Genomic DNA, 72089 nt, shown 5'->3' with positions numbered 1-72089 from the left:
TAACAACTTTTTTTTATTTTATTTCCCTAATTATTTTGGATTAACATATAAGCATGTATATATATACTGGTTTAAGGGCACGCGTCCCACTATTTTTTTTTTTTGTTCTTATAAGAAAATATATATCACTTTAGAGAAAATAAATGAGTTATTTGATAAAACAGCTTATTTTTTAAAGTCATTTTGCATTATAGCATAGTTTTAATCATTTTTTGCAAAATGATATTTCATAATTTAGACAACTAGTAGAAAATTTGGACAGATGATCAAAAAATTCAAACAGCTGGTCAAAAATTTTAGATAGTTGGTCGAAAAATTTGGGCAACTTATCGAATTTTAGACAGATGTCATTTTGCAAAAAATTATCAAAAGTATGTCTGAGTACAAAATCACTAAAAAAAAAAGATCATTTTCACAAATTTCTCGAAAATATATTTATATTGAAAAAGTTAATTTGCATTTTGAACTTTTAAAATGTAACCAATAAAATCCTGAAAATTACTTTAATAATTATTTATTACATACCAAAGTTGAAAAGATCTACTCATTTTGTTGCCACAAGTAAGGCATTTTCTCAATATTGTTTATTCAAACAAAACATATGAGAAAATTTAGATTAAATTTACATGCATTTTCAAATATCTGATTTGTTTATTTAGCAAAATAAATAAATATTGTTTTGCTGTTCTTGATGAATGATTCAAGCGATTATTTAATTTTTAAATGACCATGCAATCTGATAATTTATTAATTAATTTGTTTTTATTTTAATTATTTTCAGGAGAGTCTACTTTTTTACCCTAATTTCATCACTCTAGTGAATATATGTAAAAGAAATAGTCAGCCATATTGGAAATTTGGATGTATATAAACAGTTTTTTTTTTCTAGATTTATGGAATAATTTACACATAAAACAAATTTAAATATAAAAATAATCTATATATTCCATTGAATAGTTCTTGGGAGCCATTTAATTAACGTGATTTTTTTAAAATTAAAAACTGTGATATAAAAAGCCAAATGGAAACTCCCTAGAATAGATGACAATATTATAGAGCCCAAAAAAAAAAAAAATTAAAAAAAATAGAAAAGAAACAAAGAGCTGCAAGACAAACCTTGATTTCTGTAGACAGCCATATATATGGATAATTTATATTATTTGTATATAAAGCTCTCTTTTTTTTAATTTTAAAAAATAATCAAATCATATGTTATATAAATGTAGAATTAAAATCAACAAGTGAACACAAATGAGAACTGATCACTCTATGCTCTATATATTTAGCAAAAATAATAATAATAATAAATTGTTGTTATGTGAAATAAACAAAGATAATTCAGTCAAAAATTAATAAATCAAGTAATTTATAAAAATAAATTAAAAGAAATATATAATAATTAATTACTTTTAATACATATAATTATCACATGCAAGATGTTTATTCTTTTGTTTTTGTAATTTTGTAAAGAAAAATATTGAAGCACGCATTATTTTATTTTTAAAATCTAATTTTTTTTTAACAAATGTATTAGTTTAATACAATTTAGACAAAAGTTTTGATGCATTTTCCATTTAATTAATAAACAAGAATAAATACAATCTACATACGTATAAGTACTAACTAAGAATAAAACACTATAACTTGACCTCAGCAATCAAATTTTGACTATTGACCATTTCACTATTGTTATATAACTTATATGAATCTACAAAATAAAAATTGAACCAAATTAAGCAATCATCAAACATACTCTTCAGACCACATTACAAAGAAAATTAATAGGGGTTTTTTCATAAATATACATTTTTTGTATGTTTTTTTTTTTTTACTTATTTACGGTCTTTGATTTTTAATTTTTTTCAAAAATAATATCTTTAAGTTTACTAAAATACAATTTTTATAAATTTTTTATTTACAAAAATACGGCATAAAAAAAACAACTAAAAACAATAATTGAAGAATAACTAGACATTAACTCATAATATACTAACACGTTTTAAAGAAAATTCAAAATATATCTGAAAACAACTAAAATAAACATCAATTAGATATCAATACTACAATAGAACAATTATATATATATAAACTTAACAACTAAAAAAAATTGAAAACACATGTACATAGATAACAACACAAAAATAACTAAAACACAATACAAAAGATGAAAACTGGCAAAACTGTAAAAATCTAAAAAAATTCTTAAAATCGTAAAGAAAAAAAACTTGGTAGTCCTTAAAAATATAACTTTTTTAGCAAAATTAAGCTAAATTTTCTTAATTAATAACAACTTTGGTGTAGTACTGCATTCATAGTCAAAGTTGGGGCATTAATTATTAGACCTTAATTAGCCTAGGATCCATCAATCAATTTAAACATAAAAAATACACACAAAAAACTCACCATATTAGCTATACAATTCTTATAATAAATATAGTATTCCAAAAATAAAATAATTATTATATATATACAAGCTCTTATTTAATTAATCTCTTTGGCCTAGTCAACCCAATTTTTTTTAATACATCCACACATTTATATTAATATTATCCAGCTATATTCCTATATTCAATTCCATAATTATGTGACTATAGAGATACTTTGAATCAAAGCTACACATCTTTGAAATCTATATAAACCCTTTCACACACTCATCCCAAAACTCAAAACTCAAAACCATTTCATTCTCAATCTCCAAAGAAAAAAAAAATCAACAAAAATATATTATCATCATTAGGGCATGGAGATTGTTCCAGCAACATACTACGAGAATTTGAAGAAGTATTGGAGGAAGAGGAAGTACCAGAGGCTTCATGGCGGCTCAAACCAGAGTAAGAGAAAGCTTCTCATCACCAGGCTCGGCGACGGCGGCGGAAGCCGGCGGCGGCAGTGGAAGATGAGAAGTTGTAAGCCTAAGCTGACGATGATGGTCGGCCTGAGGAGAGTTCTTTCTCCGGCGAAGCTTTTGGCCAAGTTTCATGAGACTTACGTGGACTTAATGATCCGGTTGGCCGGAAATGTGGCTAGTAAGTCGACCGGAGCCGGAGCTTTTTCCGGGAAGAAGGTGGCGAAAACGAAGCAGGTTGCGATGGCTTCTAGTGGCGGTGGTGATGGGGATTTAGTTGACGGTAGATTGTTGCTGGAGATTTACAAGAGGTTGGCAGCATCTCGAGAAATGGTTACCTATTAATTAATTACGCTATATAGTCCATGTCTACGTGAGAGTATTTGTGTTTATAAAATATATATATTTCTGATAAATATATTTATATATATATAAATCTATATAGCAGAGTAATCGTCTCACTAATTTTTTGAAAATTCCAAATAATTTATAGTGTCAAAATCAAAGCTCAAATAAAATGTTTTTCACGCGTATAAAAAAAAATAATTACGTGTGCAATTAATTATTTGAACTCTGATTTCGACTCTGTAAATTATTCAGAATTTTCTAAAAGTCGACAATAAATCTGTTATAACTATAATGTACGTCATCATGTAAAAAAAATTATAATTTATATAAGTACAAAAAATGGAAAATAATCCTATGGTAGAAGCATAAGCGATGTTTCTACCTGAGAAAATTCATATAAGTCTATTAATGAAAGAATCATTGAGTTGTTGAAGTGTTGATAATATTGTTAAGTTTATTTGGTTTTGGTAATTGGTGAAGTTTAAAAGCTTGTAAAACTCACATTAATTGTAAATTTTTAAAGTTTTAGTTGATATAAATTTATGGTTCCCTTTTATTTGTTCTTTCTTTAATATTTAACTATGTTGATCAATTAAGGTCTTGGGAGATACAAGATATAGTCTTTGTTGGTACGATACTATTTTCCTTTCGTTGTTTTAGCATATAGATAAGTTATAATTTTGTTTTTATTTTTTATTTATACGATAGTGTATAGTAATCATAAATCTTACATAAGTTATTAAATTTTTTTGGATAATTTATTATGCCGAACACAAAGTTGAAAAATGAATAATTTATTTTTCGTACCAGTATAATACTACCTAACCCGATTTCGGTGAGTTTATTTATTTTTTTTATAGAAATTAATGGGAGAGGGGGTTATCACATATAATATATAGATAAAATAGTGTAGCAAACAAAAACTTAGCTAATAATTAGTATGAAATTTTTTATTTCCGACCAAATTAAGATGTAGATATACTACTTATTGAGGATTTATTGGATCCAACACTATTAAATTGTGATGTAGTTGTTTGTGTTCGTAAAATTAAGTTGAATATTAGTACTTTGTGCATGTGTTGACTATAGAAAATTCACATGCCTATCTTCGTTGAATGCATTTAATATTATCTTCCTTCTAAATATGTAAAATTAGAACTTGACTTTATTTTTCAACTTTAGAATTTCAACTAAGTTGCAGTAAGTTTTTAGCTTCTCATGAATATGTTGCTCTGATTTTTTTTTTTTTTTTGTCATGCTAATTACAATTTTATGAATTGTTTACGATAAATTTTTAAAAAGTTAGGATTTTTTATTACTTCTTTACTTCCTTAATTTTTTTTTCAAAAAAATAAGATGTTCAAAGATTTTGGTTTACAAAAATAAGATGTTAAAAAAACAAATAAAAGTCCAACCGCATGAAAATTGAAAAGTTTTTGTTATAATCCCTAGTTTAGGTATAATATATAAATAAATAAAAATTAGGCAATTTTCACTTATATACAACAAAAGTAAAAAAATTACTGTAATAACATCACTTAAACTATTTACAAAAATATATACAATATATACCATTTTAATATATAAAATTATGAAAATGCAATCTCTTAACTTCAGCCATTTTCCTTATATATTTTAGTTTTAAAATTTGTAACTTTCCATAAATAAAATACATACATATAAACGTATTATTTGAAGTAAATGAACATATCAAATAATTAATATATAATATCACTGATATTGATAGGGAAATAGATATATATAAATAAAATCAAACAATTAATGTATAATATACACAAAGAATATGAGAAATAAATAATCATAAAATATAACCAGGTGCCATTTTCAATTTTTTTGAATATATATCTTCAACAAATTTGCATTTGTTTACAATGTGATGAGTAACATAAAAAAAATATTGGTTGAAAAGAAAATAAAAATGTTTATAATTTGATATAGGAATTTGGGGTGTTGATCTAAAGTATACTTCTTAGAAAAATGATGTAATATCCACTTTTGAAGCTGCCATTTTGAAATACCATTTTTTCCGGCAAGGTAAGTTTTTCACAAGATTTATATCTCAATTTTGTTTTAAAGTATATATATATATATATGGAAGATTTCTCAATGGTTACTACCCATAGATGAGTACTAACAATTATGATGATGTGGCAAAATAGTGACTTGGTATAGCAAGTTACCAACAAGTAAATATTTTTTTTCTATATTAATTTCAAATTTAGTTTTTTTTTTTTTGTCATAATTAATGGTGTTTTCAACCAATAAGAAATACTAGTTATATTTAGAAATTGACATACATTTGAAAAATAAAAAAGTTTACAATATTATATTTTCATAATAAATACACATTTTTCATCAAGTAACCCTTCCAAAAATTTGAAAAAAAATCAAAATTTACTTTTAGAAATATTAATTAACAACTATAAATATGATCCATTGATCTTAATCTAATGGTTAAAGTAACCATCCATGGGTAGTAACCATTAAGATTGCACCCATATATATATATATATGTTTGATTTAACATTGTGATGTGCATAACATATGTTTATGTACTTTTATAGTAGAATCGACTAAGTTTAAAACTGAAAAGTTTGAATAATAATGGGTACAATCAACACATTTAGATATAATTATCAATATAATCCGTTTTAAAAAATAAGCTGATATGTTTATTTTGTAAGACGTTCACATGAACAAATAATTATGTTTTGTTGCATTGTTAGGAATAATTAGATGAACTTAAATAACGATTTAAACAAAACACAAAATAAAATAAACTCTGATGTAGAAAGAAAATAAACAATGTTATTGTAAATCTAAACATGAAATTATAAAATATAAAATGACTCTTTGAACAAATAATTAACAAAAACATTTACTTTTATAAAACTATAACCTAATATTATTATGTTTTATTTATTTATTTGATTAGAGATGTTTTAAAATTTATATATATGTATGAAATTAAAACACATATGTGTAAATTAAAAAATAATTATGTTTTTTGTTTCATTGTTAGGAATAATTTTATGAACTTAAATAACGATTTATAAAGTATTGTAAATACTATTGTAAATACTATTGTAGAAAAAAAAAATACTATTGTAAATCTAAACATGAAGTTATAAAGTATAAAAGGACTCTTTGAACAAATAATTAACAAAAACATTTACTTTTATAAAACTATAACCTAATATTGTTATGTTTTTTTATTTATATTAATTAGAAGTGATTTAAAAAAAAAAAAGAATATGTGAAATTAAAACATATCATTGTAAATTAAAAACTTTTGTTTATTTTCGATATCATGAGGAAAAAAATGAAAACGGTCAGTAATTCAATGGTTATTATCTAACATATAGGTTATTGTTTATTTTTTGAAAACATGATACATAAATATGACAACAGTGTATGTAAAACCCCAAATTCTCCGATGCATTTAACGGTGTGAACAGTAGGCCGGGAGGGCCATACTTGCCTAATTGTATTATTAATTGATTAAATGCATGTATATGTTGATTATATTATGATATGATGTGAAATGCATGCATGTGAGTCCATACTTCTTTATACAGGGGTGTGATGGTAATTTGGCCCGTTGAGGGTAAATTGATTATTTGTTCGCATGTCGGTGATATAATTTGAGACCACATTATGATGTGGGGTTGTTCGAGCCATTTGGTATGAGACGATCAAAGAAATGTTAAACGTCGGTTTGGTCATAGCAGGCTTAAGCTCGGGGCTCGGGGTGAGTCTCGGGGTGTTTTAATGGTTAGAGTGTTACCGGGTATTAAAGGGTAACGGGATGTGAAATATTGGAGTTTGAGAATATTGAGATTAGCGGGAAAAGGGAAGCGTTAATTATGATTAACGGTGTAGGTGGAAAATGTCAAAATTGCCCTTAAGTTGGTTTTAGAGCCTTAAATGACCTAGGGGCATTTAGGTCATTTGGCTAGGATATATGTGGTTTTAGAAGGCTGTGGAAACTGTTCAAAACAGAGCAAAAACAGAGAGTCTTCTTCTTCCTTCCCGTACATCATTTCCTCTCTATCATTCTTTGAGGTTTTTGGTCCCAAGTTGAGGTGGCAAGTTAGGGAATCAAAGCTTGGAGGTTGTGGTCTTAGTTCATCATCTTAAGAGGGTTCAAAACCAGTTGGAGGTAAGGAATTGTCTTTGAATTTCAGGTTATACTTTGTTTTGTTTATAGTTTTCAATTCATGTTTTTGGATGTGGGAAGCATGAATCAAAGGAGGTTTTTGTGTTAGCTTGGTTGGGGTTTGATGAGAGTGAGTTAAGGGTGTTGATAGGGGGTTGAATTGGGTGTTTGGAAGAGGTTTAAAGTTGGTTTGAGAGGCTGGTTTTAAGGGTAAAACGCAGGGGCAATTCTGAGTTCGCGTGCTGGTTTTGGGCTGAACTAGGCTGGGTGCCGCGGCACAGCTTTTGCGTGCCGCGGCCCACGCGCGTCTGGCAAATGGAGCTTAGAGGCGTGCCGCGGCACGGCTTTTTGGGGCCGCGGCCCATAGGCCAAATTTTGTTAAAAATGGTTTTTAGCTTAGGGATTCAAACCATGGGCCTCGGGGTTGGACCTAGTACCCGGTTGGGTAGTATTTGAGGTCTCGGGGGCTGGGTTTTGGTTTGGGAATCCTTAGTTATCACTTTTTATTGATGAATCCTACATTTTGGTTATGACCAGGTAACCGCTAAAGGACCAAAAAGTCGATCGTTCTCAGGGTTGTTCTTTTGTTCGTTCTTGCTCGAACCAGAGGTAAGAAAACTGCACCCCAAGTGTAACATGCATGGATATTCCTGAGGCATGTTGAATGTGAGAATATGGACATGGATTGAACGTAGAATGCTTAGCATATGTTGCTCATTTGTGCATGGCACTGACTTATTAGTCAGGTTTGGCAAGGGTGCTAGTATCATTGTGAAGCTGTGACTTATTAGTCAGGTTCGGCAGTGGTATTGGGCATTGATCACGATGAACTGACTTATTAGTCAGGACGGCCTTGGCGTGTGTCACGCAGGCCAATAATATTGGATCTAATCGATTATTAGCATTGAATGACTCAAAGAGCATTAATACCAGACCGACCCCGAGGGTCGATGAATGAAATTAGCGCTTGGAGGCTAGTGGCTTACTCAGCAGCCACTCTCCCACTTGAATTAGTGACATGCATGGCAGTCACTCAATGCGGTTTACCAGAACCCGTTGAAGGCTAGTGGCTTACCCATCAGCCACTCTTCCATCTGAATTAGTGACTCGCTTGTTAGTCACTCAGTGTGGTTTATCAGGACCTCATGTGGTGTTCACTCATTTGTTTGAAAGCTTTATGCTCAGTGTGATTATAATGATAATCATTTGATAATGTTTATATAAAGTGTTATGTTCTCTTGCTGGGCCTTGGCTCATGGGTGCTATGTGGTGCAGGTAAAGGGAAAGAGAAGCTCACCTAGCCTTGAGTGGAGAGCTGATGTGGTGGTGTGTACATATGCAGCCGCTTGACCACCACGGTCAAGGTGTTCTCAGAGGAACTAGGGGGTTTACCCTATTTTTGCCGCTTAGGTCGGCGGGTTTGTAACTTTACAACAGTAGTGACCTTTTTGTACTGAGAACAACCTGTAAACGTTTTGTTTAGCTCTGCAGAGCAGTTGTGATAAGATCTCCATTTCCTTTTTACTGGTTTTATACCTTAACCTGTTAATTACACTTAGAGCACATTTTTGACCAAAGGACTCAGGTAGTGAGTCAAATTTCCGGTCCACCGTTCACCGTAACGGTTCTGGGGTAGCCAGGGCGTTACAGTGTATATAACTGTCATAAAAAAAATAAACAATGCTTTTGTAAATCTTAACACAAAATTATTTTATATAAAAGAAATCTTTGAACCAAAAAATAACAAATTTTTTTTATAGAACTATAAACAACACTGAAAATCAAAAACCACATCTCATCATTGTTTGGTTGTTTGATCTCTCTAAGTAAAACCTGGTGAACTACTTGAGAATAATATTCAAAAGACTGAATATCAATAAAGTGCCCAACACAAGACTTTCTAAAAATTTCATTCTGAGCATTAGTCAAGGTCTCGTTAATAAGCTTAATCACATCATGATGAGATGTGTAGACTAACCTCCCACTCGGTCTATTCTCGAGCTTGAAAAAACGTTCCCAATCCTGTAAAAAAATATACGATTGAACATATAAGAAAAAAAAACATAAAAAGATTAATTAATAAAAAAGTTTGCTATGAACAACATTTAAAAACCCAAAAAATAAAACTAAATCAAAATATAAAAATTAAAAAATAAACAAAAATTTTTAACATATGAAATAATAAACAAATGCAAAAAAATAAAAAATAAATACCATCTGTTAGAACTATACCAAAGTAATACCTACAATATGACCCAAACTTGTATTAATAGCAGCAAGACATTTTTCTTTTTCAACACTATCACTTTCTTTGATCATCAAATTCTTAAATAAAGAAAACAAACAAAAACAATAATTACTGGTTCAAAAACTAAAAACAATAAACATAATAAAAAATATAAAGAAAAGTTTATGGTGTTTAATTTAGAAAAAAAAGCTATAAAAAAAACCTTTATCAATGGGGATTCAAGAATTGGGTCAGAATCAGACACCGAGTCTTGAACAAGCTCAGCCTCATCAACGATTTTCATCTTCTTGTTAGTTCGACGTTTAACAGAGGGGGGCGATCTAGTTTTCTTCTTCTTATGAGAAGCATGCATCTTCACACTCAAGGGTGACTCTCTTTCATCGTCAGTCTCGTCAGTTTCAGACTCATCCTCCATCTCTTCTTCCTTCTCCGGCAACTCAATGGAAAGAGTATCACCGACGCTCCTCGTTGAGACTATCAGATTGAAAGATGAAAAATAAAAATGGGTTTGGGTGTATGAGTTTTCGGTTGGGAATGGAAAGAGGGAGAAGAGCTTTGGGGTTTTGATTTTGAAATTGGGAAGAAGAGCTTTGTTTGGGAAAACGTACACAACAGTCTATAGCAAGTATATGGATGTTGCTTTATGGAAAATATCAGAAAACTTTTTGAATAAAACAAATAGAGAAAATATTTTAAAAAGGTAAGTTTTAAATAGATATCCTAATGTCAAGCAATTCAATTAATTAGACAATATTAGTATAAGAAATAATAGATATAATTTTAGTAATTAAAATAAGAAATCGGTTAAGATTTGTATATATAAATGAAAATATATTAATTGGTATTAATATAGTAATTAAAAAACATATTGTAATGAATTGTGTAAAAATCTCTACTAATTAATTAGGTGTTCTATGGGCCAAGTTAGGGAGTTCTTGCAAGGAAATCAGGCCCAAAAGCTCTTTTTGGGATAATTTTTCTTCTGACAATTATGTTGGAGAAAATTACATTTTATATGAATTTTTTAATAAAGTTTGTAAAAATATAGTTTTTTTTTTCAAAAAAAGTTATTCAATGAATTTTTTTAAGAATTTTTAATTTTGTAGGTTTAGTTTTTCATATTTTTTTTATAAAAGTTACTTTATACCATAGTTTTACTTTTAATTAAAATTTTCATATTTAGTTAGTTAATAATTGTGTTTCTCATATTTTTTTTTAAATAAATTTTTCTATACAAATTAGAAAAATTATAATCCTCATATTTTTGCATAACAATAGCATAAAAGCCATATTTATGAAAAACCCCCATTATGTAATGATCCTCTTAAAATTGTAATAATAAAATATAAAATTATGTTTTAAACATCTTAATTATTATTTATTTTTTTAACCGATATACAGCGAAGTCCATTAAAAAAAGGAAAATTTACATAATACACTTAATTTCGCTAAAAAATTACATTTTTATTGACTAACAAAGTTTTTTTTTTTTAATTTTACATTTTTATGAAAATTTTATATTTTTACGGTTTTGCCTGTTTTTCTTATTTTGTGTTGTTTAGGTTTATGTAGTGGCGGAGGGAGGTGGGAGCATGTGCCCCCACTCAATTTTTTAAAAGTGAGATTAGAACCCCCCCGAAACATAACCACACAAACTATAATGGGGTCAAATAAATAATTTTGTCTACTTTTGCATATAAGTTAAAAAAAACATTATATACACGTACAATACATATATATATATATAAGTAGTTTGGTTTTTGGTATACAAACAAAAACTTTTGATCAACCGATATTATTATATGTTGGTATAAAGTTGACTCATGAGACAGTTAAAAATAAAAAAAATCTCACATAACTTTGTTGTTTCTTCTTTTTTAATATTTATTTACATTTAATTTCTAATGACTTATTTTTTTTTATAAAATAATTATATCACTATTTTAAATTATATATATTTTTTGGAAATTTTGAATTATTTACGGTGTCAAAATTACAGTTCAAATATTTGGTTCCACTCGTGTATAAAAAAATAAATACGTGTGTTAACATAAATGTTTGTACTAGTTTTCGGTACCTTAAATTATTCAAAATTTCCTGAAAATTTGTGTGATGCATGTTATGACTACAATGTATACAGTCATATAAATACACTTAAGATTCTAACTATCTACATACTAAAAATACAAATGGTACATCGGTAACCCCTTTTAGGGGGAATTTCTCAATATTTTTTATAATAGTAAAAAAAATTTTTGCCCCCACTATACTTCTGCCACTGGGTTTATGTATAGTTTTTTTTTTTTGTTGCTTATATATATATATAGTTATATTGTTGTTGTATTGATGTCTAATTGACTTTTAGTTGTTTTTAGTTATATTTTGAATTTATTTATTTTTTTAAATATGTTAGCATGTAATAGGCTGACTTATAATTATTATTTTTTAGTTGTTTTTGAATTTATTAATATGCAATATGTTGTCTAATGGTTATTTTTATTTTATAGTTTTTGAAAATGTACAGTGAATTGTATTACTTAATTAAAATAAATGAACGATTTTTTATAATATTGTTTATAAATATTATTACTTTGGTTGGTAAAAGAAGAGATCACATGTGATAAAGTGAAGGATATCTTTATGATGTGGAAACAAATCTAATAGTTAATTATATATTTGATTTTATCACGTGCTTAAATGCATGTGAAAGGACTATACATAATAAAGGTTCATGATTGAGTCTGGACTATTCATGAGCATATAAATAAATATTATATAGTATAATTTATATATATAAATAAGTAGTTATATTTACATCCCATAAATATATAAAAGAGGATTGTTGTGCAATCATTTTCTATTTTGAGTTCATAGATAGTTATAATTTTAATATTTTATATAACTATATATATTATAGTTATTTAAAATATCTGGAAATTTTGAAGAATTTTTAAATAAATTAGGATGCTGAAAATATAGTTCGAATAATTTGTTGCACGTGTCAGTTTTCTTGTGTACGCATGTGAAATTCGACAATTTAAATTTTATTTCCGACACCATAAATAATTCAATTTTTTTTTAAGATTTTCATAATATTTTAAAAAACTACAATTAATGTATATTTTCATATAAAATAAATAAGATTATAATTATTTACGTACTAAAAATAAAAATAGATTATGCTACAATTGTCAGTATATATATAGTTCACAATTATAATATTTGTAAAAGAAAAATCTCTATAATGAAGTCGTATTCTTACAAAGATCAATCATAGTCCAAATGGAAGACTAATACCTTCATTTATAGAGGGTTTTCATAAGAGTGTTGCATGAAATTGGAGCTCACTTTATTTGAGATCAGAGTGCTAAGTACTCAAATTGGACCATATTGTTATTTGATCTTTTATGACGTAAGAGTATCTTCAATGGAGTATCAAATTGGTGATGAAATATATCTTACTTTACAAAAATCTTCTTCCAACGGTGTGCCAAAAATTGTGCCAAATTTGACACATACTAAAAGTTGAGCCAAATTTAACACACAGTATAACATGATGTATATATTTTGTAGGGAAATTACCATATATACCGTTTTTTTAAGTATTTTTTTATTTTTACGGTAAATTTTTTTGCTTTTCATTTTTATACTTTCTTTTTTCTATTTTTAGGTAAAAGTTTATTATTATATTTCATTTATACGGTTTTCTCATTAAACCGTTTTTCCTTCTGCTTTTCTTTTTGTTGTCCGATTAGTTTTCTCCATTAAACCGGCTTTCACCTGAAACTTACTTCTAAATAAGATAATACAGCTTCAAACGAGTGAACTTACTTCTAAATGCCTTTCAGTTTGATCCCTTACTAATCAGTTATCTTGAAGTTGCTATAGGGGATGACTGCACACAACCATTACTAATGAACTCTGAAGCTAACCAAGAAGATGATGATGATGATGTCCAAGATTGTGACGATGCTGATGAAGATTCTGACAACAAAATACAGAAGCCAGTTGATTCAATTGTATCAGTATATAGATTACTGACTTGTATGTTTATGCTTTAAGTTTGTATTAACTTGTATGTTTATGCTTTTCGTTTCCAGTTATTTGCTCTAAATTTCAACATATAGATCACCTCTCTCACTTGAGTCATTCTATTTGAAACCAGGTTCAACTATTTATATACTTTATGCTCAACTATGCAATGGAGATTTTACTTGACATTATTTAGTATGCTCCCAGCAAACATTATTATTGGTAACTATATCAGCAAACATGTTTGAAGCAAGGTACACATTCAATTTTGAAAATGGACATTAATTTCCTTATCGAAACTGAGATGTCTAAACCATTTTCTTCAAATTTGAAAATTCATTCTGGACTTGGTTTCTTCATATGCATGGTTGTATTGGGCTATGCCTATGCAGGTACAATCATGCAAGTGATCTTATGGACTATCAGCCTCAATCAATTCCATTATTCTATATGATAAAACTAGTCACTTTTTCCTTGTTCTCTTTCTCCATTATAATTCATCTATTTATTTTGCAGGCAAGTTTTACTGGTATCTGAAATTATAGTATGTCTAGGCATACTCTTAAGCTTTTAAATCGTACTTCATGAAGATAACTTTCTAAGCATATCAACTTTGTTTTAATTAATCTCTTATATCACTTTTATGTCACACATTTTTCCACCTTATAAAGCAAGGGAATTACAAGCCAATGCATACCAGTAAACAGCTTTACTCATTAAGTTTATTTTAATTCATCATATTTATAGTCAATAAAGGTTCCGAGGCAGAGTCATTAAAAGCCTCTTTTGCTTCTAAACTAAAGTTTTATCTACATTTTTTTTATTCTTTTTTGTAGCTGAGATGAGAGCCTAATAATACTGATATAGACACATGGTGACATGTTTATAAACTGAGGAAAGAATTGAAGGGCGGACCAAATCATGTGAATGGCTAAATATATCAGAGATAAATGGAGTGTATGACATTGCATAATATTCAGACCACGTTTCAGATTATGCATTAACATGAGCAATTTACAAGGCTCATTAGACTCTTGTATATTATGATTTGTACTACTAATGACTCAGAAGGCTGACTCTCATAAATTGTTATTGTACTTCAATTGAGCTACCATCATAGAAAATAAACCTTTTTAGCTCAATTTTATGAGTATGAGTTATCCATATGAATTACGAATGCAACCACATGCAACTTAAACCAATATAAAGCTAGTCCAAGTGCAACCCAATGCAACTCCTAATGTGAGTTATCCTTATGAATTACGAATGCAACCACATGCAACCGAGAGCAACACATGGCTAGACCAAGTGCAACTCACTGCAACTCCTAATATGAGTTATCCATATGAATTACGAATGCAACCACATGCAACCTAAACCAACATAAGGCTAGTCCAAGTGCAATCCAATGCAACTCCTAATGTGAGTTATCCTTATGAATTACGAATGCAACCACATGCAACCGAGAGCAGCACATGGATAGTCCAACTGCAACCCATTGCAACTAACTGCAACTCCTAATATGAGTTATCCAAATGAATTACGAATGCAACCACATGCAACCTAAAGCAATGCATGGCTAGTCCAAGTGCAACCCACTGCAACTCCTACTGGGAGTTATCCATATGAATTACAAATGCAACCACATGCAACCTAAAACAATACATAGAAAGCTTGAGTTACCTCTATGCAACCGAATGCAACTAAATGCAATTCTTAATGCAACCTAAAGTAACCCACATGCAATTACAAATGGAATCTTACATACAAGCCCAATGCAACCATCTGCAACCTTATATACACGCTCATTGAAACTAATGCAAGCGTAACATACCCCAATGCAACCCAATGTATATTCAAATGTAACTCCATGCAATATTGTACTTGTTGCAACAAAAGTTGCACATGTTTCAAAATTGGTTGAAACATACATTGAAGAGGTTTCATACATTGCTCTAATTTTGCATCTTAAATGCAACCTCAAATGCAAGCCTATTTGAACCTAATGCAGCCAAGTGCAACCTAAAGCAACCTCATGCAACCTAAAGCAACACATGGCTAGTCCAAGCGCAACCCAATGCAACTCCTAATGTGAGTTATCCATATGAATTACGAATGCAACCACATGCAACCTAAAGCATCACATGGCTAGTCCAAATGCAACCCAATGCAACTCCTAATGTGAGTTATCCATATGAATTACGAATGCAACCACATGCAACCTAAAGCAACACATGGCTAGTCCAAGTGCAACCCACTACAAATCCTAATGTGAGTTATCCATATGAATTACGAATGCAACCACATGCAACCTAAAATAACACATGGCTAGTCCAAGTGCAACCCACTGCAACTCCTAATGTGAGTTATCAACACATGGCTAGTTCAAGTGCAACCCAATGCAACTCCTAATGTGAGTTATCCATATGAATTACGAATGCAACCACATGCAACCTAAAGCAACACATAGAAAGCCTAAGTTACCTCTATGCAACCGAATGCAACTAAATGCAATTCTTAATGCAACCTAAAAACCCACATGCAATTTCAAATGGAATCTTACATACACGCCCAATGCAACCATCTGCAACCTTATATACATGCTCATTGAAACTAATGCAAGCGTAACCTACCCCAATGCAAAATAAATTATTAAAATTTAACCAAGTGCAACCTCAAATGCAAGCCCAATGCAACTTAAAGCAACTCGCTACAATCTCAAATGCAATCTAATGCAACTCAAAATACCTTATGCAACCTCAAATGCAAATTACAACTTGTTATGCAACCTAAAACAACTTATAAAAATTAATTTATATATTTTAGCATGTTAAGCAACTATTTATAAATCTCATTATGTAAATTAATCATTTTTATACAACCTTATGCAATCCATTTTAATCGATAGCATCTTAAAAACTCATGCAAATTTTATCATGTTAAGCAGCTATAGCAACCTCATATTGTAAATTAATCATCATTATGAAATCCAATGCAACCGAAAGTAACTTAAAAAAATTCATATACAATTTTCAATGACTTAAGCAATCTAATTTGAAACTAAAGCAACATAAAAAAATCTTCATTTGCAACTAAAGCAACTTCAAAATATCATATGCAATTTACAACATATTGGTACATTATGATGTAAATCAAATTTTTTTGGCTTTCAAATGAAGAAAGGTCACAAGAAAGCATTGAACATATGTGATTCCATCATGGTAAAAAAAATAGTATTTCATTAATTGTCTTAAAAATTTGAATATACATATATTTTTATATATGTATATATATAAAGTTATTAAAGTGAAAGGTCTAATCTATTGATCGTTACTGTGATGGGTGATTAATTTAGACGAATGATAGATAAAAATATGAAAAAAGACATGACTCATTATCAAAGTTGAAAAACATGTAAATTTAGGTTGAGAAAACCAAATAAAGCCTCCAAAAAACTAAAGAATAAAGTTAAGACCGTATTCTAGAAATAAAAACTTAAGAATTATATATAAATGAAACATTTTTTAAAAAACCGTATAAATGAATAAAGAATTTTATATATCCGTATAGATGAAAAAACCCCTATTTTGTATCACTATAAATGTTACATTTTTTATTTACTTTTATGTTATTTTTATTATTTTACAACTATTTTTTATTTATTTACATTAAATACTATAATTTTTACTTTATTATTTTATTATTATCTTATATTATTAATAATAAAATATAAAAAAAATGATTCATTTTGTATATTTTTAATAAATATCAAATTAGCATTAATAAAATAATAAATTTAATAACAATTTTTACAATTATAGATTGAAACATAATATTAAAAATTATATTAAATATATAATATATTAATTTTTTGTGTAGAATATAATATACTATTCACATCTCACATTCGGATGTTCTGTCTTAACAATCAACTACAACTGTGTATTAATGACTTTGAGAAAATCTCGAGTCATAACTGACAAAATCGGATCTCAAATTGCGATTTTCTTGAGAAAATTATTCCTAGTGTTTTCCCAAGAAAAAATAGCGAGGGGGGAAAAAAGATTCAGAACAAAAGGATACCGACTTTAGATTATCTAATGTTTGAAATAGATACTATTTAGCTGGAAAATATCTATGCAATCTTGGATTATTAAGAGCATTTATTTTGAATATATAAATTTGTGAATTAAAAAAGAGTGCACATGATGGTATGGTGGTGGGGTGAACGTTACTCTAGAATATTACAAAACACATCATATATATATAATAGATCCCATCATAATAATATGTAGAAACAAGTTATTTTAATCATGAGCAAATATTTGTTTGGATTATGTATTTTTTCGAATACAAAATTATATTTTGTATTTTGTTAAATAATAATTCAAATTTTATGTTTTATAAAATAATTCAAAATGGAACCATAGTTCTGATTTTGGTCAATATACTTTTAAATATAAAATTTCATTCTTAGTTTCTTGACCACTTTCTTCGCTTCTATGAACTCCTCACATCTCTAATGACTTAAAAATTGATCTTATAATTAAAAATATTTTAATAAAAATTAGGTATCGAATATTATTTTAATCTGTTTTGTTAAATAAAATGTTTGAATTATTATTTAATAAAACACAATATTTATGGTGTATTCAAGAAAAACATAGCTCCAAAATAATGTTTCCCTTAATTATTAATAATTAAATTAGTGATATTCATCACATGTTATAGATATTTGTATTTTTTTAAAATAATAATAATAATAATCACGATTTGTGATCATTTTTATATAATAGGAAATTTGTATGGTAGACACTTCAAAAAAGTCCTATCAGTGGAGTTCTTTTGTGTTCTTAATTCGCGAACAATTTTTGGAGTGATTTTTTTTTAATGACTATATATATTATAGTTATTTAGAGCATTCTGCAAATTTTCAGAAAATTCGGAATAATTTACAGTGCTGAAAACTAGTTCAAAAACAAGTTGTTACACTCGTGACTAATTTTTATGCGCGTGGAAAATAATGTGTTTGAACTTAGTTTTCGGCACTGTAAATTATTCGAAATTTTTTAAAAATTTGCAGGATGCTCTAAATATCTACAGTATGCACGATCATAAAAAAAAATCACGCCAAAAATTGTTTACAAGTAAAAAATACAAAAGAACTCAATCAGTAAACTATTTTTGAAGCCCCTACCATAAAATACTATTATATAATAATAATAATAATAATAATAATAATAATAATGAGACAATTCTTCTATAGGGGCTTCACTTTAAGTCCTACTGGTGGGGCTCTCAGTGTTTCTCGACTCGTGAACAGTTTTCGGTGCGATTTTTTTTATGACCGTGTATATTGTAGCTATTTAGAGCATCCTGTAAATTTTCATAAAATTCCAAATAGTTTACAGTACTGAAAAATAGATTCAAACATGTTGTTTTCCACGCACATAAAAAAAATTAATCACGCGTGCAACAACATGTTTGAATCTAGTTTTTAGTACTGTAAACTATTCAGAATTTTCTAAAAATCGCACCGATGCTCTAAATAGCTACAATATACACAGTCATAAAAAAATTGTACCAAAAATTGTTTAAAGATCAAGAACACTGAAAGCCCCATCGATAAAACCCTAGTGGAGAATTCTCCAATAATAATGTAGAGATATGAATTTTAGGTGTTGGTTATTGAGATTTGACTTGAAGATATCATAAAATTACATACACGAGTCATCAAATCTTGAACCACGTGAGAACCCTCCTGTCAAACCTCACAGTAGATTCTCTATAAATGGACCCCAGCGAATTTTTTTGGTAACTAATGACAAACCTAATAATGCATGCCCACATTTTAATTTATAAAATACTACATTTTCTTTTCTTTTCTATTTTGTAGTGTTGATAATCTGTCATATCATATCATGATTAGTAAATTTAAAATAGAGAGTTATTTATTGTCATATCATGATTAGTAAATTTATTTATTACATACTTATTCACAATAAATTTATTATTTTTTTCTCTTTGCGAAATTTGTAGTTGTTTTTTGAGTTTGTGACATACTTATTCTGCTTAACTAACTAATAGATTGTCCATTTTCCTTAAAAAAAAAAAAAGTGCAACTAATTTGTTGAATATATAAAAATATGTAATTGGTAAAAATTGGAAAGTTTGTTTGGTAAGTCTACTTTCATTTTATACTTTTTAATTTCATTAAATTCTAACACATTTTTCTCACTTTTAATTATTTTTTAAACAGTTTCTTATTTTTTTTCCTCTTCACTCAAGTAATCTTGGGCTTCTTTTCTCTTCCGGCACCAATGACTTCCAAAACTATTTACCAAATATATAAATTACTAAATACATTTTTTATTTTTTGGTTTTTAAAAATAAAAAACAAAAGTGGTTACCAAATACATTTTTATTTTTAAAAAATCAAAAAACAAAAATAAAAACAATATTTCTATTTTTATATTTAATTTTTTTTTTTTTTTATCAAACACAACCATTATTAATATGGTTAACATTCAATTTGCAATACAATTATTGAATTTTGAAATGCAACATAATTGGAGGAAAAGTGTAGTTTATAATTTAAATCCAAACTTTATATCAATTTAAAGAACTAAATGGACCACAATACTAAATAAGGACAAATTGAGTTAGTTGCACTAGAGTGCATATATACAAGTTATTTGACATTTAGCTTGGCGTGTAGGAAATTATTCATCTCTACATCACCTACGATTGCTCCACCACCAATCACATAGTCTAATCCCACTCCAATCCCAATCATAGTTTCACTTTTTAAACCCAAAAGATCTAAAGCAAAATGGGGTCTCCAAAAATGGAGATTTTGGAAGACGGAGGTTCCTACCAACCACTACATCACGGCGGAGACGATTCTCGCTTGAACCAGCTCGGTTATAAGCAAGAACTCCGCCGCAGCCTTTCGTAAGATTTAATTTTGTTTTGTTTTGTTTTTTTTTTCCCTCTCTGACATTTTCACGAACACTTGGAGCTCGATTTGAGATTTTCGACATTTGAGCTTCCATGTGGATCTGAAACTGAAAGTAGGAGACTGGATTTTACAGGGCGATTTCGAACTTTTCGGTAACATTCTCAATCATTTCGGTTCTCACGGGTCTGAACACGACTTACAGTATGGGACTCACCTATGGCGGACCCTTAACGATGGTGTACGGATGGCCAATAGTGGGGGCTATGACTCTCGTTGTGGGATTATCTATGGCGGAGATTTGCTCTGCTTATCCTACTTCCGGTGGTCTCTACTTCTGGAGCGCCAAGCTCGCCGGCGCACGGTGGGGACCTTTCGCTTCGTGGCTCACTGGTTGGTACGTTTTTGTTCTTTATTTATTTATTTTAATTAAAAAGTTAAATTAAGTAATATATAAAAATAAAAGAATACTGTTTAATTTAGTTAGTGACAATTAATTAAGTTTGGTATTATATATTTAGTGGAATGATCAATAATTAGTGTAGTGTAAAGCCAACAATAATTAAAGTGATATTTGATTGTGGTTAATAGAATAGAATAAAATAAAAATGAATTAATTTTTATTCTATTTTTTGTTTGATTGTATTTCAGACTATTTGAATATTTTTTTTCGGAATGATTAATACATTTGAAAATAGAAGGAAATACAATACAAAATTGAAAAAAATTCATATTAATTTTTCTTCTATTCAATTTTTATTTATTTTCCATTTTTATTATTTTTTTCTCTCTAATGTCACCTAAATAATTATTTGTGAGATGAAATAATTATTGTACCAGTTGAATTCCATAAACTTTATTAAATTGGGCTCATTCTCGTGCTCACAAAACATAATTCGGTACACTTTTGATTAATTTTATATATTACATTAATAATATTATAATACATGGTTTAATAATGGTTAAAATTATTGCGATTTATTGAAAGTTTTCTTTTAATTTATGAATTTTCCCATCGTTTTTCATTGTTTAATAAATTATGTTTTTTATATTCAGGAAATATATATTTTTAATTTAGATCTTCTATCTCTAATAATATGTATAATACCTTTAGAATATGTCTATGATTATTTTAAAATATTATGGTTTATAAAAAAAATTATAATTTAATAAGGAATGGAAACGAGGTGAGTAATTTAATCCCTATATTCCACGTAGGAGCGGAGTGGAGCAAGGAATCCTTGTAGAAGCCGGTATTTTTCATGGATACTAATTTATTTAAAAGTAAAATAAAAGAAGGTAGATTACATAAAATTAATATATATTAATAGATCAAAATATTAAATATTGTCTAAAATATTTTTTTTTATAAAAAGATATTAATATGCTATAAAATTACACCAACGGACAGTTTTTTAAAATATTTTGGTGCTCATATTATTACTCATTATTTCAATAACCAAAATAATAGATTACTAAACAGTTTAATATTATTTTAAAACAAAAATCAAGTTTTCAAGTTATTGAATGATGATCTAAAATTACTTTAAAAAATATAGCAAAAATTATTTTACTGAAAAAGAATATTAAACAAAAACAAAATGAAATCCACTAATAACATTTTTTTACACTAATATATAGCTCTTCAAGACTACATTGGAGAAGATGATATAATGATTATAAATTGGATTTATATTTTTTTGGACTCTGTATTTTTTCCCATTATCTGTTTGGATTCTGTGTTTTGACAAATTACTTTTTGGACCTTATATTTTGTAAAATGATTAATATAGAACCATAAACCCGATTTTGATCAATATTTTCTCAACCAAAATCACAAATAATTTACCAAACTAACAATTCAGAACAAAAATAAAATCATTATACTTAAAAACTGTGTTGTTATATTCAATTTTTTCTTCATCAAAATTAAGTTTAGTGAACTATTTTAACAATTTTACAAAATGTAGGATCCAAAAAATAATTTGTCAAAACACAAGATCCAAATAGATAATAGAAAAAAATACAGGGTCCAAAAACGTATAAACCCTTATAAATTAGTAAACAACATTATAGAAGTATCTAAACACAGCCTGGACAAAAGAGTCCATGATTCTACTTACAATTATTTATAATAGAGAACCTGAATTAATGATCTTATATGAGCTGTAGATACGAGAACTTGCATGTTCCCATTTTTATTTTTATGCTCGGATTAAGTGAAAAAGAAAGTCAAATGAAAGACTTATAAATGATATTTTTTGAGTGAAGTAACACTTATAAATGATATTTTTTTGTACTCTTTTTCTTGGTAAATGATGTGTTTAATAATAGCTTGCAAATTTTTAGGAGAATTGGGTGTATAATTTGATAGCAGAATGAAAACGTGTCAAATTAGTTGGATTTATATGGAGTGAAGACGAGTTAGTGTGGTGAAAAATTATGGGGCTATGATGAAATGAGATGGTCCCCTCTTCGCCATCAGATGGGCTCGTCTGGTCAAACATCTGATCCCTTCTACCCATTTCCATACCTCATTATAACACAGCACGCATTTATTATCCCAAAAAGATATATTGGAGAATATATATATATATATGGTAGTGTACGTATTAGGATGCACACGAGTCGAGTTTTTGGGTTTTTGGTGCATTGAGTTCGAGTTTTGCGGATTTTTTATGAATGAAGGTCATACTGAATCCGGTCTGAAATTTTTGGGTTTTGGGGTAGTTTCGGGTTTGGTTGGGTTGGGTTCTAATTTTTTTTTCACATGTTTTTTTTAACTTTGTTGTTAGTTTGGTAATGTTGATTTTTTTTACAACTTGGACCTTAGAAATTATTTTTTGAAAAAAACATTAATTTTTTCGATTTTTTTTAGTTACCCGTGTGTTCTCAATTTAAAAACCCAAATCCGACCCAAATTATATCGGGTTCGGATCGGATTTCATCCGAAGTCGACGAATTTTGCAAAAATTAGGTTCTCAATTTTTTTAGTTACCCGTGTGTTTTCAATTTTAAAACCCAAACCCGACCTAAATCATATTGGGTTCGGATCAGATTTCATCCGAAGTCGACGAATTTTGCAAAAATTAGGTTTTCAGATTACGAGTCAAGCAAATTTGTGAGTTTTTCTAATCAAATATTCACCCTAATAGTTATATGAGATGTATAATATAGTTTTGGTATATGGAAAGTATATTTGTAAATAATTGTAATTTTTTTTATATAATAAAAATTTTAATTTTTGAAAAAAACTTTAATTATTGAAGTAAAAACGTCCAAAAATAATCTTTCTCTTTTCTTGTTCCTATTTTAAAAAGTGAGAATGTCCAAAACAAAAAAAAACAAAAAGTGGAGGCTTTACAGACGTATGTAGTTTTAATGAATTAATTAATACTTATTCTTCTAGTTAAGTTTAATAGCGTCACGCAATCTGATAATAATTATATAATAAATGAAAATAAGTCAAATGAAAAGCAGTGATTCTCTCTGACCTTAAATAGTTAATAACAGATTTCAGCAAATTAGAACCAAAGATTCTCATCTTTTTTTAATTTCCAATCAAGCTGTTCCCACTCACCAGCACCAACCAAAAGTAAGATTAAAAAAAAAAACAGAATATAAAAGCTATGATGAAAATATCTTATGAGTGAAAACAAAATAGCAATAGTAATGATAAGTATAGTCAAAGCTTCAAGCGGCTGAATCTGCTGACTACTACATGGAGCTCCGTCCAATCACAGCAAAAGAACTGTCATTTCTTCTGAAATGTATGTTTTTCTTCTGCAAAAGATCAGAGAATATTTAAGAATTGAAGGAGAGAGAAGAGGAAGGTGAAAGTTTTCTTCAATTATTTTCTTGGAAACTTAGCCAAACACCCATCTTTCTCTCATTTGTGTAACTTCTTCAAAACTAACGAGAAAAAAGATGGTGTCTTCCGGGGAAAAAACGGTTCTTCCATCTCATGCGGATTCTGGCCATGCTCGTCTCAATGAGCTTGGCTACAAGCAAGAGCTTAAGCGTGATCTTTCGTAAATTTTCTCAGAACCCTTTTCTTATTTCTTGGTTTTACTTCTTTCTTTCTTTCTTTTCAAAACTCCCCACAATTCAATATGCTTGACTACGAGTCTAGGCAACTGGGTTTGAAATGGAATCTATTTTGGTTCATTGGGTCTTTCTGGGATTTGCAGGATGCTTTCAAATTTTGCGTTTTCTTTTTCGATCATATCAGTTCTTACTGGAGTCACCACTCTTTACAACAATGGGTTAAGATTTGGTGGTCCGGTGTCTGTTGTTTATGGTTGGTTTATAGCTGGTTCTTTCACTATGATAGTTGGGTTATCCATGGCTGAGATTTGTTCTTCCTACCCCACTTCTGGTGGTCTCTACTATTGGAGTGCCAAACTTGCTGGTCCCAAATGGGCACCTTTTGCTTCATGGCTTACTGGCTGGTAATGCTTTTTTATTTTTTTGGTGGTCTCTTTTTAGTCCACCCTTATTTGTTTTAGAACTTCTTTTAATGGTCTTTACTCTTTTCTTTATTTGATTTGTGTGTTGGGTCCTAGGAAATGTCTTCGTTGAATATTTCTGTTTGCAAAGTGCTGCACTGAACTATTCTTATATATTGTATAACAAAGCTGCAAAAGTTAAAGATTTTTCTAATTCCTGTGAAGGAATAGAGTCAATTGATATGTGGTTGACTGAATTACTTTGGTTTGATTAAATAACCATTTGGGTGCAGATTAAATCCATTTTAAGTGCTTTGATTGGTGCTCTGCATTCAAGAATATGAATCCTGATTTTGCAGCTCATCTCTTCACTTATCCTAATTTTTTGGTTTGTTTTTTCTTCTAATTTTATTGCTTGATCTTTTGGACACTTTACCTAGGGACTAAAAGCAGCAAATAACAAGGGTAGAGAGATAAGTAAAAGGTTTCAAAGTATTGGCTTGAAGTCCAATTTTCCCAGTTTAATTGATGCTACTAATTTGAAAGACAAGGTTTCACAGTATTTGTGAAAATTTGTATTTTAGTTTCCTTTAATCAAATGTCTTAGTTCTGTCATAGACTTACATAATGAGATGTCTCTGCATAAGAGGTCCGCATTAAGACTTCTAAACTAACATTGAAAGAAATTGTAATGAATTCTATTATGGACAATGCAATAGGAGGTAGGTCCTTCCGGGTCTACTCAGTCAGCAAACTCTGTCAATATGCTTGAAACACTTAAAATGTTTGTTCCCTGTACCATCTCAAATTAGAATCCTTCACAGATTTATTTCTATACACCAGCATAATCTTTTTCAACCACTGCTGTCTTTTTTTTACATACTAGCAAAACCTTTTTCAACAAATGACATTTTCATACATGTTTGTTCCCTTGTAAATCTAGAGCCTAAAAATTCAAGAAGAGTGTTTTTAACATAATATTAAATGTAACCATGAATTGTACCAAATCCATCTTCCAGCAATAACAGTCTAATACAGAGTGAATGGTTTTTACTGCTTGCAGGTTCAACATTGTTGGTCAGGTACTTTTGGCTTCTGAGAAGCATTACATTTTGTCATTTCAAAGTCTTCAATATCTACTGAGAGGGGCAAGAATTTATAAAGAATAGAAAATTAAGGATGGACTGTGCTTAAAGTTGTAACCACACATTTCTGTTTTCTTATTGCAGTGGGCAGTCACAGCAAGTGTAGATTACTCACTTGCTCAGATGATTCAAGTGATCATTCTCCTTAGCACGGGTGGAAAAAATGGGGGCGGATACGAGGCATCTAAATATTTAGTTATTGCTTTCCATGGTGGAATTTTGCTTTTACATGCTTTTATAAACAGTCTTCCCATATCCTGGTTATCTTTCATTGGACAGTTGGCCGCTGCATGGAATATAGTCGGTAAGAAGCATTTCCCTCTCCTGGCTTACATTTTTCTATTTGTTGCTTAAGGCCAATTCATTTCTTGAATCTGAAGTCTTCACATATTTTTAGGAGTCTTTGTTCTTATGATCCTCATTCCCTCTGTTGCGACCGAGAGAGCTAGTGCCAAATTTGTTTTCACTCACTTCAACACTGATAATGAGAAAGGAATTGGCAGCACAATTTACATATTTGTTCTGGGGCTTCTAATGAGTCAGTATACCCTGACTGGGTATGACGCATCTGCTCATATGGTAAGTGGTCTTTGTTACTTTCTTTCCAAAGAGACTCCATTCTCTCCGGAGCTGCATGAAAAGTTTAAGTTTGATTTCAGCATACTAATGGTTACTTGTATTATTGTCATTTTTTATGAGAACCTCAATTGCTACATGATTTTTCCTGTGTTTATTTTTGTAAATGTACATGTATTAAGCAGTGTAGATAATCTCAGTTACCTTTGCTAAGCTAGTCTCTTTTGAATAAGTCTAGCCTCACACAATTGGCAGCTTTAAAAATTATAATTTAGTTGCATAATAACTCATTATTGTGTGCATGTATCAGTGTCTAGATAACGAAGCATATATGTTTCAGAATTTTCCTCTCTTAAATCCTTATGCTTAGCAGAGGAGTCAAACTAATTCCTCCTTCCAAACTTTGTTTTATAGACAGAAGAAACCAAGAATGCTGACACAAATGGACCAAAAGGAATAATTAGTTCTATTGGGATATCTATCATTGTCGGATTCGGTTACATACTTGGAATCACTTTTGCTGTAACCAATATTCCATCCCTTTTGGATGAAAACAATGATGCTGGTGGTTATGCCATTGCTGAAATATATTACCAAGCATTCAAGAGTAGATATGGTAGTGGGGTTGGGGGAATTGTTTGCTTGGGAGTGGTTGCTGTTGCCATATTCTTCTGTGGCATGAGCTCAGTTACTAGCAACTCCAGGTAAAATTATTTATTCTTTTGCAACTTTTCTTATATGACAGAGCTTGCCAGGGATTTTTTTTTGATTGATTTAGCTTTCATTCTCAGGATGGCTTATGCATTCTCTAGAGATGGAGCCATGCCCTTTTCCTCGCTTTGGCATAAAGTGAACAAGCATGAAGTCCCTATAAATGCAGTCTGGCTTTCTGTTTTTATATCATTCTGCATGGCACTCACGGTAATCAGATCATCTTTTTAATCTTGTTCTTTTTTTTTTGCTTGTTAAGTGCCCCGGAGATATGGTATTAATTACAAAACTAAAATCCATAAATGGTGCAAGCTAGCCTTTGAAACCAGAGAGCATAGTGCGGTTTGTTATATAAAAAATCAGTTTGACTTGAAAAGCATTAGGAGTGAAAAGTAGAATATGAGCCTTTTGCATCACTCCTCTGAACAAAGCTTTATACTTATAATATATACTTCAAGGCAAACTAAACATGATTTGTAGATGTCGATGTTCAGCAAGAAAACTCATACCCGAAGCCTCATATACAAAATTGAAATATGAACATTCCCCCATTAAAGTGCTAATGCTATATTTGCTCTTGTTGCAGTCTCTTGGAAGCATAGTCGCATTTAACGCAATGGTATCCATAGCGACAATTGGATTATACATTGCTTATGCTTTACCAATCTTCTTCAGGATAACATTGGCACGCAAATCCTTTGTTCCAGGACCTTTTAACTTAGGTCGATATGGTGTTGTTGTCGGTTGGACTGCTGTTATTTGGGTGGCAGTCATCTCAGTCCTGTTCTCATTGCCTGTGGCCTACCCAGTTACCATAAAGACACTCAACTATACACCTGTTGCAGTTGGTGGTTTGTTCATTCTTACTGTGTCTTCTTGGGTATTAAGAGCCCGGCACTGGTTCAAAGGTCCAATTACCAACATTGAAGCATGAAGTACTGAAAACACAATGCTTCTTGTCTTATTTTATTCTTAGAAGCATTTATAGAAATGGAACAGTACCGTTTCTCTAAGCAAAATTTGACATTTTTTTCAATGCCCAGATGGCCTCGTGTAAATTATTATATATATCTAGTTGACATTCCAGAACTTGAGATGGTCTTGAAGTGTTCTTCATATTGATTCACATGAGGGTAGATAAACTATCATTGTCATTGTAACAATTTAGGACCAGAAGCCTTTCTGATAAAGCTTACTAGAAATTTAAGCTAAATATCAGTTAAAACTGTTGTCCTTTTTGCCCTCTCTTTGAAGACATATCTAGAAATAGATGAATGAAAGTAGTACCTAATTTTTTCAACAGAGGTTTTTCCCAAATGTTTTTGTTTTTAATTTTATTTTTACGAGCATGTTAAAGCAATTGCAAAGAAAAATTACCAGTTTTACATAAATTTCTGCAAAAAAAGTAGTTAACTTAGCAAGATTATGGAGTAGTGTTTTTATGAGCCTTTCTTAAGTGCAAGTTCATACAGATACTCTTACCATACTTTGCTGAGTTATGATAAACTTCCATGGCTAATGAAGTCATTCATGTGGGGTGCCTCATAAAAGTATAAACAAATAAACAGAGCACTATATCATATACATATGATATAATATATGTTATATCTTTTCATCTTCATCTAAAAGTAGTTTTTTAAGTGAGAAGATGTGTTTTTCCTCCTCAAGCCAAAGATTTATTTTGTTCTATTCAAGATTTTTTGTTGTTGTTTTTACAGTGCTTATTTCGATGATACATCAATTACATTGCCCGTATGCTAATCAACGCCATGGCTTTTAGATATAAATCAAGAAAACTCATGCCTCGATCGAGCCTCATATACATATGTATTATGTGTTATCTTTGAAATATAAACCTTTTCTCTTTAACCTGCTAATGTTATCTTTGTTCTTGTTGCAGTCTCTTGACGGTTGAGCAGAACATAAGTATTATGTGTGTGTGTATATATACATATATATATATATGAAGAGCAAAATCAAATATTCAAGTCATCTTTTTCTTCTATATACCAACCAACTTTCCTCTTACATTTCCTACGTTCGTGTAAAATTTGCTTAAATCTATCTATCTATCTGTACATTGGTTTCTATCTATATTGATTCGGACACTCTATACAGTTTATACAATAAGATTGTAGACTACCTTTAAATGCAAACAGTTAGCAGACTCTATACAACTATAATAGGATCTTGGTCCTTTTTATATTGACTTCTGTAACCATTCACAGTATCTATATTCACAGAATTGTTTGACTTTGGCTCTTCATCATCATCTTCTTCAAGAATTCTCAGTATATTATTATCATCAACATATTCCGATGGAGGTTGATTCTGTTCTAATGAACCATCTGTAGCTTTAGTTTAGTTGCCTGGTTCACAACAGTATCTACATTTTGGCTTCCATCACTGAAGCTTGTCTTTAATGTTTGACTGGGAACATCAGCTGTCCAAGCCACTTCTTGTGATGGTTGATTTTTATATTGATTAGAATTGAAGCCAAAATCCAAATTTGAACCCTGCCACCATCTAATTCGAGAGGCTCTGCCTTGACCATTCCCACTCGATTGAGTCAGCGAAAATGGTTCAAAGTTCAAGCCTTCTCTTCCATGTTGGTAAGCCATTGAACTCTGCTGCCTCTCAAGTTGTGAAAATTGAGATCTAGAACCATCAACACTTGATTCGCCTAAGGGTAGACTTGTGTCGTTTTCTTGTATCTGCTTTTATACTTCTGAATCGAAAATGGTTAAAGATTTTAGACCAAAAGAATAGAGAGGAAGAATATCTAAGACATTACATAAACAAAAGTTAAAACAACACATTATGTAACAATGGCTTAAATTAGCATATAGAAGTACTGCATAGTTTGATAATTTTGTAAATCCATGATTGTTTTGTCACCTTAGAACTCATAAGAAGTAGCAGATATCCTAAATCTTGAACTGAGGTATGAGTGTGTGATCATTATGTTCATGCTATAATTATAAATACTCATGGTTGTCAAAATTGTACTAGCCATAACACTTGGTGCAAGAGAAACACTTTTCTAAATCCATAGTTGTAAAATAGAAATATGCTTACTATCTCTAGTGTCTTGTTAATTGTGGAGCTACCATCTCTTTTTGGATTGTTTTAGGCTGAGCTTCTGCATACAAATAGCACAAAAGAAACGAAAGAAAGACATTAGTAACTCAATGATCAGATAAGACATCAGTGTGGAAAATGAAATAATTCAAAAACTGCTTGCATTGCATTGCATTACTTTCATCTCCTAACAAGCTGATTGCTTCTGTGAACTTGTTATGGAGCTCAGGAGTCCAGACAAGATATGACCTCTTCCTTTTCGACCTATCGCGATGGCTCTTTTCGATGACTATACCACTTGGTGATCTCTTTGACTGTGGCCCTTCTTGTTTTTCACTTGATGTGGTTTTGAACTCCTCATCATTGTCACTAATGGGGTGTTTGTTTTGAGTAATTGAGTTGCCTTGGAAAGTGAAGAGGGACTTAGGATGGAAGTAAATATTAAACTCTTGGTATGGGGATTTGGTTTGGTGGGAATGAGAATGTCAAATCTAACCCATATTTGGTAAATTTATTTTTAATGGCTTGGAGGTTTGTGTTTCCAAGTGAGTCCTATTTTTTTAGCTTGATTTGAGGGTAATCTTAACCCCTTTAAACACTTGAGTTTCACATTCCCTTAATCTAAACCCTCTCTAACTCTACTCCCCCAAACTTAAACCTCATACCAAACATCCTCTTAAAATACATATGGGACCCACGCAAATTATTACATTTACCCTCTTAAAATTTGAACCAAACATAGAAAGGGTTTTAGATTCTCATTCCCACATTTACTTTACCCCATACCAAACACCCCCTAAAAGTACAACTTTGCCATCTTGTTCGCTTCTTATGAACTTTTGTACCAATCATTTTAGTTGTTATAGCTTCTCTGATCACATTATTATCTTCAGATGATGACAAATCAATAGGCTGAGATTTCTTTCCATTGTTGCCATTTTGATTTTCTTCAGATAGTTTTGTATTCTTCCAGCAAGCACTCTGCCACAATTGCTTTATCACCTCAGTTTGATAACATGTCACCATGTGTCAATATCAGTATTAGGCTCTCAGCTACAAAAAGAGTAAAAAAAAGTGTTGAGAAAAACTGTAGTTTAGAAGCAAAAGAGGCTGTTAATGAGTGTCCCAGAACCTATATTGACTATAATTATGATGAAGTCATATTCTATAATTATTCCATGATTTCAGATGCTAGTAAAACTTGCCTTCAAAATAAATAGATGAATTATATAATGGAGAAAGAGAGCAAGGAAAAAGTGACTAGATTGAGGCTTCTTGTCCATAAGAACATTTTGTATCTGAAATTAATGTCTTTTTTTCAAAATTGAATGTGTACCTTTCTTTAAACATGTTGCTGATTTTAGTTACCAACAATAATGTTTTCTGGGACCACTGTCAGATCAAGACATGCAAGAAAGGAAATATTTATTTCATCCATTAATATTTATTTATTTAAGATGATCCAGATGGGCTAATGATAAAAGTGATTTGACATTTATGTGTGTAAATTAAATCTAAATCAGAAATACTGAATTTCAAGGCTTAGAGTTGAGATAAGAATCATTAAAATATGGAGCATATTGTTGTAAAAACAGAACAAAAACAAGCTGTGAAGAGCTTAATTAATCAAGAACAGAAAATAAAAAAGAGAAGAAACAAACAAACACACCAAATTTTATACACCAAATCAAGAATCCAGGGCAAATCTATGCTCTTTTCCCTCCTGCCCCTAAAAAGTGAACAAATATTGATTGTACCCTCAAAAAACTACCCAAAAAACCTTTTTCAATAATATCAAAACCAATACTCTGAAAAGCTAAAAACAAAATCAAAATCAAAAGTAGAAATTCCTATATATATATATATATATAAATATCAGTGAGGTGAGGTGGCATATTTTGTTACCACAAATATGAATGAGAGTGAAAACAAAAAAAGACAAATATGAGACAAATTTGTATAGAATTAAAACTTTCTTAATACATAACAGTATACAGAGAAATTAATAAACTAAAACAAAAAACCCCAAAAAAAATTATGCTAAAATACCCCTGCCATCACCGATCTGGCTATCTTCATTATCACCATCGCGATCATCTTCATAATCATCTGCGTGATCATCTTCTTGATCATCTGCGTGATCATCTTCGTGCAATCCTCTACGGTCATCCACTGATTAAGCCCAAGGGAAGACAACATCGATTGGAGCTCATTGGCCGTGAGTTGCCCATCTCCACTCGTATCGTACAATTCAAAGGCCTTCTTCAGGTCATCGTCGCGCTCGGCCTCTCCGTCGTACATGAACGATCGACACAGCTTGCCGAACTCGTCCACGTCGATGCACCCATCGCCATTGGCGTCGAATTTCGCTATCACCTCAGAAAGCTCTTCGTCGGGGATAGGGCCACCCAATAATTCAAACGCCTTGATCAGCTCCCCCTTCGTGATTAGCCCGTCCCCGTTCCGGTCGAACGTTTGGAACACACGATTCAGTTCCATCTGCTTCGAGCTTTGGATCTCGCGAACTTGTTCTTCTCGTTGCAGCTGCGCGTAGCTAGGGCAGAAGATATTGTATGGTTGCTAATAACGTTTGTGTGTTGACTTTATTGATTTGTAGGGCACGGGCACGAATATATATATACAGGGCAATTCTCATTGGTGGGAGACAAATATTTTTCACTGTAGCAGAATCTTTGTTTGTGACATTTGATTCTAATAATAACCACTATTCAAATAAGTCTCGTTTCTACAAAAATCTAAGCCTTTGGTAGTAGCGAAGACTTCTAATGGGAATTTCATAAACCTCACCAAAAAATATGGCTACTTCTCTTGGTGTCATGGGACAATTCCCATGGAGCTTTTGGATTTAGCATTGATCTTCTTTTCTTACCAATACTTTGTCTCATACTTCATTTTTTCTAAGCTCCTCATACTCATTCATAGTAAAGATGTGGCTGCAGCATGTGAAATCAAGCATCATATCTATAAGAAAAGAAAAAACAATCCCACATTAATTAAACTTGTATAGATGTGGCATTTTTAAGGCTATATATGAATTATTATGATAGTGAAATTTTTGGAATTAATAACACACCTTAAATTGCTTTTTATTTTTTCTTAATCTCTCAACCAAGGTCTCTTCTTCAATGTCTTTTCTAAACTTTAATGTATCGAAAATTGTACATTGTTAGCTAGCCTCGAATTACTTGATCACTTTGTCTCTAAAATTGTACATTGTTAGCTAGCCTCGAATTGCAGAAACTTAATCACTTTGTCTCTCTTGAGTTGCCTTTCATGCAGCTATATGTTAAGAGAGCTGCAAACAAAAAAAAATAAAAGTTTTCATGTATATAATGAATCATTCATGTCATTGAAAGAAAATAAAAAATCAATAATTGAACAAATATTAATAAAATGTCATTTATATATAAAGATCATATTATTTTGGACCATGTGTTTAATCTCATTACTTATTTTGACCGTGTGTTTTAACAAATTACTTCTTGGAACCTCATATTTTATAAAATAGTTCAAATGGACTGCTAAACTCAATTTTGATGAACAAAAAATTGAATATAACAACACAGTTGTCATGCAGAATATAAAATATCATTATTATAATAATGTATAATATAAGACTAAATATTTAATAATTATAATAATATAAATTCAAATGTTATAAAAATATTATTATAATAATAACATATAATATATAATATCTTAATTTTTATAAAATTTTGGTAGGATAAATATTTAATAATTATATTAATATAAATTAAAATATTATAGAATATCATTATTATAATAATATTTAGAGTAATTGTCGGCAAAAATACCTAAGTTTTTTAATATTAGCAGTTTCATACCTAATTTTTTTATGGCATAAATACATTCTGTCAACATTTCTTCACAGTCGTAGGTACCTGGCCATTACGTGCTAGGTTGGTGCCTACGTGTCAATCTCTCATTGGTCCAGATAAATAATTTTATTTTTTATTTAAAAAATTCATTTGAAGATTAAAAAATTAAATAAAAAATTATTTAAAATATAATAAAATTTTTAAATGATTTAAAATTTAGTTTTAGATAATAATATTAATAATAAAACCATTTTCTCTCTCTTATTTTTTTCGTTTAATATTTTTAATGAGAAATTACTTATTTTAATTGTTTTAGCAATTAATTGAATAATATATATTTATATATAAATTTTGTTCACTTTAATTGTTTTAGTTAAATAATTAAAATTTGATCTAATAATCTTTTTAAATTCACACTTTTAATTTAGAATTTTTTAATATTTTATTATATTGAATATTTTTTCTAAAAGAATATTAGAAAAAATTATTTAATTTTAAAATTAAAATCACCATTTATAATATGTAAATCAAAACATGAAAAAGACCAAAATTTTAATTATTATGAACACTTAATTTCAAAATAATAATCAACATCAGATAACTTACTTTGAAATTAGAGTGTATCATATTTTTATATGTAAAAAATGTGTAGATAACAGATTCTTAGTTTAGCGATTTTTATAAATAAAAATTATGATATTATTTATTTATTTTAAAATTATAGAGGATATTTTAATGTCATATTTTCTTTTGCAGGATATCTTTTGGTGGGTTTGTAAAAGCAAGGAGCCATGTATTATTTTTTCTTCTTATAGGAGGATTGTGTTAGTTAATAACTATAATATTATGTTATTGATAGATAATTGGACTAAATTTTAATTTTCTTAACTTATTTACTTAATGGGTGAATGTTTTCAAAATTTGAATAAAAAAGTGTTGAAATTGGCTTAGTAAAAAAATTGTTTTAAGTATTTGATGTGTTATATATGTGACAAGCAACAAGTTTGTTTAGTTTTCTTTAGAAAATTTATTAATTTTTTATGAGTGTCATATAAATTTTAAATAAATAAACAATAATATATATATATATATATATAAAAGAACAACATAAACATATTATAATAAAAATTAAACCAAAACAATTTTTGTGTTTTTTTAAATAATAATATGATAACATTTTAGATCACAAACTACCATGTTTAAGGTACAAAACATTTAATGTATTATTCAAATCACACTTTAATGATTGGAGAATAAATTTATTTATTTTTTATAGAGAATAAATCTTATTCTAATTTTTTTAAGTAGTTACATAGTTATACTAGTATACATGACACTTAAATATAATGTATTTATAATGTTCGTTATTATTTAATATGAATATATTTATTTACATAAGTTAGATCAAATAAAAAAATAATATGTTTTATTTTTAAATAAAAATTTAAAAAAATTAAGATTATGTATTATGCATTATTCTTATAATGATGTATTACAATATTTAAATTTATATTAATATAATAATTAAATATCTATTGTATTAACTATTATTATAATAATAATTTATAATATTTGAATTCATATTAATATAATTAGAAAAAAATTAGGATTATTATCATAATAATATTTTATATTATTTGAATTTATATTAATATAATTATTAAATATCAATTATATATTATTATAGTAATTATATTTTATAAAATTTGAATTTGAATTTGAATTTATATTAATATAATTAATAAATATGTAGTCTTACATTAATTTATTAATTAGATTTAAATGTATATTCCGTTAAATATTTAGAATATTGCGTTAAAGATAACAAAACAACCGTTAAAACCAAGAAAAATCGTTAAATACACATTTATATAAGAAGATAAAGATATATACTAGATACAAGTAACGTGCAATGCGCGTTTGCTTAGTTTATTTATGAAATTTATTAATTATTTTTATTAAATTTGTATGATTGTCATATGATTTCAAATAAATGAACAATACTATATATACAAGAATGGCATAAACATTTTAAAAGAAAAATTAAACCAAAACATTGTTTATGGTTTTTTTTAAATATATATAATATGATAATTTTTTGGCTTATTAGGATTCCCCCCCCCCCCCCCGGAACTATTACCAATCCAAATCGTCTCTCCCGAATTTTTCAACTTGTTAAAAATTTCTCCCAAATTATTCACGTTACTGGAATGTGGGACTTCCGTCCAATTTCGCTAACGGAATGGTGATGTGGCAGTTTGGTGGCCGATGTGCTATTGCCACGTCAATGCCTCACTTATAATATAAAGAATAAATATGATTTTTTTCCCACCGAATTATTACCATTACCAAATTGTGCCCCCCAAATTTTAAAAATTTCAAATTAAACAATTTTTTTAATATTAAAAAAAGGAAAAAAAATATTAAAATTAAAAAAAAATTGATGGTGACAAAAAATTGGCTTGGGTGTTGGGCATGCATCAAAATGAGCTCAAAGTTAATTGGGTAGCAACATCGTCAATAGACTGGACTCATGTGGGTCCCTGGTGGCATTTAGCTTTGGTGTCGCCTATGTCGCCTTAAGTTTTTATTTTGTATGATTTAATTTAATTTAAATGATTTTTTAGTTTAATTATTTTCATATTTTCTTTTTAATATTAAAAATATTGTTTAAATTTTAAATTTTAAAATTTGAGGGGTATAATTTGATAACGGAAATAGTTTGGGGGTAAAATCCTATCTATTTTTTTAAATTATACACGTGTCAATCCACATCAGCATTCCAATGTCGCCATATCAATATTCTTTTAGCAAAATTGGACGGAAGTTCCACATTTCAATAACATGAATAGTTTAGGGGAAATTTTTAAGAGATCAAAAAATTCAGGGGGCACGATTTGGTAGTGGTAATAGTTCGGAGGGGAAAATCCTAATAAGCCTAATTTTTTTAGATCACAAACTACCCTATTTAAGATACAAAACATTCATGCTATTATTTGTTGGAGTTTTATGTCCTAATTAAAACTCAATTTCTTTGCAATCTCATTTTATAATCAATAAAAGAATAGAAATCATTTTTGACTTGGTCAATCATTTTACTCACATGTTTTATTTTCATAATTATTTGTTTAATGTAAACTTCTATTAAATCTCGAGCATATAGCTAATCATATTTATAGTGACGTAATCACAGTGGAATATAAATATGATTATATGTTCAAAATAAGTTAGTCCTAAGATTAGTCATTGCACAAAATTTAAATTGACTTGCTAATATATGATATGATCTACTTACACATTGTAGTGTTATGTTCTTTCTAGAACATTAGCAAAGTAGATTAGATTGGATGTATTTGTTACATCAGACGAGACTGATATTGACTTTAGATAGATAAGTAAATGTACCGTTATTATCTAATATAGTCATATAATAAAGTTGACCATAGGTCAATTCAATTTCAATTTTGAGTGGTTAGTATTGTAACTGATTGTATTATTCAAGTCCTTTGATTTGTTTGTTACCAGCTTACCATACAGACTAACCCATACTTACATCTTGGAGACTTGGTAGTATAATTAAGTGGGAGTGTTAATCATAGATATGAACATCTATAACTTCTAACAAGAAGTGAAATGATGATCGCCTTATAGCTTGGTTCAACGCGTTAAATGATTGAGTACTTATAGCTTGTTTTTACAATCCTTATTTCGATGATGCATCAATTACATGCCCATATGATAATCAACTCCAAGTGTTTGAAGTATTAGTCAAGGAAACTCATGCCTCGATCAAGCCTCATATACATAATTCAAATATAAACATTGTCCCTTTAAACTGCTAATGGTATCCATAGCCACAATTGAACTGTACAAACGAATGAGCTGAACATAAGTATTATCTATATATGAAGAGCTCAATCAAAGATTCAAGTCATCTTTTTTCTTCTATATATCATCAACCAACTTTCCTCTTACATTTTGTATGTTAGTGTAAATTGTATCTATCTGTACATTGGTTTCTGTCTATATTGATTCGGACACTCTATACAGTTTATACAACAAGATTGTAGACTACCTTTCAATGCAAACAGTTAACAGACTCTATACAACTATAATAGGATCTTGGTCCTTTTTATATTGACTTCTGTAACCATTCACAGTATCGATCAACATCTTCCATGTTTGGTCCACAACCATAATTGTTTGGCTCATTGTCATCATCTTCTTCTTCAAGAATTCTCAGAATATTATAATCCACATACTCCGATATGGGCTGATTCTGTTTTGATGAACCACCTGTTGTCGTAGCAGTTGTCTGGTTCACAACAGTATCAATATTTTGGCTTCCATCACTGAAGTTTGTCTTCAAAGTTTGACCAGGAACACCAGCTGTCCAAGCCACTTCTTGTGATGGTTGATTCTGATATCGATTAGAATTGAAGCCAAAATCCAAACTCGGAGGAGTTTCTTGATTTTGATTTTCTTGAAGGAAAAAATTATTGACCTTGAACACACCAGAAGACAAGTTGGGAGAAGCTGCCCCAGAAACTTGAACCCTGCAACCATCTAATTCTAGAGGCTGCTTTCCCTTTCTCAATGAACTCTTGGGGTATGTAGCAGAGCTTGCTTGACCATTCCCACCAGGTTGAGTCAGTGAAAATTGTCCAAATCTCAAGTCTTCTCTTCCAAGTTGGTAAGCCATTGAACTCTGCTGCCTCTCAAGTTGTGAAGATTGAACACTGGATTTACCACCAAAGGGTAGACTCGTGTTGTTTTCTTGTACCCTCTTCACTTCTGCTTTATACTTCTGAAAGGAAAATGGTTAAAGATCTTTAGACCAATAGAAAAGTAAGGCAGAATATCCAAGATATCACATAAACAAAAAGAAGCCTTATGTAAGAATTGCCTAAGTAATTTCTAACATCACCTTAGAAAGCATAAGAAATAACAAGTAATAGCATATAGGTAGGTAATCATTTGGTACCCTGTGTTTTTGCAAAGTATCATCTTGGTACCCTGTATTTACAAATAATGCTCATTTAATATCCTGCATTTTTAAATCGCATATTTGGTACCCTGCATTTTAAAATCGTACATATTTGGTACCCTATATTTTAAAATTGTACATATTTGGTACCCTAAACTCAAATTTAATTAATAAAAGTTTACTAATTTAATCAAATTACTTTCAATCATACGAGCTACAAATTATATAAAACTATTGACAGTTTGGTCATACTGACAAAATTTTATCAATTAGGATACCAAATATCTATGTTTTCAAAATAAGGTGTACCATGTGAGTATTATTGAAAACAGAGGGTATCAGAACGATACTTTGCAAAAACAAAGGGTACCAAATGAGTAAATTCCCTAGCAGATATCCTAAACCATGAGCTGAGTGAGTGTATGAACCTGCAGATGGCTTGCTATCTGGTGTCTTGTTAAATGTGGAGCTCCCATTTCCCTTTGGATTGTTTTCGGCTGAGCTTCTGCAAACAAATTGCACAAAAGAAACGAAAGAAAGACATTAGTAACTCAATGATCAGATAAGACATCAGTGTGGAAAATGAAACAATTCAAAAACTTCTTGCATTGCATTACTTTCATCTCCTAACAAACTGATTGCTTCTGTGAACTTGTTATGGAGCTCAGGAGTCCAGACAACACATGGCCTCTTCCTTTTCGACCTATCGCGATGGCTCTTTTCGATGACTATACCACTCGGTAATCTCTTTGACTGTGGCCCTTCTTGTTTTTCACTTGATGTGGTTTTTTCAAACTCCTCATCATTGTCACTGAGAGTAGTACAGCTTTGCCATCTTGGTCGTTTCTTACTAATTGTTGTACCAATCATGTTAGTTGTCATAGCTTCTCTGATCACATTATTATCTTCAGATTTCTTTCCATTGTTGCCATTTTGATTTTCTTCAGATAGTTTTGTGTTCTTCCAACAAGCACTCTGCCACAGTTGCTTTAACACCTCCATAGAAACTGGTTTCATTAGGAAAAGGCTTGCTCCTTCGTCTAGAGCTTTATTTGCTAAGTCACCACTTCTATTGGAAGATATCACTGCCATGGTGGTGATCAAGTTGCAAAGAAACATTATTATTATTAGTAGGGTTTATACCTTTTTGGACCATGTGTTTTGTCTCATTACCTGTTTAGACCCTGTGTTTTGTAAAATGGTTCAAATAGACTCTTAAACCCAATTTTGATGAAGAAAAAATTGAATATAACTACACACTTGTTAGGCAAAATAATTTTGTTTTTGTTTTAAATTGTTAGTTTAGTGATTTATTTATAATTTTAGCTCAGAAAACTTTGACCAAAATTGAGTTTAGGGTTCTATTTGAACAATTTTATAAAACACAGGGTCCAAAAAATCATTTGTCAAAACACAGAGTCCAAACAAGTAATTGAACAAAACACAGGGTCAAAAAAATCATTTGTCAAAACACAGAGTTCAAACAGGTAATTGAACAAAACACATTGTCAAAAAATATATAAACCCTTATTAGTATTAGAATTGTTTGAGAACATTTAAACAAAAACAAGAAAGAATTATTAGCAACTTACTTATGACACCAATGCCTCTCTTAAGAGAAGCTTTCAGAAAAGAAATTGGGTCCATGTCTGGCATGTCAATGCAAGCCATTACTAGTTTAAAACTAGTCTCTTGTTCTTCAATCATGGACAGAGCTTCAGAGACTTGTTCTGTGGTTGTAACTGAAGACAAATCACAATATAAATTTTAGTACAAATGAAATCATAAAGTTTTAAGTTATTAAAAGCATTTATTGTTTTTTGTTTTTAAAACAAAAAAATAAAAATAGTTACCAAAAATATTTTTATTTTTTAAAAATAAAGAAATAAAAATAAAAATAATATTTTCATTTATGTGTTTAAAAAATTCAAAAACAAAAACTTTACCCAACACAACCAATTATTTTGCATTATGTATGTCATTAATATATAAATTAGGATAACACTCATAATGATGTGTGTATCCTTTTGTTATGCTTTTTGGTAATGAAAATCCAAGACTACCTTAACAAGAGTGTAAGAGCAATAATATTATTAAGAAATTGATGACAGAAAATCCAAAAGTAATTAATGATAGACCATTAAATAAATAAAAGGTTTATACTTTTTTTATTTTGTACCCTGTATTTTAAAAAAAATTAATCTTTGACTTTATATTTTGTAAAATAGTTCAAATAGACTCATAAACTCAATTTTGATGAAGAAAAAAATAAAATATAACAACACATTTTTTAAGTAGAATAATTTTTATTTTTATTCTAAATTGTTAGTTTGGTGAATTATTTATGATTTCAGTTGAGAAAACTTTGACCTAAATCGGGTTTAGGGTTCTATTTGAATCATTTAACAAAACATGGGTTCAAAAAATAATTTATCAAAATATAGGGTTCAAACAAACAATTAATGGGACAAAACACAATTTCCAAATAGGTAATAACCCTTAAATAAAAAAAAACCTTAAATTATTTAGAAAATAAAAAACAAAGGACAAATCATAACAAGCAATGTGGCCATGGATTTGCAGTCAATCTTATTATGAGAAAACTTGAAAAGAAAAGAAGAAGAAACTTTCATATATATATATATATATTTGGTCTTATCTTTTAAAAAAGTAGAAACAATTTTGTAAAGCTCTTAAAATCAAAATAAACACTTCTTAATAAGAAAACTAAACCAGAGAATCATCATGTGGTTGTGGTCGAAGTTACAGAAAACTAGAATTTGAATTACCCTTATACGAACACAGTTGTAGCATTGTTGCCATGATCGAAAGGCACTCTCTATCGTTATCCACCACCAATATTTGTAGTCCTTTGGCAAAGCCTGGAACATGTTTTGACACACAAAACTCACTCATTTTTTTATTTGATAAAACCGAACAATGAAAACAATAGAGAAAAAACCTTAACAAGTTTGTAGTTAGTAGTACTCCAACGAGTGCTTTAAATAGAGAAAACACACGTGCGATTACACGTGTGAATTGAACCAATGGCAATGGTTTAAGTTTATCCACTGTTTTGTTTGTTTACCTCTTTGTTAAATTCAGAGATAGCATGGCCCACTGTTTTGAAGCACTAAACCAGATAAGACTTGAAATAATAACTCCTATTTGATTTGAATCTATCTAAGTTTAACCTCTTAATTATTTATCCTATTTAACAAAAAGTAAATGAATTACTAAGGTTAAAATATAAATGTATGAAGCCGTTACTTATGTTTTTTTTTATTCGAATTTGGGATTTTCTCTTTAGATTAGTTTATCGCCACGCGTTTGATTTTTCAGGGTGTACCGTATTATGTCGAATTGTATTGTATTTATAACATATTTTAATATAGTAAATACAAGTTAATATTAATGGTAGGTAACTATTTGATAATTGTGTTTTTATAAAGTATCATCTTGGTACTTTGTATTTACAAATAATGCTCATTTGGTACTCTACATTTTGAAATGGTACGTATTTGGTACCCTGCATTTTAAAATCGTACATATTTAGTATCTGTATTTTAAAATTATATATGTTTGGTACTATAAACTAAAATTTAATTAATAAAATTTTACCAATTTAATCAAATTACTCTCAATCATTGGAGCTACAAATTATATATAACTGCTGACAGTTTGGTCATATTGACACAATTTTATCAATTAGGATATCAAATATCTATGCTTTCAAAATATAAGGTACCATATGTGCATTATTAAAAACAGAAGGTACCAGAACGATACTTTACAAAAATAAAGAGTACCGAATAAGTAAACTCCCTAATATTAAATATAGTATTATATACAAATATGTTATAAATACAATTCATTATAACACAATACAATATAATACCACATAATAGTTGATACCAAACTTACCTTAGAGATTTTAATTTTTTAAAAAATTAAATTCCTATCATTATTTTTGGACTACTAAACCTTGTGAACTTTTAAGTGTTTCTTTGTTTTTATTGTTTCATTTTCTCTTATTATATTACCTATAATTAAAGAAACGTCTTTCTTTTTTTTAATAATTAAATGCCTACGTTACATGGAGTTTTTTACTCTTTTCATCATGTATGGTAATTAATCTGTAATAATTTAATTTTGGTGGATTTTTTTTATTCCTGAATTATTATCATTACCATAAGTTTGACACATGTGACAAACAAAAAATAGTAATGTAACTAAGACATAAAAAAAAATGAAATAACAATTTTTAAGAGATATTTGATACCATTTAAGTTTATTTATATTTAAAAAAGAATAATATTCTGAATTTCTAATAAATTTTTAGTCAAATAAAAAAACTTTATTTGCCAAGTGTATTCATTATATAACTGACCAAACCAAATTTGCATTTCTTCGAATGGAAATTTATTGTGGGAAAAGCTACGTTACATGGAGATTTTATACTCTTTTTAAAAAAATAAATAAATAAATAAATGCCTATAATTGATTTAAAAATAAAACAAATACAAGAGATAAGAGGGAACTTACAAGACATAAATAAGACCCACATTTTAGCAGACTATTATTTCTTCAAGTATGTTCCTGTCACGTTAGCCAATGGTTAATTTAACTATTATATGAAGATATAGAGAGAAATAAATCAATGATAAAAAAAAAAATCATATATTGCTTAAAAGCACAGCAATAAAATATATATAATGATAATAATTCATGAGTGGTTGGAGATGCAAAATTTTAAAAATAAATAACAAATCTTGATTTAAATAAGTAAATATACAACAAACTAATGAATGAAAATCTAAGACATTAAAAAAAAATATATATATATAGTAGAAAAATGAATAAAAAAACAGGAGAAAACAACTCATTTGGTATTACAAATGAAAGAAAGAAAGAAAAACTCATTTAGTTACCCATAAAACGGAGATGATAAAGATGGTTATAAAAATAAAAAATAAATAAAAAACAAAAACAAAAACAAAAACAAAAAACAATTAGGGTTCATAGCTCCAACCTAGACAAGCTAGTTAATTTACACTTGTTGGAGTAAGGTCTTGAAGCCAAAAAATCACATAGTGAAATAAACAATGAAAACAAATTGAAGAGTGAAGGATAAGGAAAATGGGGAAAACTAAAATAAAAGAATGATGAACACTAATAGAGTTTAGTTTGGAGGTTTGGAGGAAAGCCGACTTACTTAGTGTTACATATGAAAATAATTGAAAAACGATAACACAGAGTTAACAAAGAAGACCATAAAATATTAGAGGTGTTTTGAAAGAAAAATGAAATGAAGAGGTGGTATGATACGTTGAGGGAAACTAGCATATTTATACTAATGTCCTCATAAATAACGGTTACAGACGAAAAGAATTGAAAAGTGATAAGACGGAGATAACAAAGAACATTATATAATTAGAGATGTGTGAACGGGGAAAGGAAAAAGCGGTAGGTAAGATATTTTGAGTGAATAGCACATTTACATTAATGCCCTTATAAATTACGGTTACAGTCGAAGAGAATTGAAAAGTGATTAGGGAGAGATAACAACGAACGTTACTAGTTATAAAAGCGTGAAAAGAAGAAAGAAAGAAGTGGCGGGTTAGATATGTTAGGGGAAAATAACACATTTATACTAATGTCCTTATAGATAACGGTTACAGACTAAGAGAATCAAAAAGTGATAAAACAGAGATAACAAAGAACATCATAAAATTATAGACGTGTGAAAGGGAGAAAAGGGGTAGGTAAGATATTTTGAGGAAACAACATATTTACACTAATGTCTTCATAAATTACTAGAGAATTGAAAAATGATAAGGTGGAGATATCAATGAACGCCATTAATTATAGATGCATGAAAAGAAGGAAGGAAGTAACGACAGGTAGGATATGTTGAGGGAAATTAGCACATTTATACTAATGTCCTCATAAATAACGGTTACAGACAAAGAGAACTGAAAAATGATAAGGTAGAGATAACCAAGGGTTTGTTAGACATTGTTTTCTGTTTTTTGTCTTCAAAGTTGTGTTCTCAGAAATGAGAACAGAATATAGTTTTTGTAGTTTTAAAAAAACAACAGGTGTTTGGTTAATGTTTTCTAAAAATAATTTTTTAGTTTGATTATTTTTAAAGAAATCTTAAATAAAAAATTAATAAATATATTTTAAAAAAACAAAAAACTTTTAAAAGTTTGTAATAAATATTGAGATAAAGTAATGTGAAAAAAAAAGTGATGAAAAATAAGGAGAGAGAAAATAAGGATGCAAGAAAACAAAATGAGAGAGAAAATTACCAGATAGAAAAAATGAGGATATAGAAAGTGATGAGAGAGAAAATAATGAGATAATAAGCGATGAGAAAGAAAATAAGGAGATCAAAAGTGATGAGAGAGAAAGTGATGTGAGAGAAAGTGAGGAGAGATAAATTAATGAGAGAAAGTGATGTGAGATAATAATTAAAAATATTATGTGAGAAAAAAAATTGACAAATTTTTTTTGTGAACAACTAAATACTATTTTTTATTGTTCTCAAAATTTTATGTTTTTTATAACTTTGTTTTTAAAAATTGTTTTTTAAAAACAATGTCAAACACCCCAACTTTTTTTTTTCAGAAAACAGTTTTTAAGTTTTAAAAACAAAAAAACAGTTTTTTAGTTAAGGAGTCAAATATCCTCAAAGTGGTGAGAAAGAAAGTGAAGAGTAAGAGAAGTGAGAGGAGATAAAGTGATGAGAGAGAAAATAAGAATATAGTAAATGATGAGAGAGAAAATGATGATATAGTAAATGCTGAGAGAGAAAATGAGGATATAGTAAGTGATGAGAAGGAAAATAATGACATAATAAGTTATGCAAGAAAAAATAAGAAAATAAAAAGTGAAAAGATAGAAAGTGACAAGAGAGAAAATAGCGAGAGAGAGTGATGAGGGAAGGTATGGAGAGAAAAAATGACAAGAGAGAAAAGTAATGTGAGAGAAAGTGAGGAGAGGGAAACTAATGAGAGGAAAGTAATGTAAGAATAAATTATGTGAGATAATAATAATTGAAAAATGATGCAAGAAAAAAAAAGATTGACAAAAAAATTTGAGAACAACATATTACAATTTTTTGTTATTATCAAAATCTTCAATTTTTGTAATTTTATTTTTAAAATTGTTTTCTGAAAACAATGATAGACACCTTAAAAAAATAATTTTAACTTTAAAAAAAAAAATAGTTTAGAGTCAAACACCCTCAAAGACTCACATAAAACTAGAGATGTGTGAAATGGAAAAAGAAATGGGTGGTAGGATATGTTAATTAGTAATATATACTATGTATTTTTTTTTTTTTTTAAAGTGTGTAGTCTTGCATTTATAACAATGTCTTTGTAACTTACATAAGGGTACATTATCTTTTTGCTTTTTTCCTTTCAAATTTTTATTATAGAGATATAAATTTTTGTTTTGTTTTGTTTTTTTGTCTCAGTTTTGAGTAACAATACAGTGTACAAAAATGAATTAGTGGTTATTTTTTATGACATTATTAAAACTTTATTGTTTAGCTTTTCAGGGGCATTTTTTTCTCATGTTAGTCGCAATTTTAATGTTGTAGCTCATAGACTGGCTAAGCATGCCCTCAAGATAGACGATGAGCTTTATTGGTTGGAAGAGACCTTTCCTCCTCCTATAGGTAATGATGTTTTTTTACAATCTTAATCTAATATGGTAAATTTTGACAAAAAAAAATTGAAACTATTTCCAAATATAGTTGCTTTACTTCTTTAATAAACATATACATATTTGCACAAATATATATACCAATACAATAATATTGTACATATTTTATTAAAATTAACAATATTAATTATTCATTTATTAAATTAATGATATTAGGAACACAAAATTTACACTAATCTTTTCTAGATAATAAGTGTGTAGATAACGGAAATTATTGGTTTTAACGGTTTTTTATTTTTTTATTGTTGAATTTAACGGAATATTCTTATATTTAACTAAATGTTTTTATATTTAATAGTAATTTGTAAACATTTAAACTTAAATAAAATAAAATAAATAATTAAAAAAATTAAAATATGATATTTTTAAGATATTTTATAATGATAATTATTTTAAAATAATAAATAATTAAACAAATTAAAAAATGATATTTTACAATAATAATTATTTTAAAATAATAAAACTTAAATTTAAAATCCACCTATAATATTTAATATTATATTAAACACATAATATATAATCTCTTGTTATCATTCCGAAATTCAAAAATTAGAAAAAACATAAACTTAAACAAAATAAATAAATTATTTAATTAAAATATGATATTTATTTAAAATTTATATGAAATTAATATAAATTTAATAAAAATAATTAATAAATTCTATAAATAAAACTAATTAAACCTTCTTGTTTATATACAGTACTAAAGGCACCACAATTTGTGGAGTGTCTTAACATGACACATGTGTCGCATAGCAGCTTTTTAATACAATTAACCCACAAAAGATTTATTCTTGCAAAACTTATATGTACAAATATCTCGTATTAATTACCCAAAAAATTATATTGAAAATTTGTATACTTTGTTTCCCACTTTTAAAAATATGAATAGTTAAAAATTAATTAATTCTCTTTTAAATAGAAATATGTTAATTGGGACATGATTGCATTTGCATACTAATTAATTTCAACTTTATTCATTGTTAAAAAGTAAGTATGTGTAATGTTATTATTAGGTGAATTTGTAATCTAGAGTAAGGTTGGAATATATATAAGGTTTTATACTTTTTTAACCTTGTGTTTTGTCTCATTATTTGTTTGGACCATATGTTTTAATAAATTATTTTTTGGACCTTGTATTTTCTAAAATAGTTCAAATAGACCCCTAAACCTGATTTTGATCAAAGTTTTTTGAATTAAAATAACAAATAATTCATCAAACTAACACCTCAGAACAAAAATACAGTCATTCTGTCTAAGACTGTGTTGTTATATTCAATTTTTTGTTTATCAAAATTAGGTTTAGGGGCTTATTTGAACCATTTTACAAAACATAGGGTCCAAAAAATAATTTGTCAAAATACAGGATCCAAACAGATAATGAAGCAAAACACATAGTCTAAAAAAGTATAAACCCTATATACAAATATGTGTAATGTTATATATATTGTCTCTATAATTATTTGGTGGGATTTCTAATCCCCTAGGGATATTTTTGTCTCTGTGTTGGTGGTGATATTCTTGTCAATTCTTATTGTGAAGAGGTTCGATACTTTTTTTTTCTTTTTTCTTCAAGGTTGTACCAAGGATGTGTTGCTAACATTACATGTTGTTTACCGATATTTTCAGAAAATATATTAATAAAAGTTAAGAGAGATTAATGATAAAGGGTTTAGAAGATATAAACAAGATTTTTACGTAGTTGGGGCGTTAATGAGCCTTAGTCCACGAGACAATTGTATTAGAGCTTAGAAAGTCTATAACAGTGGAGTTTTCTCTTTGTTTTAGCATAGTAACAGTATACACACCAAAAAGAGATCTCTTTCCCAGTGCTCTGTTACATGTATTTATAGGTTCACAGGAGCACTGGGTTTGGGCGGGGCTGACCCGGGCCCAATGAAGGTATAAATATTACTGACTTCTCTATCAGAAGCCTAATACAAATGATAAAAACATAAAAGACAAACATTCACTAGAGCCCATCGGGGCAGCCCAAAGCCTATTTATCACCCGACAAATTGCGGCTTTTGGTCCGGGCATTTCGAGTTACGAGGCAGATTCAGGGAACAAGATCAGCTAGAGTAGTGGCGGCACAGGTCTGAACCAGCGGCGTACAATCCCGAGGTAGTCTTTTCCGTAGAAATGTGGGGACAACTCCCACGCTTCATAGGGCGGAGTCAGGATCACGGATGCTTTATTCTGTCAACCCTAAGGGCTCGACCCGGGTTCGTTTACCTCTGTCCCTCTTCATTTACCGCAAGTCCGAATCATCCAGCAGGAGCCCGGATCGTTTACCAGGCTTCGAGACCGTTTGCATACATCCCGATTGTAACCCCAAACAGGTGTACCTCTCCCGGATGAAGGTCCCGGATCATTCTTTTTGTACACCTTCCGAGCCTGGGCCCACACTTGGGCTGTCGAAGTCAATCATACTTCTTGCCAAACGGACCTGGGTCGGGCCCAACCTCAATCGCCCAGCTAGTGGGCCTAGATCGCGGTTCCGGGCCCAAGACAGGAAATGGGGATAACACATGTCAAAATCAAATTTAAGAAGTTGTGCAATCACCAAAAATATTTCCTTGAATTATATTGGGTGGTCCAAGATTTATTTTATAAATAAAATTAGAGATTAAAAACATGTTTTGTATCATAATGTATATATCAATTATTGTAACATGTAATAAATTTAAAAGAATATATTAAAAAGGAAATTATTGGCATGAAATTCCTCACGACTGCCTTGTATATTTTGTGATAAACTTTATTTTATTTATTTTTTAAATAAAAGGATATGTATTCTTTAGATAAACCAAGTGTACTAAAATTGTATATTCCTTAAAAATATAATAATTAATTAAGTTTTCCTTCTCATAGAAAAACGCACCATTGGTTTTATTTATTAAGTAAAACTCTATGTATCATCATCTGTTTGCTTGAAAAGTAGTCTATTGGATTTTTTTTTTTTTTAAAGTAAGTTGGTGTATTATAAAGGCTATTTAGGTTTTTTACCCCTGAACTATTACATGTGTATTATTGTGTCCCTAATTTTTTTTTGCCGTTAAAAAAATTCCCGGTCTATTCACAATTATGTAAATTAGGACTTCTGTCCAATTCCGTTCATTTTTTGTAACGGAAGGATGATGTGGCCTGTTTTTTACATAATTTGGGATGACACGTGAGACTCTAAAGTATACAAAAAGAATTAAATAATTAATTAACAATCCCTCTCTACATATAAATTTATATATATTTATTTATTTATTTTTACTCTTATAACAAAGTTTACATGATTAGTTAACATTACACATACCAAAAACAAAGTTTTCAATCTTGAACATCATCCTCCTATTACAAAAAATAAACGGAATTGGACGGAAGTCTTAATTTACATGACTGTGAATAGATCGGGGGATTTTTTAACGGCAAAAAAAAATCGGGGGCACGATAATGCACATGTAATAGTTCGGGTAAAAAACCTAAATAGCCTATTATAAATTATTCTTGATCAATTAGTTCTTAATTAATGTTTTTCTTTCTAAGTTGAAGTTGGGCACAGCCTGATAAATTTAAAGAATTTCTCGAACAATCACAAATGATTTTCTCTTACATTTTAAAATAACTGAAACAAATTCCAACAAATCAGAATCAAGTTTTTTAACGATATAATACACAATATCATCATCTTCATTTACAATCATATAAGAGCACATTTATACGTGCACATATATAATAATATAAATATTATATATCATATATATTTATATATATAAACACATGCAAAAGAAGAAAATGTCAACTCAACCAGTCTGCATATTAATATAATGTTATATTATTATCGTCCCAAGAAGATGTCAATGTATAACTCGAAACTGAATCTGAATGCTTAAGTGGCAGGATTATTATTTTCCTGGAAAACTAGCCAAACAAACATGTTGTCTTCTAATGGAAAAAGGTCTTCTCATCAAGGTCAAAATGCAAATGGGTCACTGGATTCCGGCCAAGCTCGTCTCAGTGAGCTTGGCTACAAGCAAGAACTCAACCGTGATCTCTCGTAATTTTTTTTCTTTGTACAAAACTGGGTTTGAACTGAAATGGATCGATCTTCTTGGAGTTTTCTTCTAAACTGGTTTGGTTTGGTTTGTTGTGTCTGTCATTTTTGCAGGGTCCTTTCCAATTTTGCATTTTCGTTCTCTATCATATCAGTGCTCACTGGTGTGACCACTCTATACAACAATGGATTAAGGTTTGGTGGTCCAGTGTCTCTTATTTATGGTTGGTTTATAGCTTGTTCTTTCTCCATGTTGGTTGCTTTGTCCATGGCTGAGATTTGTTCTTCTTACCCTACTTCTGGGGGTCTCTACTATTGGAGTGCCAAGCTTGCTGGCCCAAAATGGTCACCATTTGCTTCATGGATAACTGGCTGGTATGTAATAATATATTCTTTTTCTAACTTTTAACTTGAGAAAATGTCTTTCTTCAATTTTTTCTAATTGACTGTTTATACTCTGGCTTGGAACTTTTAGAGTTCTCATTTGGGGTCTCTGAGACTGTAATAGCACATACTTTAATCTTAGTAATAGACCTTATATATATAATTTAGTTAAATCAATTAGTTTAGTTAAGTTCTTGAGAGTAATTTTGAGCTTAGTACTGGACTTTATATGTCTAAATTAGTTGAAACAGTTAGTTTAGTTAAGTATAGGACTGTAATGCCTGTACAGTACAAAGTCACCATTATTAATTAAGTATAGCACATACTTTAAGCTTAGTAATAGACCTTATATATATAATTTAGTTTAATCAGTTAGTTTAGTTAAGTTCTTAAGAGTAATTTTGAGCTTAGTACTGGACTTTATATGTCTAAATTAGTTGAAACAGTTAGTTTACTTAAGTATAAGACTGTATCTTACTTTTCTTGATTCTTCTTTGTGTCATGTATATATTGGTGTCACTTGTATTCTGTACTCATTCAATTCAATACAATTTCATTTTCTTTCATAATATGGTATAAGAGAATTAAACTATTCTAGCTTCATTTTTCTCCTATTTAGGCATGTCTTTGACTAAATGAGATGTTCTCCATTGGAAACTTGATTAGAACAAATTTTAAGGAGCTGGGGTCTGGTCTATCCTATATAGGGTCAAAAAGACTGATTTTTAACACAAAACAACTTTGCCAAATCCAACTCTGATAAAGTACATTGTTTTTACTGATTGCAGGTTCAACATTGCTGGCCAGGTACTTCTGATTTCTAAGCACTGTAGAATCAAACTCTTCAACATTGTGTAATCATTAAGTAATAACACAACATGTATTTTACATATTTTCAGTGGGCAGTCACAACAAGTGTGGATTTTTCACTTGCACAGCTCATTCAAGTGATCATTCTCCTCAGCACTGGTGGAAAAACTGGTGGTGGATATGAGGCCTCAAAGTACTCAGTCATTGCTTTCCATGGAGGAATTTTGCTTCTTCATGCTATCATAAACAGTCTTCCAATATCTTGGTTATCTTTCTTTGGACAGTTGGCTGCTGCATGGAATATTTTTGGTATGATCAAGAGTTTTCCCTCTCCTGCCTGTGCCATACATTTTCCAATTTCTCACTGAAAATTAATGAAATTTTCACTTACTTATTAGGAGTGTTTGTTCTTATGATCCTCATTCCTTCTGTTGCCACTGAGAGAGCTAGTGTTAAATATGTCTTCACTCACTTCAACACTGATAATGGGCAAGGAATCGGCAACTCGGTTTACATTTTCATTCTTGGGCTTTTGATGAGTCAGTATACATTAACTGGTTATGATGCTTCTGCTCACATGGTATGAAAAGTTGATACTTGTCTCATAGATATAACAACCTCTTACTAGGCATGTAAATGGGGCAGGTCTGCCCCGCCCCTCCCTGCTCAGCAAACACTTTGTCCCACCCCGCCCCATCCCGATTAGTTTTTTGGAGTGGGATGAGTCGCCCCGCCCCGACTTAATCGGGGCGGGTCTGCCCCACCCCATTTGTCCCATTTAATTTTTTTTTTTAAGAAATATTAAAATATAATTTTAGAATTTTCCCTAAGCCTAAATATTTTTTTTTATTATTGTAATCTTTATTTTTTACACTTCGTATCAACTACACTCTCAAATATTATATTTTGTTTTCTTTATTTTAAAATTTACAAAAATAAATATGAATTATATAAAACATATTTTTTCAATATTTACAATTCTTTCTAGTCTATTTAGAATTAATGATATTCTAAACCACATATAAAATGTTAATTTTACGTATTATGCATATATATAAGTAGCATCAGAGAATTGGGTTAGAATATAAAAAAAAAAAATTCAGAGCAGGGCAGCCCGCCTCGAATTCTGCCCCATTTTTAACGGGGCAAAGACGCCCCCGACCCCGCCTCACCGCCCCATTTTGCCTTGCCTACTTCTTACCAAGATGCATATGACATTTTTGCCTAATTGACTTGTGTAGTGACCCCATTTTTTGTTCTCTGTAGCAGAAGAGTCAGACTAATTCTTGTTGTTGTTCTTATTATAGACAGAAGAAACCAAGAATGCTGATAAGAATGGACCAAGAGGAATAATTAGTGCTGTTGGGATTTCTATCATTGTTGGATTGTGTTACATACTTGGCATCACTTTTGCTGTAACCAATATCACATCCCTTTTGGATGAAAATAATGATTCTGGTGGTTATGCCATTGCTGAAATATTTTACCAAGCATTTAAGAGTAGATATGGTAGTGGTGCTGGGGGTATTGTTTGCTTGGGAGTGGTTGCTGTTGCAATTTTCTTCTGTGGCATGAGCTCAATCACTAGCAACTCAAGGTATAAGAAACATTATATTCTTTTATTTAACACACACATTTATATATATATATATATATTTATATCAATTAATTCGAAGATTAATCTAAAAACTTATAACAATAGTTGTCTTTAGATATGATCCATATTGCATATTATTTCTACTTCAGAAATCTCTAAAGGAAGGATTTAGAAGAACATTTTTTATAATAAACAATGATATTTTATTACTTCGTAATTCTCTGCCTTACATAAAGAGAGATGATGGCCTTATATAGCCATCTGCTCCAACATACAAACTTAATCCACCCTAGTCAAAACTAACCATAATTAGGACAGGATAAGGACAAGATTCCCTGACCAAAACAAAAGCTAAAAGACATAATTTTTATTGAGTCACTAGGGATGTTTGATTGTGTATAGTCTATATTTTCAGGATGGCTTATGCATTCTCTAGAGATGGAGCCATGCCATTTTCATCACTTTGGCATAAAGTCAACAAACAGGAAGTCCCCATAAATGCAGTTTGGCTTTCTGCTTCAATATCTTTTTGCATGGCACTTACGGTAATCATATCAACTAAAGTTTTATAAGTACAAACATGAACTCCATATAAAGCACAAACCAATTTATCACAGAAAAAGTTTGGGTTGATGAAATGTTTGTAGAGCATATACAGAGTTGGTGAGTTCTTTGAAAATTCCTGGTCTTGTAACAGTCAAAACATCAATTTGGCTCTAAAGGATTAGGATTAGGATTAGAAAGCAGAATAGCCTTTTTTTTAAGCTACAATTTCTATTAATATGTTCAATCACCTCCAAAACAGACAATGCAAACAACCTTAATATGAATAGTGATAACAATATTTAGACCATCATAGGCCACTATGCAGACCAATTTGTGCTCTTAATGTTTATCAATACAACTCATGCACCATGCCCCCAATCCATAATTGAAATGTACTAATTATTATCTTTGTTTTTGGTTGCAGTCTCTTGGAAGCATAGTGGCATTTAATGCAATGGTGTCCATAGCTACAATTGGACTGTACATTTCTTATGCTTTGCCTATCTTCTTCAGGGTAACTCTGGCTCGCAAATCCTTTGTCCCGGGACCTTTTAACTTGGGGCGATATGGAGTCCTCGTCGGTTGGATTGCGGTGACTTGGGTGGCAATCATCTCAATCTTCTTCTCATTGCCTGTGGCCTTCCCAGTTACCATGGAGACACTCAACTATACACCAGTTGCAGTTGGTGGCTTGTTCATTCTAATTGTGTCTTCTTGGTTCTTGAGAGCTAGACATTGGTTTAGAGGTCCACTTACCAACATTGATGCATGAAATTTTCATTACTTGTAATCATTTTTCTTCTGTTCCTTTAAGCATTAGTGTTCCTTTTATACTATGATTATGTAGTCAACTATTTATGAGTCCAATTAGGCTCCACACTTCTCAGAAATGTTGATTTATTCATTGATGATGTTCAAGAACTTGTGAGGGAGTCATAACCAATACCTCAAATTTCACCTTGAATCAAATGCAGTTGTTTTAGCTCTTTTCAAAGTCACTATCATCAGTATAGGAACTGATGGTAGTTAATTTATAAAAAGAACAAAGCATTCTGATAAAGCATGGATAAGGGTGAACTTACATTATCATATTTAGAGTTGGTTTCAGGTAAAAACAAGTTAAGATATTTTTAATGAGAATTGCCACTTTTACTTGAAATTTGGGTTGAGAAGGATGTTGTTCACTGGCAAGATCGATAAAGATGTAGTTTTTCTTAATTACCCTTACGGTGAAAGTTTGCTGAGCCATGGTAATAATTCAAAATGATATAGCTGTTGTACAATTAATTACATGAATATGGTTAGTCTCAATACTCCCACATTGATTACAAACTACAATAGCAGCCCATTAATGACTTATAAAACCCAAATCCTTTGACTTAACAAATCATACCTTTCTCGGCCTTTTGGCTAAGATCAAGTGTAGTATCTGTTCTTATCAGTTTAATATCTGATATGTGGGCCAATGGCTCACACGATATTAAATTTATTTTTTAAGGGGAAGAGTCCACCACAATAGCTTGCTATTGGGGCTCTTAGGTGTCGCATGTGTTGCACTACTGCATGGGCTTGGCGCACCCCTCCAACCATAGTTCAAACTTCAAAATTTAGCCATTGGATCTTCACAAATTTGAAAACAATAAATTAAATTGGCATAATACTGAGTAACTACTGTTTTTGAGTACAGTTAAAACTGCTTACTGAGTAACTACTGTTTTTGAGTGCAGTTAAAACTTATCATCTATTAAAGTAGGCATAGAATTTCACTGCATACTGAGTAACTACTGTTTTTGAGTACAGTTAAAACTTATCATCTATTAAAGTTGGCATAGAATTTCACTGCATACTGAGTAACTACCGTTTTTGAGTTCAGTTAAAACTTATCATCTATTAAAGTTGGCATAGAATTTCACTGCATACTGAGTAACTACTGTTTTTGAGTGCAGTTAAAACTTATCATCTATTAAAGTTGGCATAGAATTTCACTGCATACTGAGTAACTACTGTTTTTGAGTGCAGTTACAGCATCTGTCTATAACAGATACAACATCTACAGAACTGAACATTAGAAACCTCTGACGGTACATAACTTAGTAAGTTTATTTCAGACACTTGATTACTACTGCCACATTCTAATCCAGTATATTGATTTTGCTTCACAATTGTGTTTCAGGGTTTAACTTTAACTGCTTGTTTCCCATTTCCAACCTAAATTTGTAGCATTCCATGAGTTTCAATGTGGTTAATACTATCAAGTATGGTATTCTATGCTTGTAACTAACAAAACACTTCAGATTGAATTATAGAGTGCAGAATAGTTTACCATGTATTAGCTGCAAACCCCTATTTCTATGCTTCTTAAGTCAAGCTAGCTGTCTGCCACCTAAAATCTAAGCTTTGTGGTGGAAACTGAGTACTACCATGAAAATAAGACGAAGTATTCATGGGAGATAGACATGTCTCATTCTCTTGAAATTCACTCTACTTCAACTTTATATTTCTAGAAGTGAGTTTCAACAACTCCAACATCTCACACTCAACTTGGAGTGGATTTGAGTTGTTTTGTCTGTTATGATAAGAGAACCCCACACATATTGGAAAAGTGAGCTTCTCTGGCTATTATAGTTCATATCAAAAGTAATAAATTTAGGTCATTATATATTTCTCTTGTGCGAAAAATAAAAAAAGAAAAAAAAAATTAAAAACAATGATTTTCGACTCTTAATAAACATAACATATACTACGTTTTAGTATTTCAAAGCAAATCATAAAATCCTACAGCTGTTCAGTAGAATAAACAACATAGTCCATTAATTTCATCAGAAAAACCTCTTGAAAGACATAACACATACACATAAAATTGAGCTAAAAAGGTTTATTCTATACGACTGTACCTCAATTGAAGTACAATTACAATTCATGAGAGTCAGCCATCTGAGTCATTAGTAGTACATATCATAATACACTAGAGTTCTTGAGTAGATTAGTCTTGGGTGAATCAATGAGTCTTGTCTGATATGATCAATAGCCTGTTAATACAAAATTTGAAACTGGGTCTGAATGTTTTGCAATAAAGCCATACTCGGTTAAGCACACAATGTCATACACTCCTTTTATTTATGATATATTTGGCCATTCACATATTTCTTGAGTGTTGCTATTTGGCACATTAAGGTGACACTCTGTAGTTGGTTAGCGATATCCCATAATATTTATTAAATTCAAATGTATGAGACCGATATTAAATTACACTAATAGCAGTACGCCACCTCCTTGTGTTGTTGGACACTAATAGTACTCCTTAACAATTCTCCATATTTCTTAGGTGGTGGCATTGAAAACGCCAACTCCCTAATAACGTTTTCAAAAGTCGACGTGGCTTATTATTTTCTTAGACGTATTTTAATTATTAATTACCAATTGCCATTTCTTTTTTGTATTTGAAATCATAACATGATAGCATTGCAAAGCTCATAGTGAGAGCATTGAAGAAAGTGTAGGTGTGTGTCACTTGAGCTTTTCATAAAATAGTTATTGACAAATAGTAATTTATAAAAATTTCATTTAAAATGTTAAATGGGTATTATTAAGCCATTGTATTTCCTTTCACGTTTTCAATAAAAAAAACTATATATATTATATGTAAGTTATTATATTATTGGTAAATTCAATTTACTTTTTGGTGTAATTAAAATAATGTTTTTTCTTAAACCATGATATTAGAAGTGACAAAATTTATTGTTATAACTTATTTTCCAAATTTTAATGTCATATGATTTTTTTTATGTTTATAATCTGTTAGAGCTAATACGGAGATTATTAATTTTAATTCACTTAAAATTTGTATTAAGAAAATAAAATTAGCACAAGCATTTTGTGTATTTTTTTTCTATTCTCCAATCTAGATTCCTAACAAAATTAAAGGTTTATATGTTAAGTCTCTTAAGCTTATAACTCTTTTATAATTATTATTATGTATATTATTTATTACAAGAGATCAACAGACATTCAAATCAAAATAAAACTCATTCATAGTTGGAAATGAAAAGCAGATAACGTGTTTCTTCAAAAACTACTCAAAATATCCTTAAAAAAATCTAATAATAATAATATATGTACGAATATAATATGGAGCAAGAGTCTACTCCCTAACTAAATCTCTTCACCTATTTAAGAAGAAAAAATCTAAACCAATGCTCAAATTCCTAAAATATGTGGTATCTTACGACTAGAGTAATGACATGTGCACCCAAAATATGCAACCAAACATTACATACAGTGACGTGTCACTGCTTTTTAAAATAGTGACTCCCAATTTTATTAAATGTGATTAACTAAGCTAAATTGTCATGTCACTATGTGTAATGTTTAAGTTTATATTTTGGGTACACGTATCATTAATCACTATGCCTATCACATTTACAAGTTAACACCTCACATAACCTACTCAAAATTGTTGTTTTCCCCTTTATTTGGGGGTGGTCTACTTCTCTACACCTTAGACTTTGTGTTGACAAATGCAACCAGGAAAAGGATTTGCGTAAAAATTCTCCTCAAGTTTTGGAGATTTTCGAGTAAGTGAAGTAGATCTTGGTTTTGGTCCTCCAATTCTATTCTCATGAAAGCTCTTGACCAAATATGAAAACCTTGCCCAAGTTATGTTACCCTTGTCTAATTCATCAACGAGCTTCACTAAATTTTTCCTACAAAAACAAAAATAAAATAAAAATAAATGTTAGTTATCATTCTATATAGCTCTCTTAAAGTGGAATATATACAATAGTTTTCCATATAGGAGGAGAATTAGTTTAGAGTGAATAAACACATCACTTTCCAACGCCACAACATAGTCTATGGCAGCAAGCCGATTCTGTGAATTCATGAAAGGCCTTAACTCTTCCTCTGTTGCTAAGCTGAGCTTAGTAGACAGATTTGGAAACTTTTGTTTCAACGACTGGAGACCATCTTTACCATAAATTTTACCAGCAACTATGTAAATTTGTGTATCAGATGGATATCCAAGTCAAGTGCCTCAAGAAATATGGCAACTTCTCTTGGTGTCATGGGACAATTCCCATGGAGTCTTCGTACTTTTAGCATTGATCTTCTCATACCTCATTTTTGTAAGCTCTTCATGCTCATTCATGGTAAGGTTTTGGCTGCAACATGTGAAAGCTAGCATATCCTTTTCATATCTACAAGAAAAGAAAAACACAAACCCACATTAATTAAACTTGTATAGATGTGACATTTTTAAGGCTATATATGATAGTGACATTTTTGGAATTAATTAGAAACACAACTTAAATGATGAGCAATGTATAACTTTTTTTTTTCTTAATCTTTGAACCAAAGTCTTCCCAAATTCTTCGATGTCTTTTCTAAACTTTAATGCATCATACATTGTCTGACATCGAAGCTTTTGAGTCTATTAGGCATATAACAGAAGATGATATTCATGAGCTGGATTAGTTACAATCTGTTAGTTTGTTATCAATTGATTCTCTAAATCAGTTAGGTTGTTTTATTTTCAAACTAATTTCTGTTAATAACTGTGTAAGGCAACTCTGTATATATTCCATTTTATTCAAAATCAATGAAAACAACAAATCATTCAGTCAATTTCTCAAGGTATCAAATTAGCCAGAGTTTTTCTTCTTCTCTCTCAACGATTCTTGAAGCTCCTCTGTTCTCTTTTCCAAGACCTCGAAAGATTCAGCAATGGCTTCTCACTCTGGCAGTTCATCTCAGACGACCAATTCCGCTTCACAACTCTCAATTCCGGCAAACATGGTGGCACTCAATCTCCGACTAAACCGAACCAACTATCCTTACTGGCGCTCCCAAGTGCTACCAACAGTTCGTGCACATGACCTTGAAGGCTTCCTCACTGGAGATCGTCCTCGACCACCTCTTCATATTCTTGATCCAGCCAATCCAAATCATCAAATTCCTAACCCTGAGTTTGCACAGTGGCTTCGCCTCGATCAATTCTTGATGAGCTGGTTGTTCAATTCCATTTCGGAAAATATGTTAGGTCACGTTGCATGCTGCACCTCTTCGGCTCATATCTGGTCTGAGTTGAATCAACTCTTCTCCAATCATTCCCGAGCCCGTATTCTCCAGCTTCGAATCAACCTTCAAATGACCAAGAAAGGCTCTACTCCAGTGGACGAATACATTCTCAGGATGAGGTGCCTTGCCGATGCTCTAATGGCTGCTGGTCAAGACATCACTGATGATGAAGTAATACTGTATATTCTTGGAGGTTTAGGTCCAGAGTATGAATCTGTTGTGGTGAATCTCACCTCTCGCACCACTATAACTTTCTCTGAGCTTCAATTTGTTATACCTCATGAACAGTGATTTGTGCCCAAAAATACACATTTATTGATTTTAATAGTCAAAATAAATTAAGTTTTAATTAATATTTTCATCAAATTAATATGATTAAATTTATAAATGAAAATATTTAATTTTAATTTAGTTTGTTTTATTTTGTAGGATTTAATTGATATTTTTGGAACTTGGAAACAAAGAAGAAAGAAGTAAATAAAATTGAAGAAATGAGGAAAAGTTGGCATTTTTGCAACTTGAACATAGAAGAAAATTGGCCCAATTCAGCCCAGGCCCGCTGGCCTTTTTCTCCACCTTCAGCGCCATGTGGCGCCTTTTCCTCGTGCCACGTGTCCCAACAGCACTCCTGCCAGCCAGTCCACATACGCCACGTAGCATGTTCAGCAATGCCATCAATTCAACTTCTCTCCATCAATTAAGCCTCACTCCAACGTGACCATCCATCCAAGGCCCATCTTCAACATAGCTCCAGCAGCCTCACTCCAACGTGACCTCCAAAGCCTCCTTCAGCATTTATCTCCAGCAGGCCTAGCAACATCCAACGGCCCAACACAGCAAAGCCCAATCCGAATCAGTCCCAGCTTCAGCTGCCTACGTGTCCTCCTCTGATTGGCTGGGAGTGGGTCAAAACCCTCATCTGCCACAGCCACTTTCAACCCATATTTTGTGGGTATTGGGCCTTGCAAAATTGCCATTTTGAGCTTTAAAACTCATCTTTTTTGGTGTTTTTGAAAAAGGGCATTTGACCATACACCAAAATAACTAGGTTAATATTTATAATAAGATTTGATTTTTCAAAATCATATTTTATTATTAATATTTCAGATTTATTTTGTAAACCTCAAATTGTTGTTTAATTTCTTTTTAGTCATTTTCTCCATCTATAAATAGGGACACTTTCTTTACATTATGTATGTAATTTTTAGAGTAGAGAAACTATAGCAAAATTTCCACTCACTTTCTTCTCATATTTTCTTCTTAGAATCTTGTGAGAATCATGAGCATAATGGCCTAATCTTCCTAGGAAGGTTAGGGATGATTCCATATGCAAGTGATGTTATTTTGCTACTTTGATTTACTATGTTCTTAATGTAATATATTTGAGTTATTTATGTTCTTTCATCTCTATCTTTATTTTGTTATCTTTATTTACTTATGCTAATAGTATATCGGATTAGTCATGCTCTTTCTATGTGCTTCTAATTAGTAAAAGTAATATTGATACATAATTTTATGTCTAATCTTCTATTGCATTATTGCCATTGGGTATTTTGTCATTTTTAAATTTTTCATAAGAATAACATTGTGCTTTTAAAGTAAAGAACTTTATAACTCAAATGAACTTTTGTTAGAAAGACTATGAACTTTAATGTTAGATTTTCCAAGTAAATGTTGGGATGTGAACTATTTATTTGTGTATTTTAGTAAATCAAGTAACCAAGTAACTAAACAAGCATATGGATGATTCTTGAAACCTTTCATTTTCTCAAACTCTTGATTACATCTTACCTTTATTTCACTTATCTTATTTCATCACTTTATCAAAAATACAATACCAAAATCTCAAACCTCTTTCCATTTACAATTTTATTTACTTCTTGTTACTAACTTTTTGTGTTATTTCCTACTAACCTTTTGATTTTAGGTTACCTCCTTGTGGATCGACCGCCCGATTATACTACAACCACCGCTTAGTGGTTGTCACATTTTGGACGTTAAACAAACAGCCACCTCTTCCTTCAGGCCATCCAATGCAAACAAGGTCCAAATCAGGTATCTATAAACCTAAAGTGTATATGGCTACATCACACATTGAAGCCGTCCCCACCTCAGTCAAGGAAGCACTAAAAATACCTGCCTGGAATCAAGCCATGACTGCTGAATATACTGCACCCCTGCAAAACAACACATGGGTTCTAATTCCTCCTACAGATGATATGCATATAGTCACTTGCAAATGGGTCTTTTGGGTTAAATACAAGGCTGATGGGTCCTTAGACAAATACAAGGCTCAGCTGGTAGCAAAAGGTTTCCAACAAACACCAGTACTCGATTTTTCAGACACATACAACCCTGTTGTAAATGCTTCTACCATTAGAGTAATTTTTTCGCTTGCAGTCACCTATGGTTGGGACATTCAGCAAATTGATGTAAATAATGTCTTTTTCAATGGCATTTTTCATGAAAGAGTCTACATGAAACAACCCACTGGCTTCATCAACTCTGAGTTTCCAAATCATGTTTGCTTGCTTAAGAAAGCTATCTATGGCCTCAAACAAGCACCTAGAGCCTGGTTTGAACAGCTCAAACAAACTTTGCTCAATTGGGGTTTCAAATGTTCTACATCAGATTCTTCTCTGTTTTACAAAAACAAGTTGGATGCTTCCTTGTATGTCCTTGTCTATGTGGACGATATCCTCATAACCGGACCCAACAATGATCTCATTGCTGCTTTAATCAAACAACTTCACAGTCGGTTTGCTCTCTGATAACTCTACAAAATAGAGTTATTTTACCACTTTTTATGTACTAATTGTTGCTTAATTCTTGAGTTTTAATTGATTTATTAAGTTTTTAAATAATTTTGAATTTATTAGTCTTATTTTGATTTTATATATTTTTGTGTGTTTTTATAGTTATTTTGTTGTAGTTTAATTATTTAAATTATTGTGTTTAGTTAGAAGTAAGAAAATGTGTGTTTTATTGAACTTAAATGTAAAATATAAATTAAGTTATAATTAATATTTTCAAAGAATTAAATTGATTTATTTTATAGTTGAAAATATTGTATTATGATTTATTTTATATTTATTTTGTAGGGAATTTATGCTCTTAAAAAAAAAAAAAAAAAAAAGACAATATGACATTTTCAAGAAAGCAAGACAAGAAAACAAATTGTGGCATTTTTGCCTTCTCCATTCAGGCCCCATGGCCCAGGCCCAACGTTTGCCCAGCCAAGCTTCCATAATGGCCTCACATGACCATTTCCTTCCCTTGCCTCAAATGACCATTTCCTCCTCCCAGCGTGACTCCCCCAGCCGAAGTCAACAAGTCTTCCCACGCCTGGCTTTCTTAACACCAACACTGAAGCATCACTCACAACCATCCTTCCTTCCCAGCAAATGGGCCTGCGCCTGCCCAAGGCCCAATCCGAAAGACACCAGCTCCTTCAGCAGCCCATGCAAGCTCTCCCACGCCCAGCCGCCTGAACACATGCACCCAGCCACCCATTTGCATACTATTTTCTTTTTGAGCCCAACAATTGTATAAGTGTACCATTTGTCCTCTTGTCCAAAAATACCACATTTTTACATCAATTTCTACACATTTTACCCCAAAACATAATTATTACACCCTATAATTTACCCCTATTTGCCATATTATAATTAATTAAATTAATTTAATCAATTTAAATTGATTATTTTAATACCACTTTTTTGGCTATAAATAAGGGATTTAGGGTGTCCATTTTTAGGAGAGGTTACTATACCATAATTTCTACACATTCAAAACCTCTCCATTCTCTTCATCTTCTTCTTCTTTTTGGTTATTTTCTATGTATTTTTAGATGAAATATTTGGGGGTTTCTCCTCCAAATTTTCCTATTTATGTTTGTAATTTCTCTTCTAGTTAGGAGTTTCTAATCTTTTTAAGATTATTAAGGTGATGATGAAACAATATGTAACTAGATAGTGTTTATTTTGTATGTTGATTTCTCATCTTGTGCAACAAAGTTTATGGAATTTTCTTATTCAAATATCTTCTTTCATCTTAAATATCATGTATTTTGGATTGTTAGCACATATTTAAACTTTGTTCTTCATTAGTGCAAATACATAATATTATTTGTGTAAGATGTGTCATTAAATTGTACACATTCATGCTTAGAACAAAAATATTATGTTTTGCCTTATAAATAATGTTCATTGATTTATTTGTTATTTCATTAGGTTGATTTACACTAAATGCTTTGAAATTATAATTTTGAAAAGTGAAGAAAAATCTTATCTTTATAGAAATAATTTGTGCTTAAAATTATAAATCTATTTAGAAAATGATAGTTTGATTTATCTTAACTATCACTAAAACTTGGGAATCAATGTACTTATAAATATTATTGAGTTTATATTTTGTAGATTCTAATACTTAATAATCTTATTTTACCATTTTGTTTACAATTATTAATTTATGTTTATATATTGTCTTTAATTTCTTTATTATTATATTTTATTTTATTTTTATTGTTACAAATTCTCATCAATCTTTGGAACTAGGTTAAAATTTATTAATTTTGGTTTAAAATAGTTTCCTTTTCAATTTTAGACAACTCCTTTGGGTTCGACCTTGTGCTTACACGAACACTATTCTATAAATACGATTCGCGCTTGCGAGTATAAATATTTTAAACATACTCGTTTTGGGTCCATCACTCTCAAATCTCTTGGCTCGGTTCACTACTTTTTGGGTTTTGAAGCCACGAGAACTTCTTCTGGTATATATCTTACTCAGTCGAAATATGCTACTAAATTACTCCAGAAAACCAGCTTTCATACCGCCAAAGAAATTCCAACACCCATGATACTTGGCAACAAACTATGCCTCGGTGACAATCCACAAGTGTATCGAAGTGTCATTGGTGCACTTCAATACCTTACTTTAACCAGGCCTGACATCTCATTCTCAGTTAATAAACTCAGCCAGTTTCTCAAGTCTCCAACAGTAAATCATTGGAATGCATGTAAAAGAGTTCTTCGCTACATCAGAGGAACAATACAACTTGGCTTACATTTTTCCCCACAATCTGTCATGACATTAGAAGCTTACTCAGACGCTGATTGGGCTTCTAACTTGGATGACCGTAAGTCCACAAGTGGCTTCTGTATTTTTCTTGGAGGAAATCTCATCAATTGAGGATCTAAAAAGCAGCAAGCAGTCCCCCGTTCCAGCACTGAGTCAGAGTATCGAGCTCTTGCCTCTGCTGCCACTAAATTAGTATGGCTACACTCACTGCTCTCTGAAATCGGTATTCAAGCTTCTCATATAACACCACTTTTATGGTGTGACAATCAAGGTGCTCAAGCATTGGCCCTCAATCCGGTTTTTCACTCACGAACGAAACACATCGAAATTGATGTTCACTATGTTCGACAACTTGTTTGTGAAAGAAAGCTTGAAGTTCGATATGTGCCTTCCAATGAACAACCAGCTGATCTTTTTACCAAGCCTATATCATCTCCTCAATTTGAGTTTCTTTGTCACAAGCTGCACTTAGATTATTCTAATCCCAGCTTGAGGGGGGCTGTTAGGCATATAACAGAAGATGATATCCATGAGCTGGATTAGTTACAATCTGTTAGTTTGTTATCAACTGATTCTCTAAATCAGTTAGGTTGTTTTATTTTCAAACTAATTTCTGTTAATAACCGTGTAAGGCAACTCTGTATATATTCCATTTTATTCAAAATCAATGAAAACAACAAATCATTCAGTCAATTTCTCAACGAAAGTGGTACATTGTTAGCTAGCCTCGAATTTGTTTGCAGAAACTTGATCACTTTCTCTCTTTTGAGTTCTATTTCTTGCATGTCTCTATAGTAAGAAAGGAGACTACTCGCGTGAGGTGGTGGCAACATCGCCACTAAATCATGAAATGGCACCATGATCGAGATAAAGGAGACCAATGCCACCACAACCACAACCCTTAAAACCCATTGCTTTTTCGTCCACCTTAAGATCGGTTTCACCAAGCTATGCATAGATTTACGTGGACTACTCGCGTGAATCAACATTATTCTCATTCTTAAGAAAGAATGAAAACAAAAAAATAAATGTGATAAATAATAATACGAGAGAAAGAGGAAAATATATACTTATATTATATACTAGATACAAGCAACGTGCAATATGCACGTTTGCTTAGTTTTATTTATAGAATTTATTAATTATTTTTATTAAATTTATATTAATGTCATATAAATTTCAAATAAATACCATATTTTAATTAAATAATTTATTTATTTTTGTTTAAGTTTATGTTTGTTTTAGCTTTTGAATTTGAGAGGAACAACAAGAGATCATATATTATATGTTTAATGTAATATTAAATATTATGCGTGGAATTTAAATTTAAGTTTCTTGCTAGTTTTTAAAAAAAAGTAATTTGTTGCTAATTCACAGTAGATTATATTATATATTTAATATGATATTATTCTAATAAGTCAGTTTAAGTTTAATTAGATTATATTTAAGTTATAAAACATATAATCTTATTATTTTTAAATAATTATTGTTGACGCGTTTTTTCGCTAACAGTGAATTATATAAATAAACAGGATGGATTCGTGCTGAATGATAAACCGTAATAAGAAAATGATAATAATCGAGAATATGGAAATTAATTGCAAAGAAAGATGGTCACTCTTTTTTTACGTGGTTCAGAGGTTAAAATCACCATAGTCCACGAGTCAATACTATTGATCTATCCTTGCTATTTCTTACAGAGTATTTTCATTACAAGAAGAATCCAACCATTTGCACTACCTAGGGTCTTGGTATTTATAGAAGAATGATCTCTGAGTAGGCAGTATTTATAGGAGAATGATCTCTGAGTAGGCATTGGGGTCATCCCGTGATCTCTTTATCCCTCACGTCATCTCTGTGACATTGATGATTAATGTCTAAACCTTACACTGAAGTGTGGTCTAATCAATAGGTAAAAATGGATAATGGACCGCATGGCCTAAATCAGGTGTGGGATGTCTGATCACGCACGTTTATATTTCGTATCCAAGAATTCGGGAATAAAACAGACACGTGATGTCTGTTATATGCACGTTTATATCGCGTGGTTGACTTTATAAAGATCTTGGGATATATCAGGCCTCTGATGTACCACGAGCTTAATGTAGTGTTAGCTCGTGTTTTTTGATGCCATGTTGACAATGGTTCCAAGTGATAAACAGCTAAACGATCTGCCAGCTCGAGCTATTTGTTTAGGAGATCGTACCAAATTTCTCCGAATGATAGGTGAACACGTGGTACCTCGATTATGGCTCTTTATTCGTTCGTTTCTCCCGAGCTGCCTTAATAAGGTACGTACTGATACTCAGGGTGTACAATTATTATTGTAAAATATCTTAAAAATATCATATTTTAATTTGTTTAATTATTTATTATTTTTTAAATAATTATTATTGTACAATATCTCAAAAATATCATATTTTAATTTTTTTAATTATTTATTTTGTTTTATTTAAGTTTAAATGTTTACAAACTACCGTTAAATATAAGAATATTCTGTTAAATATAAGAATATTTCGTTAAATTTAATCTTAAACAAATAAAAAACCTGTTGACTGCGTTTTTAGCCAACGACGTGAGAACGTCAATAACGACAAGCCTTCAAGAGAAATAAAAACGACAACAGACGGTACAAACAAGAAAAGTAAATAACACAAGAGATTTTTATAGTGGTTCAGCCCCGATTGTCGGTAATAGCCTAATCCACTTAGAGTTGTGATTTATAGACCCGTACTCAAGATCAGATGGACTGAGCCAACTGAGTTTCTTCAGTACAGATTGCAAAAATATAAGAATTCTCTCTTATTTCAGCACTTTTTCTCTCTAGAATAGACAGTCCCAATTTTCTCTCTCTAGAAAGAAGAAGCAGAAAATACCCTTCTTTCATCCCATAAGCTCCCTATTTATAGGCCTGGGATCCTCAATTGATATCCCCTTACAATCGGGATATTTTATTATTCATCTTATATTTATATTACAATAAATGTTTAAAATATAACTAATTCCTCAATTTGAGTGAGGAATGAGAGATTCCTGCATATGTTGTTGAAGCTGTCTCTGGGAACCTTGACTGAGTCTCCTCTATCTAATTGATCCACCTCCTACTGACTACCCATGCAAGTGTTGGTCGGACGTGCATGGTGGTAGGACATGCATGGTGGGTTGAACATGCATGGTGGTAGGACATGCACTTCTCTCCTCTATCATGGCACTCTCCTCTAGCATGCCATGTTCCTCCTTGAACCAATCTCCTTGGCTTCTACTCGGACCAAGGTGGTCCGAGGTAACCTCCTTGGCACCTCACCTTGGACAACATTGAGGCAACCTCTTTGGTGCCTCACCTTGGACAACATTGAGGCAACCTCCTTAGCACCTCACCTTGGACAACATTGAGGCAACCTCCTCCATAACATCTCACCTTGGACAAGATCAAGGCCTTCTCCTTTAGCATCTCCCAAACATGTCTGATCGAACATTGTATAGGCTCTCTTTATCAAAATCTAAGTCTCCTCCCTCTTGCATGAGACTCCTCCTCCTTAGCTACTTACCTTGGACACGTTCAAGCCAACACTTTGGAAACCTTGGGAGGCTTGCCTCCTACACACCCTTGGGGTCTCTTAGGACCACATTCTCCTTGGGGTCTCCTAAGACCACCCCCCTTAGCTCTCCTAGAATGCATTCTCCTTAGCCTCCTAGGATGCATTCTCCAATTTTTGGGTATAACAAAACCGTTAAAACAAACAAATTTCATTATCTATGTGTGTTTTCATATCCTAATCCTATTCATATTATGTTTTGTTTAAATTTTAAATTTAAATTAATTTTTATTATGATAACACGTCAGAATACTCAATTTTTTTTTTATAAAAAAAATCAATAAACCCCATAAAAATAATCCTTAAATTAAGCAAAACAAAAATAGAAAACAAAAATATATTATGCTAATACATAAGTTTAAAAAGAAAAAAACGTGCTATGCTATCCCTATTCTGTCTCAATTGCCGATCCTCTCAGGAGTTTGCTATGCCTATTTCAGCCACTTTCACAGGTTTGTTTTGCTTTCTCTCTCAGTCTAATTCATAGTCTCACATTCAACAAATATTTTCTTAGATTTTCAAATATGTAATAGTGTATTTTCGCTTATGGGTCACGAGACTGTTTACATTTCAGTATCAATCACAATATGATTTCATATTACTGTAGTTATGAATTTGATTTGTCGTTTTTGTCTTTGTTATGTATTATGCATGTCGTTGATGATCTGAGATAGGTGGATTAGATATGTGATTTGAGATTGGTTGAGGTCTCTGAGATTAGTATATTTCACTTATTTTTGTTCTGTGCACGGATTCTTGAATAAAAATCAGGAATTTTGACAAATAAGAGTCTATCAATGTAGCTCAATTGAAGTATAATAACAATTCATGGGAGTCAGCAAAAGAGGCTTTTAATGACTCTGTCTCGGAACCTATATTGACTATAAATATGATGAAGTAAAATAAACTTACTAATGAGTAAAGCTCTTTACTGGTATACATTGGCTTGTAATTACCTTGCTTTGTAAGTCTTATAGCCCTGCATATGAAGAAACCAAATCCAGAATGAATTTTCAAATTTGAAGAAAATGGTTTTGACATCTCAGTTTCGATAAGGAAATTAATGTCCAATTTCAAAATTGAATGTGTACCTTGCTTCATACATGTTTGCTGATATAGTTACCAACAACAATGTTTACTGGGGTCATACAAAACAGTGTCATGTAAAATCTTCATTGCATAGTTGAGCATAAAGTATATTAATAGTTGAACCTGGCTATAAATGGAATGACTCAAGTGAGAGAGGTGATCATATATGTTGAAATTTAGAGCAAATAACTGGAAACGAAAAGCATAAACATACATTTCATGAACCTTTTCTGTATGCTGATACAATTGAATCAACTGGCTTCTGTATTTTGTCGTCAGAATCTTGGACATCATCATCATCATCATCATCTTCTTCTTGGGTAACTTCAGAGCTCATTAGTAATGGTTGTGTGCAGTCATTCTCTACAGCAACTTCAAGATAACTGATTAGTAAGGGATCAAACTGAAGGGCATTTAGAAGTAAGTTCACTTGTTTGAAGTTATATTATCTTATTTAGAAGTAAGTTTCAGGTGAAAACAAGTTAACACATTTGTAATGAAATTGCTATTTTTACTTGAACTTTGAGTAGAGAAGGATGTTGTTTACTGCAACATTAAGATGTAATTTTTCTTCAATGCCCTTCTGGTGAAAGTTTGCCGAGCCATGGTCTTACCACACACACTACTTTAGTTGCTTTACTTATTGTACAATTAATTACATGAATATGGCTAGTCTCAATACTCCCACATTGATTACAAACTACAATAGCAGCTCAATAACGACTTATATAACCCAAATCCTTTGACCAAACAATTCATACCTTTCTCGGCCTTTTGGCTAAGATCAAGTGTAGTATCTGTTCTTATCAGTTTAATATCTGATATGTGGGCCAATGGCTCACACGATATTAAATTTATTTTTTAAGGGGAAGAGTCCACCACAATAGCTTGCTATTGGGGCTCTTGAGTGTCGCCCACGCGTTGCACTATTGCATGGGCTTGGCGCACCCCTCCAACCTTAGTTCAATAAATAATAGTATACTGATTAAATAATAGTTTACTATTCTCTCTGTGCATTTTAAGAAAGCTTTAAAGCTTGCACGTTTTTTAAATTTAGACTATATAGAAGGCTTAAGTTGATAATGATATAGAAGTAGAGGAATCTGTTTCTATTTTCTTTCTTTTTTGATTTGGCCCACAAGCAAAGTTGTTAAATATCTCAGCATCTACTTTCAGAATTCTAAGTATACAGTTATACTTGGATTGGAATAGTGTGTTGATTCTTCCTTGGTGTATAGTGTTGTAGTACATGCATGATGTGTTTTGATGACATGTTTTTACTCGATTGCAGTGGATATTCTGCCTTAGAAAGACCCTCCATGGCAAACAACCTATTTTTATTCTTCCAACCAATTATGATCCAGTAACACAAAATGGTAGTAGATGCTCTATCAATGAGGCCACTATGTCATTTGATTAATCCGCGATAAACAATTGTTCAATAGTAAATTTTAGAGGAAATTATGTGATAATATGACTTTTTTATATTTTTTCAGAAGCATGGACATTTATAGATATTTTAATGAAAATCTGTCTATTGCCATTTTATGATTATTATATGGAAATTTGTTTCCATATCCATGTGATTGTTTGAAATAATTTCATATTATTAATATAAATTTAGAGCTTAGAGTTTAGAGTTTTGTATTAATTTATGAGTATTTTTGTCATTCCATCCAATTTGGGACCACAATATTAGCATAGAA

At 30.6% G+C, this 72089-nt stretch overlaps 5 protein-coding genes, 1 long non-coding RNA gene and 2 other non-coding genes across 9 annotated transcripts; 5 read left to right on the top strand and 3 right to left on the bottom strand.

Moving 5' to 3' along the window:
• The first annotated feature begins 2640 nt into the window (after positions 1-2640).
• Positions 2641-3683, top strand: LOC133820905 (uncharacterized). Its single transcript, XM_062253470.1, has one exon. It carries the CDS (start codon positions 2741-2743, stop codon positions 3188-3190), a length of 450 nt encoding a protein of 149 aa, XP_062109454.1. The 5' UTR covers positions 2641-2740; the 3' UTR covers positions 3191-3683.
• A 16790-nt stretch (positions 3684-20473) lies between these two features.
• On the top strand, positions 20474-28791 carry LOC133821870 (amino-acid permease BAT1 homolog). 2 transcript variants are annotated; one of them, XM_062254033.1, is made up of 8 exons: positions 20474-20607; positions 20748-21008; positions 26123-26141; positions 26289-26508; positions 26602-26783; positions 27195-27484; positions 27572-27701; positions 28078-28791. In XM_062254033.1, exons 1-8 carry the CDS (start codon positions 20486-20488, stop codon positions 28423-28425), a joined length of 1572 nt encoding a protein of 523 aa, XP_062110017.1. In that variant the 5' UTR covers positions 20474-20485; the 3' UTR covers positions 28426-28791. The 2 variants fall into 2 exon arrangements, with proteins under 2 accessions (XP_062110017.1, XP_062110018.1); XM_062254034.1 differs by lacking the exons at positions 20474-20607; positions 20748-21008 and adding exons at positions 24068-24642; positions 24802-25062.
• A 983-nt stretch (positions 28792-29774) lies between these two features.
• On the bottom strand, positions 29775-31736 carry LOC133820904 (uncharacterized). The gene is made up of 3 exons (XR_009887218.1): positions 30751-31736; positions 30570-30633; positions 29775-30219 (listed from the first exon to the last, which is right to left on the bottom strand). It is a non-coding gene; the product is annotated as an uncharacterized LOC133820904 (long non-coding RNA).
• A 770-nt stretch (positions 31737-32506) lies between these two features.
• LOC133821869 (calmodulin-like protein 7) lies at positions 32507-33365 on the bottom strand. The gene has a single exon (XM_062254032.1). It carries the CDS (start codon positions 33069-33071, stop codon positions 32613-32615), a length of 459 nt encoding a protein of 152 aa, XP_062110016.1. The 5' UTR covers positions 33072-33365; the 3' UTR covers positions 32507-32612.
• Positions 33366-38564: 5199 nt separating this feature from the next.
• On the bottom strand, positions 38565-42335 carry LOC133821738 (two-component response regulator-like APRR3). Its single transcript, XM_062253885.1, has 6 exons — positions 42209-42335; positions 41012-41161; positions 40009-40504; positions 39848-39924; positions 39360-39448; positions 38565-39239 (listed from the first exon to the last, which is right to left on the bottom strand). The coding sequence occupies exons 1-6, from the start codon at positions 42333-42335 to the stop codon at positions 38565-38567; spliced, it is 1614 nt and encodes a 537-aa protein (XP_062109869.1).
• A 9104-nt stretch (positions 42336-51439) lies between these two features.
• LOC133820903 (amino-acid permease BAT1 homolog) lies at positions 51440-55313 on the top strand. The gene is made up of 7 exons (XM_062253469.1): positions 51440-51579; positions 52377-52395; positions 52488-52707; positions 52797-52978; positions 53706-53995; positions 54411-54540; positions 54966-55313. The coding sequence occupies exons 1-7, from the start codon at positions 51455-51457 to the stop codon at positions 55311-55313; spliced, it is 1314 nt and encodes a 437-aa protein (XP_062109453.1). The 5' UTR covers positions 51440-51454.
• Positions 55314-55930: 617 nt separating this feature from the next.
• LOC133827640 (U2 spliceosomal RNA) lies at positions 55931-56124 on the top strand. Its single transcript, XR_009890292.1, has one exon. It is a non-coding gene; the product is annotated as a U2 spliceosomal RNA (small nuclear RNA).
• Positions 56125-71140: 15016 nt separating this feature from the next.
• LOC133827637 (U2 spliceosomal RNA) lies at positions 71141-71336 on the top strand. The gene has a single exon (XR_009890289.1). It is a non-coding gene; the product is annotated as a U2 spliceosomal RNA (small nuclear RNA).
• The last annotated feature ends 753 nt before the right edge of the window (positions 71337-72089 follow it).

The sequence above is a fragment of the Humulus lupulus genome, chromosome 3 (assembly GCF_963169125.1).
Source record: "Humulus lupulus chromosome 3, drHumLupu1.1, whole genome shotgun sequence".
NCBI classification, from domain to species: domain Eukaryota; kingdom Viridiplantae; phylum Streptophyta; class Magnoliopsida; order Rosales; family Cannabaceae; genus Humulus; species Humulus lupulus.
The sequence above is the reverse complement of the archived record's forward strand: the minus strand, read 5'-3'. Positions and strand labels throughout refer to the sequence as shown.

Bases quoted from the DNA above. Each gene is read 5' to 3' on its own strand.
- LOC133820905 (XM_062253470.1), top strand. From the start codon at position 2,741: ATGGAGATTGTTCCAGCAACATACTACGAGAATTTGAAGAAGTATTGG.
- LOC133821870 (XM_062254033.1), top strand. From the start codon at position 20,486: ATGGGGTCTCCAAAAATGGAGATTTTGGAAGACGGAGGTTCCTACCAA. The intron at 20,608-20,747 runs GTAAGATTTAAT...TGGATTTTACAG, and splicing joins GAACTCCGCCGCAGCCTTTC to GGCGATTTCGAACTTTTCGG. The intron at 27,702-28,077 runs GTAATCAGATCA...CTCTTGTTGCAG, and splicing joins CATTCTGCATGGCACTCACG to TCTCTTGGAAGCATAGTCGC.
- LOC133821869 (XM_062254032.1), bottom strand. From the start codon at position 33,071: ATGGAACTGAATCGTGTGTTCCAAACGTTCGACCGGAACGGGGACGGG.
- LOC133821738 (XM_062253885.1), bottom strand. From the start codon at position 42,335: ATGAGTGAGTTTTGTGTGTCAAAACATGTTCCAGGCTTTGCCAAAGGA. The intron at 41,162-42,208 runs GTAATTCAAATT...ATTTGTCTTCAG, and splicing joins ACAACTGTGTTCGTATAAGG to TTACAACCACAGAACAAGTC. The intron at 39,240-39,359 runs GTGATGTTAGAA...TTTTCCTTTCAG, and splicing joins TATTTCTTATGCTTTCTAAG to AAGTATAAAGCAGAAGTGAA.
- LOC133820903 (XM_062253469.1), top strand. From the start codon at position 51,455: ATGTTGGTTGCTTTGTCCATGGCTGAGATTTGTTCTTCTTACCCTACT. The intron at 53,996-54,410 runs GTATAAGAAACA...CTATATTTTCAG, and splicing joins TCAATCACTAGCAACTCAAG to GATGGCTTATGCATTCTCTA. The intron at 54,541-54,965 runs GTAATCATATCA...TTTTGGTTGCAG, and splicing joins CTTTTTGCATGGCACTTACG to TCTCTTGGAAGCATAGTGGC.